Source organism: Ursus americanus, chromosome 6 (genome assembly GCF_024610735.1).
Source record: "Ursus americanus isolate L20-20 chromosome 6, mUrsAme1.1.p, whole genome shotgun sequence".
Classification (NCBI taxonomy): domain Eukaryota; kingdom Metazoa; phylum Chordata; class Mammalia; order Carnivora; family Ursidae; genus Ursus; species Ursus americanus.
The window spans coordinates 39,460,316-39,532,404 of record NC_142132.1 but is presented as its reverse complement, the minus strand read 5'-3'; the positions used below and the strand labels follow the sequence as shown (position 1 = coordinate 39,532,404).

General features: G+C 46.1%; 1 protein-coding gene across 5 annotated transcripts; it reads right to left on the bottom strand.

The window, feature by feature from the left end:
- Positions 1-16,841: 16,841 nt before the first annotated feature.
- TMEM273 (transmembrane protein 273) lies at positions 16,842-51,451 on the bottom strand. Of its 5 annotated transcripts, XR_006781885.2 has the most exons (7): positions 51,313-51,451; positions 29,807-29,860; positions 28,818-28,958; positions 27,609-27,639; positions 23,945-24,090; positions 23,546-23,765; positions 16,842-18,031 (listed from the first exon to the last, which is right to left on the bottom strand). XR_006781885.2 is itself a non-coding variant. In XM_045809963.2 (6 exons), the coding sequence occupies exons 1-6, from the start codon at positions 51,356-51,358 to the stop codon at positions 18,007-18,009; spliced, it is 321 nt and encodes a 106-aa protein (XP_045665919.1). In that variant the 5' UTR covers positions 51,359-51,451; the 3' UTR covers positions 16,842-18,006. The 5 variants fall into 5 exon arrangements, 2 of the variants coding, with proteins under 2 accessions (XP_045665919.1, XP_045665925.1); XR_015724781.1 differs by having other exon boundaries at positions 23,546-24,158; XR_015724780.1 differs by having other exon boundaries at positions 23,546-24,090.
- Between the last annotated feature and the right edge of the window lie 20,638 nt (positions 51,452-72,089).

The following is a 72,089-nucleotide window of genomic DNA, read 5'->3' as shown; positions in this document are numbered from 1 at the left end:
CACACCCAAATTCACACACATATTTACCTAACAACCCACATATGTTCATACACGCATACACACTAATTCACACCACATTCACTTCACTACACACGTGTTTGCATACACACTGTCATCACCCAACATCAGAATGGGCCTACCTCATACCAAGGAAACAGCAGATGACTGAAAATCTTACCTCCTCCTAAGTGTCCCTCCCCTGCCTCATTTAGACCTCGTGGCCCTTCATGGTCTAGGTCCCCTGGCATGAGGGACACCCTACCTCAGGGCCTTTGCACTTGCCCTTCTACCAGCACGCTCTCCTCTAGGTCCTGGTAGCTCACTCTCTCAGTCCAGTCTGCTGAAACGGCACCCGTCCACGCAGCTCTCCCCTTTACCCTGCTTTAGTGTTTGCCCTCAGGCACTTTTATGCATGTGCGCCTATACGCAATGGGTTTATCTGTACCCATCTCTGTTCTTAAAGGGAAGCTCCATGAGGAAAGTCCATTCAATTTTCCTCTGTCACATCCCGAGCATCTAGAATAATGTTTGACACATGAACAAGCATTCTAGAAATAATTGCCAAATCGACGCATCACCAAACAGTACAATGGAGCTGCTGATGGTCTTTGTCAAGGGCGTACCAACCTAGCAGAGCTGCCCTCTCTCTGCATCTCGGTGCTCTGCCGCCCCCAGGCAAGATGGTTCTCACCCCATGACACTGGGTCCCCTCCGTTCTCAGCCTGCACAGACCTCAGTCCAGACAGTCACTCTGGCACGCCTTCCGGCCTGCCACCTCTCTCTGCTCCCGGAGGTCTTCCTGTTGGAACATACTTCCTCTAAAACACTTCTCTCCATTTCCCTCTCACCTCTGCTCGGCGTCACCAACTCTATGCCTCAGCATCCCCAAATCTAAACAGCTCGGAAAGGTAATGGATCGGAAATAAGCCCTATATTCCAGAAGTAACCCGAACACCGCCCACACAGCCAGGACCTAGGTGAATATACTCCTCTCCAGAATAAAAGGCCACTGCGTGAAGGAGAACAACACAGAGCTTTACAGAGTGATGAGAAGTCACACTTGTACCTACAAAGACACAATGTTCCCTGGCGGAAAGAGGAAATACTGTAATTGTGCTCTCTCTTATCAAATAAAACCAGAGGCTTGTCTTTTAAAAATACGGGGGTACCAACACAAAAAAATAAGTAGCGCAATGGAAGATAACAGTAGTCCAGAAAAAGATCACATTATATATTTGAATTTTCCTAAGATTTTATTTATTAAAGAAAGAGAGAAAGCATGCAAGAGCAGGGGGAGGGGCAGAAGGGGAGAGAGAGAGAGAATCTCCAGCAAACTCTCCGCTGAGCTTCAAGCCTGACCCAGGGCTTGATCCCATGACCCTGAGATCATGACCTGAGTCAAACTCAAGAGTCGGACGCTTAACCAACTAGGCCACCCAAGCGTTCCTCTGTATTTGAATTTTTAAGAGAGAAAGCAAATAACAAAAGTCAGGGAGGAAAAGAAGACTCAGGCAATAAGTGATGCTGAAAATTTTTATTTGCAATTTTTTTTTTTAACCACCATCGGTCTCACCTCATACAAAACAACTAGGAATATTTTCATATGGTACTAGGGTTGTGTTTTAATTAAAAGGGCGTAGAAAAAAATATAAGTTAACACCCTAATTGTAGGGTGGTTTTTCTGAACTCAAGGGATATCAATCATCACAAGCTTCGGGAATCTTTGTCATCTTTTTTTAACTTCATCGCTTAAAAAAAACCTCATCGTTTCAATTTGCATTTCTCTGCTTTTTAGTGAAACGGCTATGAGCAGCTCAGTGAAGGAAATGAACAAGCAATTCCCAGGAGAAGGAATGCAGATGGCTGAGAAACAGAGGAGATGTTCAGCCCAACTCGACCTAACTATAATGAGGAAACTACAAATTAAAAACACATGATGGGCAGTGTATTGCGTTTGCCCCTAAGACAAGAATGGGGAAGACTGACAGTTCTCAGGGATAGTGAGGACGTAAAGAAGTGAACACTGTGCTACTCTCCTGCTAACTGCATACCTGCCTTTCTCCCAGGAAACTGGAGAGCACCCATTGCAATTAAAAGTGGGCGTGTTCTTTCACTCAGCTCTTTACTCATCCATCTCATTCCTGGGAAATGTTCACATTTTGTGCTATGTGCATGAAATAACACCTAGAGAAATATTTATTGCAATGTTATTTATAAGGGGGGGGGAAGGAAACATTTCAAAGATCCATCAAAAGAAAAAAGAGTTACAAAAATTACACCATAACCAAACTGTGGAATACTATATTACCACAAAAAAGAGAGATCTACATGGGCTAATAAGCGAATTCATGTAAAGTGCAAAAAGCAAAATGCAAGGGAATTCCACTTAAGTGAAAATTAAATGTGCTGCACCCTCCCACAAAAGCCCTACACCGAGTCTTTGTTGTCCATGCGTGCAAAAGCGTAGAGGACATCTGAAGATAATCACATGCCTCGGGAAGAGGGAGAGAGATTAGATGGGGCTGTAGGAGATTATATTTTCCAGAGATGGCCACACTGGTCTATCTCCCATCCCACATGCTTGTCTTACAACATGAAGTCGACACTGCCCCACAGAGATGGGCTCCCTCTTCGGGAAGCAGGGTGGACTTTGTAGCCGCCTACACCAATAAAGGCAGGGAGAGATGCTTCCAGACTCTCAAGGCTGGGTCATAAAAGACAATAGGACTTCCTCCTGGTTCCCTCTCTCTGTCTCTCTGTTTCTCTCTTTGTACTTTCCTTTGGATTCAGCCACCACGTTGCGAGGAAGCCCAGGCCACATGGAGGTGTTCCAGCCAAGAGCCCTGACAAAGGTCCCAGCCAACCAGAAGATGGGCGAGTGAATGAACCCTCGGATGATTCTGCCATCTAGCCTTTAGAATTTTCCAGCTGGGTCCCCACACATCTCAGAACAGACGCTAGCCATGCCCTCCGAATCCAGCCATCTGTCCCGCCTGAATTCCTGACCCTCAGAAACCGTGAGCATAGCAAAAGATCCATCTTTTACAAGATTGGGGAGCAATTTGTTACGGGGCCATCATAGTTCAACAGACTGATTTTCCTTGTAATGTTTAAGTGCATCTGGTTCCAACAGCTCCTTGACCGTCTTCTATAGCGTACTTGCTATCCTGGTGGGGAGCTCTGCGGTTCCGCAAGGACAATAGGAGTTGTCCCCCCCCCCCCGCCCATCATCCATTCACGTGTTTGTTTACCCCCCGTATTCACATACAGCAGTTTCAGAGTTGTTAACCTGAACCTTCTGGGAAACTACTTTACTAACTATATTACAGACTTTATATATAGTTGCTTTTGTATTTAGCCTTTCTTTTTCTACTCAAAACACTGTTTCCCAGAGTCACAGGAGACAGTTCCTTTATTCCCGTGGAATCGACATATGTTCTTCTTAATCTCCTCAATAATCCTGCCAGACAGGCATCATTAACCCTCCTTCCCAGAGGGAGCCTGAAGCTCAGAGGGGCTGGGCGAGGCACAGGCAGGAGGGATAGCGGGTGGCAGGGCTGCTTTGCCCTGCTGCCCTAATGCTGTTTCCTGCGGGCCCACTTCCCAGCAGGTGGCTTAGAGCAAAGCCCCACCAAAGGTGTGCGAATAGCCTTCAACCCCGCTGGCCTCTGGCTGCCTTGGGTCCACAGGAAGGCCCTCTTTCCCAGCCCCTCCCCTGGCTCCATGCCCCTATTTAGCTCAGGAAGGCCACCCATACAGGGTTCCTGCCCTCCCCCAGGGAAAAGAAGAGAAGAATGGTTAAGGCCCAGGCCCGCCCAGCCCACTATGTCCCAGGCCCTGAAGTTTTCCAGCTGGTTCTCCAGCCTTGCCAAGAACTTCCGTGCTCCACGGCTGGGGCCAGCAGGGTTGGTGCACAAAACCCCAAAAGGACCGACACAGCATTTTCTCGGAGCTCTGAGTCCTGGCCAACTCACTTCACACATCGCGTGTCAGCCCTAAACCTCGTCAAGAAGGCCTGGAGTGTTTTCCAGGCTTAACTTTTCTTCCAAAATCTACTCTTCCCAGCCTCTGTTTTTCTCAGCCGAGAAAAGGCTAACAGGAAACAGACCAGCCACGGGCATGGCAGGAAGCAGAGACGCCGCTTCTCCTTTCCCTTCCCTTCTAACTCCACAATCTACACGACAGGGAGAGTCTGATCATTCACCCCAGAGCCCACGAGTGTCCAGAAACTGCCTGTCCGCCTGGCCGAGGAGCCTGACGTTGCCGGGGGGCGGGGCATCAGTCATGACACTTCTGTGGCCCCGCTGCTATAGGAAATGTTTTAAGCAGGCAACGCTCTTCTCTTCATGCTGGAAAATAGGGCCCCTCGAGGCAGTACCCACCACCTTGCCACGACCCCCCAAAGAACTCCTCTGATCAGACTTAACCCCCAAAGGCAGGAGAAAAGCAGGGGGCCGCCCGAGATGCTGCCGGCCAGGCGCAGGGTGGGCTCCAGAGTGGGGAGTTTGTCCTGGGGAAGGTCAGTCCCCAGGAATTATTGATGACCTCCGTCCTGTGCCAATTTTGCAGAGAAAATGCCAGAAGATATCTGACCCTTTGAGGATTCCAGTAAGGAAGTACTCTCTTTTGAGATCATTTTCTGTTGCTTCTTGTAACTATTTAAAAAGAAGTGAGTCAGTGGACCACGTAACGAAAAACTCAGCCACAGAGAAATGTAATATGAACTCTACCGCAGGCTCCCCAAGCAAGTGGGGAAGGGAGTTTTGATTTTTTTTTTTTTTTTCCCCCTTCAGCCTTAATGACAGGCTGCTCCTTCTCCATGGTTGGTTTGGAGCTGTCTCGGGGTTTTGACTTTAACCTCAGGCCGCCCACACAAATAGCCCGGGCCTTCTCTGTCATCAGAGAGCAGGGAGGGGGATACCCTTCGGGCTGGGCCCTCGGGCATGGCCGTGGCTGTGCTCCAGGCCCCAGAGCCCTGCCTCCTTCCTGCCTGGTTCTGGCTCCATGGGATCTCGAATGTTCAACGAGACTTCTGGATGCAGAAGTGTCTTCTTCCAACATATGCTTCCTTGGAAGGGTGATTTCAGCTAGTAGGAAGGACAGCCCAGCTGGAGGCCATGTACATGATGACCCAGGAGCTCCAGGATCCTGGCAGCTGGCCACTCCTCATGCATGTTCTTAGCCACACTGGGAGCTCTGGGGAAAGGGCTGGGTCTTCCCTCTCTCTTTGTCCAAAATATGCTGGCCATAGGCCACCCTGGACACAGCTCTCAGGCCACCAGTTGCTAACTCCTACTGAAGAACCTTCTGGAAGCATAGCTCCAACTTGGAAGGTGAGATCCCAGAACCCCAAAGGCCAAAAGTCACCATGATATCTAAGTGTCCCGGGCTTACTCCATTCAGCCTTCAGCTCATGTCCAAGGCATTTGCAATTCCCACTGACAAGCCACATTTATGCTCACAGATAACTGGGATGTTTTATTTCCATCCCCACAATTAGAAGGGCTAGTGCAGACCCTCGTCTTCAGACTGGCTTCTTCCCATCCCGTCCATCAGAGAAAGTGTCTTCTGTGAGATGATACAGTTGCTTAATGGATGCAAAAGGTGTCCTAGGAGAGGCCAGCCACTGTCCCTTCCCTGACACACCACCCAAAGGCCCTGGAGCTTGATCCCAGGCCTTCCAGAATGATTTCTGGGAAGGCCGAGTTAGGCTATGTGAAAGTCCTATGGGAAATTTTCCCAGAAAGGAACCTGAGGCTAAGACTTAGGGGCCCGAATGTGAAGCATTGTGTTCAACCACACCAGTCGGCTGCCAGCTGGACCCCTTCGGGCCAGTGAGACTGGCTCTAGCCCCCTCCACGTTGGGGCGGGAGGCTTTTAGTTTCAGTTTTCTTGCCCTTCGTTGGTTAGATTCATTCCCAAATATTTTATTCTTTTTGATGCTATGTAAATGCAGCTGTTTTCTCAATATCTTTTTCAAGTTGTTCCTTATTATTGTACAGAAATACAACTTTTTTATTCAACTTTGCTGATTTTTATTAATCCTAATTTTTTTTTCATGAACTCTTTAGGAGTTCATAAGATCATGTCATCTGCAAATACAGTTTTGCTTCTTCCCTTTCAATCTGGTTGCCTTTTGTTTCATTCTCTTTCCAAATCGCCCTGGCAAGAAATTCCATCTACGCTGAACCAAAGTGCGGAAAGCCAGCATCCTTGTCTTGTTTCTTATCTTCAGGGAAAGCTGTCAGCCTTTCGCCATTGAGAATGTTGTTAGCTGTGGGCTTTTATAAATGGTCTTTTTTATGTTGAAGAAGTTCCCTTTGAATCCTAGTTTATTGAGTGCTTTTATCGTGAGAGGATGTTGATTTTTGTCTAATGCTTTTTCTGCATCAACTGACGTGATTATGTGGGGTGTTTTCCCTTCATTCTATTAATGTGGTGTATTACATTTCTGGACTTTCAAAATATTGAACCACACTTTGTATTCCCAGGATCCCATCCGGCTTTGCTCACATAGGGAGGTCTGGCTCTTAGGGCCCCCCCGGCTTCATGGGATCATCCTAGTCAGGTTGGTGAAATGCGAGGAGCTCATGGTCAGGGCAGTTGGCTCCAGGGGGGCAGAACTGGGCTCCAGCATCCCCACAGTGCACAGGGAATGGACGGATGGTGGCTGGAGACGTGCATCTCACATCTGACCCCCATTGCCTAAACCAGCCAGCATCACAGGCACTGTGGGCACCCACTCCTGGGGAGGAGAGAGAAGTCCTGTCGGTGTCAGTGAGAAGGAGGTCAGCTTCACTTGGCTCACTTCACAAGGGAAAGACAACTCTTCTCAGAAGCTATCCCAAGTCCCCCTCAGCTGCCAGAAATTCAACAACCCTAATAAGGATCAGAGGCGAGCACATATGAATTATTTATTACTTATAGGAGGAGTCTACAAGCATCTGTATATTATTTCAATTTTGATTTATAGTTTTAAAACGATTCCCCCAAATTTGAATTTCCCCATTTATTTAAAACGATAATCCAGCAAATGTATTATTATTTCATTGGATACAACACCTAACAGGCTATTTACATGGACAGATTCACAGGCAGTGGCACATTATGGATGGTGAAATATCACTGTACAGGCAAAAAAAAAAAATTAGTTATATTGTTTACCTGTCTTAGTGAAAGAGGTATGAAGGCTCATATTTGAATCACAAAGTATACCCAAATGCAAGTGGGCTTATTAGAAAATTCCAGGTCGCAAACATTAGTACTGTGGTAAGGAGCAGGCACACTGTAGGACTCAACCCCCAACCCACAACAAATTAAATTGATCACAATAAAGCCCGACGAAGATAATTAAAAGGCAAGAACAGCAGCAATTGAAAATTGATCTCTCAAGACCTTACTGATGAGGTTCTGGAAACAAAGCACGCTTCCCCCAAATTGCCGGCTTTCTCTCTGCACAAGAGACGTGCGGGGGGAGCTTGGCTGCACTGCACAAGAGCCAGAGAGATGTCTTAGCAGGACCCCAAATCTCAGTCCTTGCTACACCTGACTCATACTGGACTATTTTATATATAAATGCCAAAACCAAAATAATTCAGATTGCCAGTGTGTAGCCCTCAGTTGAATGTACAAGGTGAACCTGGCATAACCATGCATTACTCCTGCATAAAGTTGAAAAAGTGACTTGCATTTTTAATGAGTTCATTGACAAGACGGGCATCCAATGGTGTGCCAAGGCCACCCAGTTCTGGCTAGCGAGCGCCGATTGTTAAATCTTTCAAGAACTTTTTGCAAGCCAGTTGTTAAACACAGTCCTTATCAAAATTAAACTCATATAAACTGACAAATTATATTAAGCACAAAAGTAATAAATACTTAAAACTCATCAATTCCTAATTATTTTACTCAGTTTTATGACACACTGGCAGCTTGCAGGAGGTCGTGAAGGAAGCAGTTACGTCGTGGTAATTGGCGAAGGCTAAAATCAAGGCCTCTCCTCTCCTACCCCTCCATCACCCCAGTCAGCAAGTGGGTTGTTGATCATTGACCACCATACCACTGGGGGCTCTTGCTGGCAACTGGTGGAACCCACAGCCCTGGCTGTGAAGACAAGCCCCTGTTAGGCAACTTTCCCCAGTCTCTCTAACCTTCCAGAACTTTCCACACTATAGGCTATATCTTTTTTAATTACTTAAGTAATTTTTTATTGAAATATAGTTGACATAAAATATATTATTTTCAGGTGTGTAACATAATGATTCAATAATTATATACATTATACAATGCTCACCAAGACAGGTGTGGTTACTGTCTGTCGCCATACAAATCTATTCCAATATTACTGACTATATTCCCTATGCTGTATTTTTCATCCACATAACTTATTTATTTTATAACTGGAAGTTTGTACCTCTTAATCCCCTTCACCTATTTTGCCCATCCCCTGACTCCCTCCCCTCTAGAGATCACCAGTTTGTTCCCTGGTTTATTACAGCATTATTTACAATAACCAAGATATGAAAGCGACCCAAGTGTCCATTGATGGGTAAAGAAGATGTGGTGTATATATATTCAGTGGAATATTATGCAGCCAGAAAAAAGAGAGCTTGCCATTCAAGATGGACAACATGGATAGACCTAGAAGGTATTATGCTAAGTGAAAAAAGTCAGACAGAAAAAGGTAAATACTATATGATTTCACTTTATGTGGAATCTAAAAACACACAAACGAACAAATGAAAACCAGAAATAGACTCATATATACAGGTTGTGTCTTAATCCTTCTGGGAAGAGCTCAGGACCCTCCCATCTGCACATGGGTCACAATTTAGAAAGGGCAGTCTCTTTCATCATTTTATGATTCTCACAGCAACCCAGGAATGGGGCAAAGGAGTATTCTTTCCCCTCTAATAGATGAAGAAACCAAGCCTCAGATGAGGAAGGGAGGTTTTCTGAGTTCACACAGCCTGTGGGACAGGAACCTAGCTTTCTCGGCTAGACTAGCTACATGTGGTGGGAACATTTTATTTAGAAAAGGGGGAGGAGGAAGAGGAGGAGGAGGAGAAATAAATACAAACTCCAGGACTGGTAGACTCTGGTGGAAAAAGAAATAAGACCAATTTTCTGGCAATACGTAGCAACAACTTGAGGCCCATGATACCATCTGTCCTGGCAACCTGCTTTCAGAGATTTCTCCTTAAGGAGGGGTATGCCCAAGGTGTTGCTGGCCCATTTTTACCACGTGCCATTTACACTCACGAACTCCAAAGGGGCCTGTGTCCCGAGCAAGGAGTTTCGGCTAAACTGATCGGGTTCCATCAGCCTCCTCCGGGAATTTGTTAGAACTCCAAATTCCTGGGCTCGGCTCCAGTGTGGGTCAGCACTCTGTGTTTAAATAAGGCCTCCCTGTGACTGATTTGGATGCCTAACAAAGTTCGAGAAGCCCTGGGTTAAATAAACTGTGGGACAACTGAACGAAGAAATACAATGCCATTCATGAGGAAAGCAGAATGTATGTTCACAGCGTAGTGAGTAAAAACACACACCGGATCACACTAGTGGTGCAAAACACAGCGAAGTCTGGAATGACACGGCCAAAGTGTAGCAACATTTCTCTTTGGCAAGAGGGTTCTCTTATCCTTTTGTTTATTTTCTAATTTTTGTGCAATAAACACGTAAGACAACAAGCAGTCACTTACTTCTAGCTTTATTTAAATCCTCATGAAATAAAAATAAAATAAAACACAGGCCCACAAGTAGGATTCTGCAAAGCGCCATGCCTCCTACCCATCCATCCCTGGGATCCCGCACACCAGGGCCAGCGGGCGTCCCGGGGCCAGGGACAGCTCCAGCCTCCGGATCAGGGGCACCGTTTGCCTCCGTGGGTGCCTCAAACAGGACTGGGAAGAAGAGCAAAACCCTGCCCCTGGCTGCACACGGTTAAAATAAACTGGCCAGAGAGAAGCCTCGTGGGAAAGACAGGACATTTGTTTGCAAGGCAACATAAACAGGGACAAAGGAAGACAGAAATGTGGCTCAGTGAGAGGCTGATGAAAGCCAGCTGGGCAAGCAGGCCGGGCCAGGGGGACAGAGCCTACAGGGCGGGAGGCTCCCCGGCTAGCCTGGGGGCGGGGGGGGGGGGGCAGCTCTAGCTACGGGGCTGCCCGCTGCAGTAGGGCCTGGAACACAAGCACAGCCAGGGCACGTTGGGTGTGATGGGCTTCGGCGCTTGGAGGCCTGAATTAGCCAGTTCCAATTGCCTGGAGGAGAAGTTCACCCAGAATTCTTCGGTCTTCTCGGGGCCCCAAGTTCGTGGAACAGAAAAGAGTCTGCCGTCTATTGCCAACTGTGTGCCAGGCACAGAGCAGTTTCATTTCGTCATTTCAGATTACGGTGGTCCTGCAGGAGACACCACGGCTGCCACCGCTGCCACCCAGCCCCGTCCCGCTCCCGTTTTCCAACCTGCCCAAGGTCAGATGGCTGCGGACTGCAGAGCAGACATCTGAACCGGGGCCCACGCGCATGTGCAGAGCGCAGGCTTTCCTCACCACGGCAAGCCGGCCTGTCGTCAGTGGCCCTGGCGTCCTCCCCGGGTCCTCCCCGTGGCCCTCCCCGCCCCTCTGGACACCGGCCCCAGCCCAAGCCTCCGCCGTGCACCACTCCCGAGCCCCTGAGCCCCTGACAACGCTGGTGTGAGCCTTGGCATCGCTTCCACCCCGTAAAGGCTAAGGCGGCTTTACGACGCTTCGTTAAAATTGTGCCCGGCAAACGCTAAGCACGTATTATAAATTATCATTAATTTAAAGAGACATTTCCCTTTGGGAGACAAAGTGCCTCACTGATCTCCCGCACAACAGCTGAGGCTTAGAAGTTACACCGCACTGAAGTTTTCTCTCTTGGCCTTGGCCTTGGCCTGAAGTATGACCTTTGGTTGTTTGCCCTCATTGCTCTTAGAGCACAGACTCAGGCTGCCTGCTCAGCTCCGGGGAGACAGTGGCGGGGTTCCCTTCGAGCCCCAGATGCGGTCTGAGGGCACGACCAGCCCGGCCTGCAGGCTCCAGGTATGAGCCACCCCGGCACTGTGTCTGCCCCTCCTCCCCTTCCTCACCGTCCCTTCCCTCATCCAGGTGAGTCATTGCCATCCTCACGTAGGAAGCCACTGAAAGGGGGGAAGCCCCCTGAAGCCGTAGCGTGCCCATCCTGGCTGGCACCCATCTTCTCTTTTTTTTTTTTCCTTCTTTTTTTAATTCAAGTATTCCACACGTCTATACATTTCTCAGTGCTCATCACGATAAGTGTGCTTAAACCCCTTTATCTGTTTCACCTTATCATCTTTTCCTATAGGGACATCAGAGGCTTTTCACTGCAAAATTTCTGAAAATTTGTTTTTAGACATTGTTTCCTTTCTAAAAAGTTTCACCCACGGAAAATCTTCTCTCTCTTCTAGAGCAAATCCCCTTCCTGCTGTCTTGCTCTTCCGCCCACCCCGTCTCTGGGGAAGGGCAGTCAGCCACCTCAACCTGGACTTACTGAAGGGGGAGACACCCCCGCAATTCAGGCGCGCAGAACCCTCCAGGCGGTCCTCTACGACTTTGGTCATTCTTCCAGGGTTAGGCCAGATCCATGGCCACGTGAAGAACTGACAGTGTCTGGACGCTGTGCCTTCTCTCACTCCTGCAGGTGCCCCCACTGACTGAAGACCTGTCCCACTAATGGAGGCAACAGCCATCTCTAAGCTAGCTGCTCCCACGCCGGAGAAGAGAAGGAGCATCGCCTTGACCTCCTACTTAGTCCACCTCTCCTGATACCCACAGGTCCCCCTCAGCCTGACTCATGCCCCTGTCTGCAGCTGCCCTCACAGCAACCCCACGCTCCACCCCACCCAGGCCCAGGCCAGTCCTGGCCCCCTGAACGTGTTTCTACCATGTTATTGTCCTTTCTGCTACAGTAATCTCACAGTTCATTCTGTCCCCTTCCCTACTTAGGGACTCTCTTGGCCAAGATCACCCGAGGCCACCCCTTCAGGCTGGCAGAAACAATTCTTCTCTCTCTCACTCTCCCCAAGGGCACCCTGGCATTGGAGCCAAAACTTGGACAAAATGGCCAGAGAAGAAGATGCCCCATCCCAACGTTAGGGTCAATCTCTCCCAGGGATAATACTATTATACATAATACTATCACACAGACTGTTTTCATGCTGGCCATGTCATAGACACACTAGGGTTTAGGAGTAAAATTTCTATCTGCCCTATAAAAACTCTCATGTCTGTGCCAAAAGAATATGTATATAAAGAATTTTATTTATTTATTTTTTTTTGTGATTGGCTCATGCAATTATGGAGGCTGGTGAGTCCTAATCTTCAGGGTGGGCTAGCAGGCTAGACACCAGGGAAGAGCCAACGTTGCAGTTCAGGTCTGAAGGCTGTCTGCTGGCAAAGTACCCTCTTGCTGAGGGGAGAACAGTCTTTTGCTCCATTTAGACTTTCAACTGATTGGGTGAGGCCCAACCACATCACAGAGAGCAATCTGCTTTTTTCCAAAGTCCATCCATTTAAATGTTAATCTCACCCAAAAACACCCTCACAGAAACATCCAGAATAATATTTGCCTATATGCCCAGACACTGTGGCCCAGCTAAGTTGACACATGAAATCACACCATGCCCCTCTAATTTGGCAGGATTTGAACTTTGAACCGTCTCTCAACTTCAGGGCAGCTGCTGAAGACCCCGCTGTGCTCCTTGTAGCCTTCCCACTGCTATTTCCCAGTGAACCCCTTCGAATGTCACTGTGCGCACGCCAGTTCAGAACCTAGTCAAGGATTTAAGGGGAATTCTAAAGCAGATTTTGGGTCTCCCCTTCTAAGACGGCTTTCTTTCTAGAATTGTCCCCCAAAACTTCTAGCCACTATGACTGCCTTGAGCCCCACTCTCTGTCTCCAGGCCCAGTATGAGAGCCACTTTCTACCTACACTCTCTTGCCCTATGTGCAACGTAAAGGATGTGTCCTCAGGGGTAGAGCCAAATAAATGTGAGCTCACCCGCTTCTCTTCTTCCAAGAGTCAATGTCCCTCTGGCTTATGCCTGCGTGGAGTGGCTCATCAGTACTTCAAATGGTGGTTTATGGTATTTTGCACTAAATTTATCATTGTTATTGGCAGGAGGGTTAGAATGATACACTACTCTGTCATATCCAGCTTCAGAATCCCCCAAGAGCTATTTTTCAAAGTATTTTAAGATTGCTAAGCTAAGAAATATTTTTGGACTAGCATTTAAAATTTTTTTAAATATTTCACTGGGGTCAGTAAATATAAAATGTGTAACTTCAATCCTTGGTAATTTGAACCCAGATCAAGTCCTGACGGGGTGTAGGAGTCATCAGCTCAACCTGACTCCCTCCGGAAGGCTGGTGGAGGGACAGGAGGGTCATCTGCAATGGCAGCAGGTAACGCCTTCTGGATGACGTGGCTGAGGCCACACAACGTCTTCCCTTGGAGTGAGTCTGCTGGGGACAGAGAGCACAGCCCTCGCTGCCTGCCGTAAACGTCCCATCAGAACACGTCGGGGGTCATTCTCGGACATTATTTTCATTCCTAAAATGTAATTCATTGCCAATACGTAAGAACCACCTTCTGATTTAAACTCAGGAAAGGACGAAAAATCAGAACCACATTGTAAGGCTTCTTTGCGGGCGTTTGTTTTTGCTAGGGAAACATAATGGGCAGCTCCGAACCACTTCCCTGGAGAGCTCAGGCCACACCACCGACTCCTGCCTGTCCGCAGAATGAGCCAAGGGGGGCCTCTTTTCTTGGGTCAGAGAGGACCGTGGAGTCCAATCAACACCTGCTCCAAAGAGGGGCCCAAGTACCTTCCTGGTCTCCGCTGCTGATCTAACGGGTGTGGGGGTTGTGCGATGCTAACCTGAGCAACCTCGTAGCAACTAGAAGCACCTGCTTTGCTTTATTAATAAATAAAGCACCTGCCAGTTTAGACTTCAGTGAGATCTGTCAGCGATCTGCCTAACCTAATTTATATGAACCATGGCAAACATTAGTGACACTTGGTTTATTGTAGGATTGTCATCAATTTTATGTTAAAATTAGCTTAAAAGAAACTTATCTTTGTGAGAAAAACATCAAGCTATCAGTGGAGGAACAGTCTACAGACGCCTGACCAGTGCTCCTCAGAACTGTCCAGAAAAGTCTGAGAGACCATCACAAGCAGGACGAGCCTGAGGAGGCCTATAGTAACTCAATGTCTTGTGGCATCCGGATGGGGTCCTCGTACAGAAAAGGGATATCGTGTGACAACTAAGAAGATGCAGATAAAATTGGGACTTTAGGTAATAATGGAATCAAATCGGCTCATTAGTTGTGACACAAGAACTATACTAATAAGATACTAATAATAACGAAGCCGGCAGTGGGACATAGGGGAACTCTCTGAAGTACTCTCATGACTTCAAGGAACACCTGAAACTGTCCTAAAATAAAACTTTATGCAAAAATATCTATAAAGAAATGACTGTCTAAAAATGAAGACTTCCTGAATCTCGCCTCTGAATTTTAGAATGGAGTAAAAGGTGACTTAACGTGTTTGCTGAGTGCCGACTACACGTCAGCGTTCTAAGAGCTTTACTACATGCATTACTTTGTTTAATGCTGACGAAGATCCCATCGGGTAAGTACAACTATTAGCCCATTTTTACAGATGGGGAAACTGAGGCACAGCAAGGTTAAACCATTTGTCTAGCTCACAAAGCAGCATTTGGCTACAGAGCCTACCTGCTCTATTATGTCCCTAAACTGCACAGAGAGAGGATTCCAAGTGATGAGAAGATCCTAAGTCAGTGGAAACTCCAGAACCATGAACACTCCGACCCAAAATATGTGGATAAGTGAGGCTGGGATGTATGAGGCCTGAGCAACTTCCCCACACTCTGTGTAGAGATGTGCCACTCATTTGTCATCCAGTGATAATGCCCATGTGAGAAATTATATCCTTGGAAGGGTGATTAATTTATCTGACAAGGCCGAGATGATGACAAATGACTCAGAGGGGAAAGAACCAGCCAGCAGGATGGGCCCCGAGTGCAGCCCGGCCCTGGCCCCTCTTACACTTCATGTCACAGGCACCACTCCCTCCGCTCGCATCTATGGGCCCTGCTCCTCTCCGCCTCCCTCTGACTGAGCAACCCCACGCACACTCTAGCTCACGGACAGGAGCCTGACCACTCCTCCAGGCTGACCCTCCCCTGCTTTCTCGCATGGATCCCAGAGCACATTCTGGAGCAGTCTCCAACGCGCGGGGGTTTTAACCCCAGTCCCCAAGCTTGAACACTTGCAGGAACATGGGGTTCCCTCTCCCCAAATGTAGCCCACTCTTCGGTGCCCTAATAGTTGGTACCAGGGACCCGAGGCCAGCTGCAGAGCCTTCCCGAGGCTAGCGCTCCCCAGGTCCTCCACATCCTAGTCAGTGGCACCAAGTCCTGTGAGCGATGCTGAGTCACACGCTCCCTGTCGATCAAATCTACCTGCCAGTAACTCCTGCCGTCTTCGCCTCTAATCCCCGTCCCAACACACCCAGCCTCTGCATCCTTGCTGCCAGCGCCCCAGCCCAAGCCACACTCACCTCTTACTTGGACCAGGACAAGGACACCAAGCAGCACCCTTGGGACCCCAGAGTGAAACTGACATGTCATGACTCACTTGAAAACCACAGATTTTAATCTCCATCTGCTTGTTTGTCTACTTTCAGCTATTTCCAAACTTCGATGATGGAAAGGAGTAGCATTTATTAACTTATTCAAACCCCCATATTTCTTAAAATTCTATGATATGTATACCTTAAAAACACACATAAAAGAATATATATACACATATGCATTTGCTTTTTATGTATTGATTTTAGTTTATAGATTCAATGGAAGTATATTTTTAATGTATAGACATAGAGATTGATACACGTTGTTTATTTGTTGACCTCGCCATAAAACCCTCTCCCATCTCACCTTCTCCTCTGGGAACTGAGTCCTGGAGGCAGCAAACCCCAGCTATGCCCATAGAGCCTGGCTGGCTGCTGCTGTCCCAGCCTGCTCCACCCATGTAGGGATAGCTCTTCCTCCTAGTGTTTGAGTGTTATTGGTCCCCCCCCCCTTTTGGGCAGGGTGTTCTGCCTGCCAGGGTGGGCAGTCTGGGACCTGCATGTGTTCCAGGGGCCCAGGGCCTACTTGGCTGGGAAGGCAGGAATTTCCCTTAACCCTTGGCCTCTGCTGCCATACTCCCAAACCACTGGGTGAGGCAGTCAAAATGGCCCTCACTCATGACATTGCTCTTACACACACAATGACTTCTCGTGGCTGCTTCCAAGCACTTCCAAGAGCTCTTGCCTTTTGGAACCTCCACCCCCAGGAACTGCTACCAGGGAGAAGGGCTGTCAAGAGGGGAGTCAGAGAGCTTCCAGTAGAACAGCCACAGAAGGAAACCACTGAGCTTGAATTTGGGGTGGAAACCAAGGGGACCCTTTACAAAGAGTCCCATGCTGTCTGCCAGAGCATGTCAGCCTTTATAACCCAAGGAGAGAGCATTGGCTTTCAGCATACTTCTCTGTTCTTCACCCAGGAAACCTTGCGTGGGGCTAAAACAAAACCAGAGCCCGGGAATGGTGATAGGAAAATACATCATGGTGTGAGATGGAGGAGAGGACCCCACGGTTTTGTTGTCTCTCTAGAAAATGATTACTGAGAATCCTGAGGCATTCACCTTCAGTTTGTAAGTGTCTCTGCCATTCACAAACCAGAAGTCTTAATTAAAATGCTGCTAAAAGAAGCAAATCAATTAACAGATACCTTACAAGATGGTTTATTCTATCTTACACACAGAAGATTGCTTATGAGTATCATGTTACCGCTTTCGGTTATCAGCTAACGAAGGCTGCTAATGAACTACGTTGTTATCAAGTCAGATAAAAGACGCCCTGGGAATCCAGGCAAATTATTACAACACAGCACGTTGTTCTGAAATATCGCTCATCTTTCATCCCACACAAGGAGAGTAACCCAATCCAAGGAGAACCAGCCCACGCAACCACCTGGATTTCTGTTGAACTGGAAAGGCAAAGAGTATTTGAGAATGCAGCCCCGGAAATACAGGTTAATAGTACGGGGGAGAGAAATGTTAACGGGGCCTATGCCACACAGCCTTAGGTTGATGGCAATGATGAAAAGATGGGGGTTTCCTAAGCCTCTGTCGGTCGTGTTCTCCAGGCAAAAGCCGTTCACATTTGTACTAATAACCACAAGATAATGCTCTAAGCATAACAATAACCCCTTACATCTGTGTAGGTCCCTGTAAGGTACGCCACCGGCTTTTTCCTTTGTTGGCTCCGTCTTGTGCAGAGCTGCAGACTGCAGGCCATTCCGAGGCCATTGAGACCTCCTCCTCTCACTCCGGCCCAGCCCTCCATTTCTTCCTGCGGAAGGTTAGTCTTCATTTGTAAGACCGGAGACTACCCCGTGGTCTTCATGTCTCAAGGACCCTGAATATTCGCAGGGGGATTCTTACGGCAACTGAGAAGGTGAGGCCCTCAGTTCTGGAAAATGATGCTTACCTGTTGATAAACGGTGGTTCTAAGGAGGCTGTGTCTTGACTTTGGTCCCCATTTGCAGGAGCCATTTCCTATGGGGAGGTTCCATTGATATGGACACAATCCTATCAGAGAATCATGAACCATGGAGGACCAGGATAGACAGTGTGGATTTACTGCCTTCCATCCTTTCTTACTGCTGGTAACGTACTCATGCCTCCCTCTAGGCAGTCAGCTTCTTGGGGAAGAGAATTGAAATTTTCCTTCAGGACAGAAACACTGTAGACTCTATTCCATCTATTACTTGCCCTGGGCATTGAGTTTCACATGAAGGTCCATCACCAGCTTTGGAAGCTCAAATTCATGACATCCCTGAGACTGGAACTGTCCAGACTGCCCAACCTGTCCTGAAGAGGGCCACTCATTTAGAGCTCAATCACTTGTTCATCTCTGGAAAAGAAGAGAACCATCAGGAAGACTTATTACAGAGTGATTATGCTCTCATGCTAATCATGGCATATGCTTATGCAGCACCCCCAATTAGGTAGGTAGGAAAGAATTCATCAGCATATCTTAGCAAGCTAAGGCATTTCAACATAGAAAGTACGTGAAGACCAGTGGCTTCTAGGTAAAAGGGGGAGGTTTTCAGATAGAGCTCAACTGAGAGGTTGTTTTCTACCTGCCAAACCTTGAGCCACAAAACTTCCCCCACTTTGGCGGCAAAAAGGGAACAAGTCACCCCCCAAGGTTAAAAGGCATATCTGCAGGAAAATACCACTGTACGTACTTGAAGAGATTGCACCGGTCTGGGAAGATACTACAAGGAACCAGGTAGACAGACCCGTGCAAAGGTAACTAGAAACTGATATATTCAAGTCTGAATTTGTGCTGTTGCAGAGCACGAGACTTGTCCACACATAGCGCATATATCTTTATCTCTGCATCTACGTAAGACTAGGAACACAGAAGAAAAGACGAGGTCACCAAACCAGACCCCAGTGTAGTAGAGCTCAGGCTGAAAGTAGGGCACAGAGCCTGCTGTGGCACTTTCGGCTAAAGGCCTCACCAGCACCTCCATGCACAGAGACTGAAATCACACCAACACGTCAGTGTCATTTCACATAACAGTCATAATTTTAACAGAATGGCGTATTTATGTGTACATTGAATGTTGCATACTTGTTTATGCCGCTCGATTGTGCATGCTCTCTCAATGTCTTGATATCTAACATGGGAGAAAGGACAGCAACAGCAGAAAGATGGGGCAGCGTGAAGCATCAATGGGATAAGCCAAGCCAAAGGCCATAAAAGAGACGATACCTACCTATCCCATGTGTGGAGGACCAAGGACACACATTAAGGTCAGGGATGCAGAGCTTGATGGCAGCAGAGCCAACATGGAAGATAAGCAATTGGAAACAAGCAAGGATAGTGACAGAGAGGTCTGAAGGGATTCCACGAGAGTCTAAAGGCTGTCAGATTTTTGTGCTTCTTCTTTAAAATATGGTGGGTCCAAAAATCAGAGTTTGAGTTGGATGGTCTAGAGGTCCACAGGCTCAACAGAAAGTTCATCTCTTCTATTTTCTTTCACAAGCCCTGAGTTCAAAGTGCCCTTTCAGGTGTTGTTAAGAAGAGGATCCAAAGTGGCTGGCTCTTGCAGCATTTGCTCTTGAAATACTGATGTTTACAGAAGATGGGAAAACCAAGAAGGCAGCCTCCTCCTACTCCTGATGGCCCTGAGCTGGGGAAGTGGCACCTGTGAGCTCCTCCATGGAGGAAGCTGTTTTCTGCCAGAGCAGTCATTCCTCTGTGTACAGGTGTGTCACCAGCCCCTAGAGAGACAGGCACAATGTACAAGAAAAGATAAGCTGGACAGAAGCTGGAATAGTAGCTGCTGGCTGGACTAGCAGTCCCAGGCTGCAGACCTGGGCTGGGTAGCAAGAGAAAGAGAAAGAGACTTTTGGAGACTGTATCTGTACTATTTCCACTATTATTTAATATTGATGGTTTTAGCCAATGCAATCAGAGAGGAGGAAACAATTAGAGGCATAAGAACTGGGAAAGGAGATCTACAAAAATGCTGATGACATAATATTATGAAAACTCCAGGAAATCAAGAAGAACACACATACAATAAAAGCATTCAGTAAGGCTGTCACTATAACATTAGCATACACAAATAACCCGTAAGCAATCAATGACCAAGGAGGAAACATCACGGCAAACTCCATTCATAAAGGCAACAAAAGCATAAAAATATTTGGGCGTACACTTAACAAAAAATGTGAAAAACCCATAAGGTAAAAACCAGAAACTCTCTTAAGACACATAAACACAGACTTGCAAAAAATTCACCTTTCCATGAAGGACTGCTTAGCATTGTAAAGAAGTCAATGGTCTTCAGTCTCATGCATGAAGGTAATGCAACCCCAACGAAAATACAAAGGTGTTTGTTCCATGGATAGAGTCTGGAGGTGGTTCTGAAGTTCAGATGGAAGAACAAATATTCGAGAATAGCCAGAAGAGAATAGCAAGAATGTGCCCCCGAAGCACAATGACAGTACACCAGATGGTGGAGTGAACCGGAAGCCTGCACGAGTGAGTGTGGGACTAGCACATGAATACTCACAGATACCATGGAAAATAATATAAAGTCTAGGAATAGTCCAAGTCCACATGGAAATTTAGAATGCAATAAAGATTGCAAATAAAACTGGGGGAAATAATATTTTCAATAATGATACTAAAATTGATGGCCATTTGGGAAAAAGATAAAATTGGATCCATATGTCATACTCACATCACAATAAATATTGAATGGATCAGAGATCAAAATAAAAAATAAAACCTTACAGGAACTATAAAATATTATACGCAAACAATGAATCATGGAACACTACATCAAAAACTAATGATGTATTATATGGAGACTAACATAACGTAATAAAATTTAAAAAAAAGAACGGGAAAACATATATGTATGTATGTATGCAAACATGTTTTCATTTTATGGAAATCTTATATCTATAATTTTAATTAAATACATTTTTGTAAAAGGAACATGGGAAGATAAAGCAGAGACTCTTGAAAATAGTTACCTCCGTGAAGTGGGTAGGGACAGGATAGAGTGGCCAGGCATGGGAGTGAGACTTCTCTGAGTTTACTTGTTTACATATTTTTATCTTTGAACTATATACATGTTTTACAAGCTCAAAAAAATAGACTTAAAAGAATTAAGAAAGGAAACATTAAAATAATATACACACAGAAACAAACCCTATATCAAATTGGTAGCCTAACCATACAGAGAAAATAATTAATTCAATTTGACTGTAATGCTTGGTACACCCAGAGGACTAAATTCTAAGAAGAAAAAGAACTGCCAAGAAATCTTCAAATTACTAAGCAAGTGTGTAGTTGTAGAGTGTTGCGACTGTGGAAGTATTCTATGTAGTATTAGACGATAGAGCAAAAGGGTAAAAGTATTTCTATGGAACAGGATCTTCATTTTGGGTGGGGGCAGAACAGAAGTCTGGAGTGAGAAAAGCTTAAGTGGAGCCTTACGTATGGAGTTTATGGTTTAAATATACATTTCCTGACTGTCCATCGAGAGTGCCTAGGAGCAATGATGTCTCAGGAGCTGTGAGCACAGATTGTGTCCAGATCTTGGCTTCTAAAAGCTATTCTGAAGAAAGAAAGAAAGAGAGAGAGAGAGAGAAAGAAAGAAAGAAAGAAAGAAAGAAAGAAAGAAAGAAAGAAAGGAAGGAAGGAAGGAAGGAAGGAAGGAAGGAAGGAAGGAAGGAAGGAAGAAAGAAAAAGAAAGAAAGAAAGAAAGAAAGAAAGAAAGAAAGAAAGAAAGAAAGAAAGAAAGAAAGAAAGAAAAGAAAAGAAAAAATAGGAATTTACGGGGTACATGGGTGATTCCAGGTCTGAGCAGGGACAGGACAGGATGAGCCTAGGATACCTTGTTATGTCTCAAGTCTAGGAAGTGGGGAAAAAAACCACCCAAAATCTAGGAAATGCTCAAAAGCCACCAAGAAGTGACTGGTACTGGACAAACTGGGGACAATTTGAGCAATGTGATGGCCATGAATTTTAATACACTGAAGTCCACAGTAATGATATTCAACGAGAAAGAGAGAAGGGGAAAGCAGAAAGTCTTTTTATCCAGAAGAATACCAGCTATCGAATTCAGAAGGGATGCTAGCGTTAGAAACTCAGTATTTTGTAACCCCCAATGCAATAACTGACTCAAACATGGGTCATGAACAGATGTAAAATTGTTGGGTGAAGAGTCATTGGGGGGCCAGGATGTTCACACGGTCTCAAGGCATCACCCTTCAGATTACCGACTAATTACAAAGAGGAAAATTTGTCTCCCCAATACAGAGATCTAGCGGTCACTTCCTTATTCAAGTGATCAAAGGCAGGGGTGCCTGGGTAGCTCAGCTGGTTAAGCACCTGCCTTCGGCTCAAGTCATGATCCCAGGGTCCCGGATCAAGTCCCACGTCAGGCTCCTTGCTCGTCAGGGAGCCTGTTTCTCCCTCTCCCTCTGCCTGCCACTCCCTCTGCTTGTGCTCTCTCTCTCTGACAAGTAAATAAATAAAATCTTTTTTAAAAAGCGATCAAAGGCAGCATCACCCACAGTGAGAGAGCCTCGAGTCATGTGCTTCCTGACACGGTACAACATCACACACGCAGTGTCACCCCCATGGTGTTCTTACAAAAGTCTCAGTCTGCGTCTACTCAGGAGGAAACGATCAGACCAGTCCAGAAGGCGGGACATCATACAAAAGTACTTCGAAATTGACAATGCCGCATGGAAAGAAAGCAGAGAAGTTGTCCAACACAAGAAAAAGACAAAACGGAGACAAAATCAAATACCACAGATTCGGGTTTGGAAGACTAGAGCTATAAAGATACTTTTTTTTTTTTTTAAGATTTTATTTATTTATTTGACAGAGACAGAGACAGCCAGCGAGAGAGGGAACATAAGCAGGGGGAGTGGGAGAGGAGGAAGCAGGCTCATAGTGGAGGAGCCTGATGTGGGGCTCGATCCCAGAACGCTGGGATCATGCCCTGAGCTGAAGGCAGACGCTCAACCGCTGTGCCACCCAGGCGCCCCTATAAAGATAGTTTTGAAACAATCAGAGAGATTTGAATATGGGCTGTGTACTAAATGCTATTACTGAAATACTGGTCATTTTCTTAGGTGTAGTCATCATATTGTGATGATGCAGGAGACACCTGGTTACGTATTTAGAGGTGAACTATCTCAACTAACTTAGGGATGATATTTCTACTAATTTTAAAGTGGATCAGAAAAAAAATGTATGTATACAGAAGCAAGCAAATGGAGGGAACGGTTAACTTGGGAATCTAGGGGAAGGATGTGTATGTTTTTGTTGCACTGTTCTTTCAATTCTTCAGTGGATTTGAAGAGTTTTCAAAAGAAGGAAAGTGAGAGCACGTGGGTGGTGCATGAGGGGTGGACAAGTGGGCCTGGGGAATATAAACTGTGCCAATCCCACACCATCAGACCTCATCCACCGCGAGACCCGAAAGCAACAGGGCAAACAGACACTTCAGCCAAATTGATAGCTTGATGACACAAAAGTTTTGGATTTTTTTTTTTTTTATCATGTGGACTAAGTTGGCACATTCATGTTTTGGTTGACCTTTACAGAAAAATTTGGCAAATAAAAGAAAGTTAACTATCCTGTTTCTAAAATCCCATTTTCTCAGCTCTAATCAGGCAAAGGTCCCACAGCTTCATTTTAAATCTCCCTGAATTACCACTAAATTAAGACTTTCTGGAAGGGGGCAAAAAAAAAGAAAGAAGATGTGGATTCCTGGTGTCATGGCTCATGGCTAGAAATCCCCTCCCATCCTGCGTGGGAGCCACCTCGGGAGAGCCACTGCCTTTCTCCCTTGCAGAACGAGTGATCACTCTTACAACTCACCTTTCGGAGAAATTGAGGTTTGACCTGCAAAACAGGAGAATCAAATGTTCATTAAATCATTCCTCTGTGACAAAAAGCACATGCGAAGTTTTGCTCCAGGAGAATGGCTTGCCTGTCCTTAGATTTTCCTTTCGCGTCTAACTTCTTCCTGACTCAGCCTGACTCCATCTAGTGTTACTTCTGGAAACTTGAATTGTGCCTCCCTTCTCTTCAACAATCCCTGTTTGCAGGGGAGCTCTGGTGTGATCCCTGCCAAGAACAGCTCCCCGCACGTGGTGGGAGCTACATCCCAGAGCGGGGGAGGGCCCCCACCCAGCTGCCCGCCACCCCGCTGCCCTGCGTCTCTTCCTTCCCTCCCTCCAGCCACCTGCTTTCCTCCTGCACCCTGCCAGCGTTCACCTTCTGGGACTTCAGTTTCACCATGGTTGTCTGTGAGCAACCACCACAGCCACCCCTTACGGACGGACGATGGAAATTGTCTCCTCTAGTTCTGATGTTTCCGAAGAATTCAGAAGTTCCAAACGCACGCAAAACCGGGACGTGTTCTGACATGGTTGTAGGTGGGAATGTCAAGCCACAGCAACTGTTGCTTCAACAATGTTTTTAAAGTGGTCTGTTGTATTGCACGCAGAGGCACACACACACACACGCACACACGCGCGCACACACACGCACACACACGTGTGTCAGTCACTGGCTACAAGCCATCACGGCTCCTCCACCCCCCCCCGCCCCCAACACAGGCGCACGCATGTGCACACGCACAGGACTGGAAATTAGGATTTGGGAACTCTTCCATTTTTTTTAATTCCGTGACTAAGATATGCCTGAAACAGGGTCTGCAGAGACTTCTGGGGGGCACCGGAGTTTCCTAGGCGAAGTAGCCTAACTCAAAGCACCCCTCCATGTGTGTGGGTGGTTTGGCCAAGGTAGCACGCCCACCCCCGTGGGTGGTGAGAAGATCACCATGACCATGCAATCGTGACAGGAGGCCACCGCTGGCCACAGCAGTCTGTCACCACGGGCCCAGGGTGCCTCAGTCACCCAGCAGAGGGCCCCGGAGGCCATGCTGTGGGCAGAGTCTTCACCACCACAGACACCCCCCATCTACATAAAACTGACTCCCATCTTGTACTCCCCACCACAGACACCAGCTGGACCCCCAAAAGGCAATGCAGGCTCTAGACCTGGGGTTCATCTATTCATTTCCAGGTCCCCTCCTGCCCCGCATCAGGAGCTAATCCTTCTCACCCAGTTCATGGCCTCCCACACCCCCGTCTGCCCAAAGCCCTGCGTGAACCCCTGATGAAGGTCAGGCTGCCTCAATTCCATAGTGGGAGCGCCTGAGTCAGCACCCAGCCCGGGGCAGCGGGAGTGCTGGCCCTGGGTGAGCCAGGACAACGATGTCCTCCTGGCAAGGGGTCCCAGCTGCACCCTCAGCAGAACCTAGCACCGTGCCAATCCCCCAAGCGCTGCCAGGAGACAGAGGGGCCCGGCGAGAAGGCCCCTTAGGGCAGAGAAACAGAGGGACAGTAGGAGTCAGCCAACTTGGAATTCGACTTTCCCCGTAAGTGGTCTCACAGGTTTGGTGGCATCTGAGAGCTGTTTAGCACGTTTCTCCTACAGAGAGGAACTCGACAACTTAGCCAGTGCGGCTCTGGGTGGGACACATAGCGTCGTGGCCCCCAGCCCACAAGTGCCCCCAATTTCACCACACGTTTCCAAAAGCTCCCTGGGACTGGGCACCCATCCCTCCCCTGCGTGAGAACCCCAGGTGCAGAGGAGGTGACCTTGCCAGCAACAGGAGAACGGAGTGGCCGCGGCGGGGCCTAGAGAGCTCGGCCTCGCGGCCCCACTGAACCCAGGCCGGCCGCATGCTCCAGCTTTCCTACACTCGTCCAGGTTTACACCTAGATCCTAACACAGTTATGAGCAACGCCTCTTCACTCTCCACAAGTCCTGATTTGGATGATAAGGTAAATGGTCCCCGTAATCATACTCCTCTCCCCCAGCCCAGGCCCCTGTGGGGTGGCCAAACAACACGGGCTGGGGGCGGGGGAGGATGGGACAGAGAGAGAGACAGGGAGATAGTGGGAGTCAGAGAAGAAGAGGGGCAAGGCTTGGAGGCAGAGTTGATGAAACACTCCTCTGTAGGGCCGAGAAACCAGAACATCTGAAGGAGGGGAGATCCTCAGGAAAGTGAACTTCTTGAGAAAATCCGTTCCCGGGGCATCACCCTGATGACGGTGTGCCACACATCTGTCTCTTTCTGCCCTCACAGGTCCACCACTCCTCCCATACACGCGCCATAGCGCTTGCTGAGTCCCAGGCCCCGGGGAAGGACTGGAGGGGAGCCCATGCTCCAGGTCCCCTCTAAAACCCACCACCCACTCTGCCCAGACCTCTGTCTGCATGCCAGGCCTTCCTGAGCACCCCCTCTACTTGGAAGTCTCCAGAAGCCTCAGATTCACTGTGTTTAAAAAAGGAGTCCCCATCTCAGCCCCACAGGCCACTGCCCAAACCTGCTCCACCACCCACTTCCCAAGGGCACCACCATGCTCCGGCCTCCCCACCCCCACAAAAGCTCTACTGTTCTGGATTCTTCCCTTCTGGTGGCTGCACCCTGGCTCAGCTCCCAGGTCCTGGGCCCAATGCCTCAGTATCACTCCGATCCTTGCCCAGCAGGGCTTTCTTTGCAGCAGGTCTGAAGCCCTCGGCGGGGGGGGGGGGGGGGGGGGGTCCCAGCAGGGCCTCCCATCCAGGCTACTATAGCGTAAAGATATTCCGTCCCTCTCCTGCCTGCAATCCGTCAGTGAACCAGAAGTTTCAGGATAGGGCGCAGACCCCTTCACTTAGCATACAAGACCGTGAGTAAAACCACCCCTCTCTCCAGCCTCTTCTCTGCAGACCTTCATGTGAAGCATTGGCTTCGGTCCCACGAATGCTTTTCCTGGGGTGTGCACACCGACACACATCAGCATGCTTTCTGCCTGTGGACACTTCTCCTTCTTCCCCTGGGGAACTTCTTCTCATCCCTCAGCCTGCAATCCCAGTGCTGCTTGCACCTGTAGACATCCTGCTTCCCAGCTGGACCCCTCCGCATCCCCGGGCACAAGACAACGTGCTTAGCTGTGTCACGGCACCCCCTGACCCCAACACTGTGCTGTGAGCACCCAGGGTGTGCCAGTCTCCCCTGCAGACTGAAAGGGAGCCGTGTTCCCTTAATCCCCAGCACCTAGCCCGCACCCTAATGCCCATTCATTCATTCAACACTTCTATATATATGAAGTACCCACTCTGTTCCAGGCATGGTCCTAAATGGGGCTACAAAGATGAAAAGAAAGACCCCACCCTCAAGGACCTTACACTTCAGGGGGAAAATCATCAAAAGAAATAGACGAAGAAATATATCACATGATGTCAGTGAAGGGAAAGTAATACGAAGAAAAATAAAGTGAGGTGAGGGAAAGATAATGATCAGGGGAAGGGGTTTCTGTTTTAAACAGGCCATCTGAAACGAAATGGTGGCCTTGAAGCAGAGATATGAAGGAAATGAAGGGCAAGGCTTGCAGCTATCTGCGACAAAAGCATTCCATAGGACCGAAAACAGCAAGGGCAAAGGCACTGTGGCACGATTGTCCTCAGAGGACATAGTCTCTGTGCAGAAGAGCAGTGTGGCTCATTGCCAGCAGGGAAGCCAGGTACCCTGGAGCAGGCCCTGTGGGCTTCCCAAGTAGGTCATAGCAAGGGCTAGGGGCGTCATTCGGAGCACTGGGTGGACGCACTGAGGGGTTCTGCGTGGGAGCTGGGGCAGAATGTAACCGAGGGTATGCAGAGGCGCTCAAGCCCCCTTTGGCTACTGTACCTTGTGGCCCCCCACTCTCACGACTCCTGCCCACTGAACCAAAGAAGGGAAGAGGGGGCAGGGGTGCATGGGGTACATTCTAGTCTCCTAGGAAGCATCTTGGCGTGGAGAGAAGGGCTGGGATGACAGGCAAGGAAGCACAATGAATAAAACAGGAGGGAAAATGATACCCCGCACTTGCCACGATAGTGACCTTACCTTGGGACTGTCTTCTTCAGTGTGACGGAGTCTAAGGAGAGGAAGCAGGGCATTAGGAAGGGGACACTGTGATCAGCAGCGTGGCTCGCTCAGTGCCAGGCAAGCAGGAGCGAGGCAGAGCCCACCTGACTCAGGCAGCTCTGAAAGGCTCCCTGGGTTGGGGCCCCTGGGGGTGGTGGTCTCGGGCTGAGGTCTCTTCACCCTTCTTCGGCTCTGTTGGAGTTTCTCCATCCAGGTCCCATCACCAAGCCCCCCTTAGCTGGGCACATAACTGAGCCTTCCCTAGAGACCTCCTACCCCATCACTCCTCATCATCCCCCTTCGCTTGCCGCTTCCGGACCCTCTTGGTCTAAAGGGATCCAGCACGTCTCCTAATCATAGGGATACAAAAATAATGGTAAGCAAACCCCTATGACCAATTAAGCCCCTCGTGCCCTTGGGCATGCTGGCATCTCAGGAAGCCCTGGGGGGCTGTGGCTTCTCTCCCGGGCCCAGACTCCCCCTCTGCATATCTCCGCGGATAATAATCACATTTTCCAGAGACACAGTGAGGCTCCTTCCTCCTCACCCTCGGGAAAATGTCATGGAAAACCGCATCGTGATCCCATTAAGCAGGCAGACAGGACTGGGAATGAGTTTTCCAAGTCCCATCTTGAGAGAAAGGGGGTGCGAATCAATGTCATATTTTGCTATCAAAACTCACAAACTGACTGCGGGGTCTGGGGGCTGAGCTTCCCGGCAGGTGCCACAGGACACCAAGAACCACGTCAGGGTTCACAGCAGCCCAGCTCTGTGTGGACCAAGAGGACACAGCACTGCTCCGAGGAGGACCTGCCCAGTTTATGACAAAAAAACAACTCAGCAGCACCACCGATGCCCACCCAGCCTCATCACCTCCTGGGATCCATTTTATCTGGTCACATTTTTGGATACGAAATAGACATTTCTGTCCGAAGCCTACTCACCTCCCTTCCCCACCTTTCTCCAAGAAATCCGACTCTTAGGAAGGGAAAAGAAGAGAGAGGGAGAGAGAAAAGTGGGGCGGGGGAGAGGTGGACAGAGACACAGAGAGGTCACTGTGTTTCTTTTCATCTCAGTCTGTCCGTCTTTCTCTAGCCAAGTTTCGGAGGGGCCCTGGCGGCCTCAGGCTGCCAGGACTGCCCTGGTCTGGGTGGGGCGGAGCCGGGCAGGAGGTCACGGCCCCCTTACCGTGGAAGCCTGGGTTTGTGCTTCTCAAGTCCGAGGCGTCGATTTCAAACAAATGCTTCTTGATCGTGCAGATCTTCAGGACCAGGAAAACAGCCGATATGGCTACGCCCAGAGCCGTCCCGATGATGGCGTACTTGATGTCTGCAGGGAGGAATTGAACAATGGGTATCCATCAGGCACCACCCTGCAAAGGCCTTCTACAGCTCCCTTCACATTCAGGGTGAAGCCCAAAGTCACCCGAAAATTCCACATGCCAATCCGCTCAAGCCCAGGGGCACATTCGTCCCCTGCCCCTTGCCCACACCCCATCCCCTCCTCCTGGAACCCCAGCCCGCTGTCTTCTGCCGTGGGAGTCATTCCCCAGTGGCTGATGGCTCCCTTCTCCGGCCTCGCATAGCCCTACCTCACTTGCCTTTGCATTAATCCATCACCTAGTACTTGCTAATTGCCTGTCTGCTCTGTGGTGAGCACCGAAGGCAAAGGGAAAGATCTGACTCCGTCTTGAGGGCCTGCAGTCAGCGGGGCAGATGGGAGCTCGCCCTAACGCCAGGTAACAGGGGGAGCTGGGCTGGCGGGGGAGCCGAGAGCCTTCCCGGAGGAGAAGGGATGAAGATGTCTAGACGGCGGTCTGCGGACCGCGCTGTGCCTGCTGAGGGCAGCCCCTGAGGTGGAGAGGAGCTGGGACCGCGCAGGTGGAGGGAGGACCGGGAAGCATGGCAGAGTGCCGGGCGCCGTGGGGGCTAGAGCTGCTCATCTTACAGAGATCTGACGAGGGCAGCCCTGGTGACACCGGTGCCCTTTGGGGACAGGCTCTCCAGCAGGTCCGTGCCCCTGGGGTAAAGCTGTGGGAGCTCCTCGGGCAGATGAGGAAGCGAGTGCTGCCCCTGTTCTGTGATGACTGGCAGGAAACCAGCCACGCTCCCAGCAGCAACCCCCCTCCCGCCCCTCCCGCCCCCTCAGCCCTGCACAGAGGAAACTGTGCCACCTACCAATTTCGGTCCCAGCAGACTTGCCCGTTGCTAACACTGGAGCTCCTCCAAAATCTGTGAAAAAAGAAGACCCAGAGTGTGGTCAGAACAACACTCGTAGCCGTGATCAGACCAGGGGTCGAGGGCCAAAGCCCTGTCCCCAACCACTGTCTCCCACAGGTCCGGGAAGGCCTGCTCTGGGCCTCTCTCCTGCTCGGCCTCCAGGCCCAGGAACACCGAGGCGGGCTGCTGGTTGCCACGGAGCGCCCTGGAGCCCTGCCGGGCGGCAGAGTCCTCCTCCCCACCCACGCCAGGAGCACGGTTCCATCAAGTTCCGCTCAGCCGGCTCTTTCACGTGGCCTCCAGGACGCACGCTCTGACTCCTGCCTGCTTCTTCAGCCCCTTCCATTGTTCCCACGAAGCCTCTCGTCCCAGCCAGACTGCACTGTTTCTAGTTCCCCACCCAGGCCGGGGGATCTGCTGCCTCTGGGCCATTCCCTCTGCCCGGCCCCATCTTCTCGCCTCTCTTCCTTCCCCTGGTCTTGGATCCCATGTCGCTTCCCCCTGAGCCCCCATGCCTGGCTCAGCTGTGTGCTCCACGGGGGCTGTGACCACACCGTTTATTGGACAGTGTTACGGAGCGTGGCTGTGTGCCAGGCACCTTCTGTCCTAAGAGCTTCTCAGCTATGAATCCACGGGCTGAATCTTCTCGCCAGTCTCCCCTCTGTGCTCTCTGTGCCCTGTGGAGAATGTTCTGCACCCAGCATTTGACAAGCACCTGGCGCGAAGGAGGCATTAACAGACATTTGCCGAATGAATGCCGGCGATAGATCGCACCGCAGGGGTGCCTCACACTTCTGGCCAGAGCTAGACAACTTCCATCAGGAGACCGGGCTCAGGCTGGGGCCACCGTCCCTGCAGACCGGCCCTCGAAGACCCATGGCAGAGCTGTATGCCTTGCAGGGGAAGGAGTCCAGTAATGGGCCACTTCCTTCGAGGCGACACTGGGGATGGCACTTGCATGAATGCACTTAATACTCGCAGCGACAGCTCCAGGGAGCTAGGCGCTGTTATCACGTCCGTGTGATGAATGAGGAACCAGAGGCATTGAAGACTCGATAACGGGCCCAAAGGCCAAGAGAAGTGGGTCTGAGCCATGCCACTTGCACTGGTTGCCCGTGATGCCCTGTAAACGCGAATCCCCAGGAGCTAATGGAATGACACCACAAGCCACAAGGTCAAGGGCTGCAGGGGCTTGGGCTGGGGGTGGGTGGATGATGAGACCCAAGCTTGGTTCTAGGTACAAGCTTCCAGGCAAAGGCAGAAGCAGGAAGTGTCACGACCCCTGCTTTTCAAAGGGAGCAGGTGACTTCATTGGGAGGGGCCTAATCTTCCTGGCCTAGCTCTAAGACAAGCTCGCCTCCCAATTCCCCAGCTGTCAGAGCTTGCATGATGGCCAAGGGCCACATCTGCTGACTATAGACAATGCTGCCTGGGGTGACATGTTGGGTTGACACTCTACAGAGGACATCTCACTCTGCATGTGTTTGGTGGGGGAAGGGATCATCACAACGGAGTGTGGGATGTTTCTGGGGGCCTCACTTAGTCGATGGATGAAACTGGGGAGTTATGAAGCAAAAGCACACAGCCTTGCTACAATCACAAATCCTCTTGGAAAGTCAATGACTTCTGTCTTTCCGTCCACTCACATAAACATCACAGACACCCCCATACAATACGACCTTGGTCTTGTCGGTTCTCCCAAGCCCCTGCTGAGCTCGTTTCTTTACATTCTTTACATTAAACCTGCCGCTCCAGCTAGGTTGAAAACCACTCCGGGGATGGGACAAAATCTTAGACGTTGCACATGGTTGGGCTGGACTGTTATGAGTAGCTGAGCTAGGAGCTGACTTCCAGACTGATGCCCAAAATTCAGAGCCGCGTGTACCCCATGCTCACCCTGGCTCCTTTCCTGACACCAGTCTGGTCCCTCTCTGCCATTACCTGGCAGCAGGCAGGGGACAGGGCAGGGCAGATCATCAGCAAGTGGGGCCAGGCACACAGAGGGGCAGTCTCTCCCCTGCCCCCTTCATGCACAAACATCTTTCCTGGGTCTTCCGCTGGTGACCATCGCTCCCCATGAGATGCAGGCAACGTAAAAACTTTATATGAGCCCGAGATGAAACCTGAATGGAGAAAGAAGAAAGAACACAGACCAGGAAGAGCAAGATGGAAAAGGAGAGCCAGAGAGAAAGAAACACAGAGAGACTTGGTCACACAGGGACGCACAGAGGCTGTGTCCTAAGAGCTCAGACCTGGGCAGCAGGAGAAAGAACATTAAGCGTCAAAAACAGGCCGGGTCTAGCCCTCCCTGACAGCACCAGGCCCCAGTGCTCAGTCGGCAGCCCAGCCTCCTTCATCTGCCTGGCCCCCCAAGGACACGGTCCTGAGTGCTTGGCTCTTTCTGCCCCTCCCTGGCAGGGACTCGTGGCTGGAGTTCAGCTGCCCTCACTCCTCACCCCCAGCCTGCACTTAGACACCACGCTCCGCATTCCATTCTGTACTGGCCCCAAGCCCTGAGGCTGCCCCTAGTCCCTGGCCCCAAACAGGCTCTTTGGGCTTCAGGCTCTCCTACCATGTCCGTCCAAGGTCAGGGACTGATGGACTGAGTAAGTGCCCTTCCAGCTGCATGCAGACAAAACGGGGCGGTGGACACACTGGTCCCAGTATTCCTGCTAGCCAGCCAGATGGCCACTCGGCGGCAGCCTTTCCCCTCCTTGGGGAGGAAATTCCCTCCTTGCAGCCTTCCCCCTGCACTCTGCCTCTCTGCCCTGTGTTCTAACAAGGCCCTGGGTGAGGATCCATTCGTCATAAGCACACTAGCCCAGCCGACCCCACCCCCACCTCCTGCCAGGGTCTTGAGCTGGAGGAGTCCCTCCTGGGCCACAGACCCCCTGTGAGGCCCCAGTGCTCATTTCCCCAGGTTCTGCAAACTAGCTGGAGGATGGATGGCCCTAACAGCACAGCCGGAGGCTTCCAGCATTCTCCTGCATTCAGATCTGTGAGAGCCCCAGGAGGAAGTCGCAGGGTACGTTCTTTGCTGGAATTCTCTGGGTTCTCTTGCAAACAGGAGGAGGAAGCGTAGCAACCAGAGGATAGACTCTCCGACCCAGGGGAGAGTTCAGGGGGGCTGGGCAGGGGCTGGCTGGACGAAGGATGGTCTCCCTGGAGGCATGCGGGGACTGTGCTGACTAGTTCACAAGGCAGTAGCTGGCCCAGTGCCGGCCAAATCTGACTTGACCCACAGCGCGCCTCAGGCTGCCCACCCTGAACCAGGCACCGGGGACAGGAGCAGAGGCCCCAGAGCCCAGGCCTGGCTGCCGCTAGCACAGAGAGCACAGGGCTGCCTCTAGATGGGTCTCCACCCTCATAGCCCCCCTGTGTGCCCAGGAGCTCCCACCAAGCCGCACACCTGAGGCTACACCTGTAGAGAGATGGTGCTTTTGACTCAGGTGCACAAAGGCACTTACGGCTCTGAGTCTAGAGTCCCTGCTACTTCCTTGTGCCCCCTTTGAACGTGCCACTGCCCAAGGATGCTATTCCACCCCTCCCTGCCCAAATAGCCAGTCTCCAGCCCTCCTCTCCGCAGCCCCTCCCACCCCAGTCACGTAGAGCACCGCCCGCTTCTGCAAGTGATTTCCAAACCAGAAGGAGCCTCCTGCGAGAGTAAATGGTCCCGAGGCCTTGAGGCTCGTTGGGTCCCCTTGCCTGAGACAAGAGAGGGCAGCCTGCAGGGGAAGGGAGCAGTAGGGTTGCTGAGAGTGAGCTGAGGGTGTGGCGAGCCTTGACCCGTCTCTGTTGGAATCTGACCCACTGAGAGCCCATCCCTGACGTCCAGACCTCCTGTGCGGCCCACGACACCTGTTGGGCCCACCCTCAGTGGGGACCGCAACTCTTCATCACCCTTATTTGGGCAGAATCAGACTATGTGTTTCCAGTTGTGGGGTAGTGGGCGTGCGAGCACTCAGATGTCGTTCTATAAGTATCTGAACTAAAAATAAGGAGAAGCCGCCCTAAGTGTTTGTCAACTGATGCCTGGCCATTTTCATCTGCGAACTTAAATATTGCAGAACGGCTCCTAACTTTAGATCTCATGGATTCTAATGTGCCCAGCCAGAGGAAGGGGCTCCAAGTGTCTAGACAGGCATCCGTCCTCTCCTAATGCTGTCAGGAGTACTCTGGCCTGCAGTGTGCTCTGGGTAGGGCATCCGAGAGCAACCCCAGACACCTGTCCCCCATAAAGGAGCTCATGGAGCGACAAGGGAGACAGAAGGAAAAATCAGAGAGTTAGGGTGGTGTCCAGCACCTTCCTGCAAACCTCTGTCTCTAGTAAGTAGGGGAAGGGGGCGTGTAGGATGGACGCTTGCTCTGTGGCCTGCACCCCCCCCCGACCCTTTGGCTGCTAGCAGTCCCTTGGCTTTCCTTTGGGGAACCACCTCCACGTGATTCCCCCAGGGCTGGCTCCAGGACGAATACATGACCCTTACCTGATTAATTAGCATATTCCATCTTCCTGTCAGCAGGGATTGGTTGAGGGGTGGGGCAGGGGATCCAGTTCAGGCCAGTGAGACTCAACTCTGGGACTTTGAGGGAACTATGGAGAAACAGGAGTGTCTTCTGGAATTGGTAACGGTGGGGCTGAGGGAAGCCCTCTGGTTGGAGAGAACCTGCTGGGACTGAAGGCCCCACAGAAGACGGTCCAGCTGAGACCAAGTCTTACAGATAGGTCTTGAGCCCCTGAATCCAGCTGTGCCTGAAACACCTCTTCTTGACTTACTGATCACCTTAGTAAGGAAACACTTTCTTTATCCTAATCAGATCCGAGCTAAGTCACTGTCATCTGCAGTCAGAAGAGTCCTGATGACCTCGGTGACGGGTCCTTCATAAAGCATCACTGGAAATCAGGTTGGCGAGGCAGGGAGGGGAGCAGAGAATGCTGCCTGGGAACAAGCTGCTCACAACACAGCGTCTGGTAAATCCAACTAGGGTCCGCAGGTGAAGCAGCCATGGCCCCTCCGCCTGGCACACGCCGCCGACTTTGATGAAACGCCGTCCTTGTTCCCGTAAAAAGTTCTTACTTATCCTTCAAGACCTAGCACAAAGCCCCCTCTTCTGGAAGTCCCCTTTCTCTGTTTGTTCAGGATCACCCCTGCCCCCTTGTCGCACCTCTGCCCCCCCCCCCACCCCGCTCCACTTACACCGTGCGGCAGGTAAGCAGTTTCTCTCCAGGACCAGGACGACCCGCAAGATTCCTTGGAACTCAATCTCTCTTCCTGGGAGATGCAGAGAGAAGCTGGAAGGGGGGGACCTTGACCTAACTGGGAAGCAACCCCAAAACCACCAAGCATGAAACCAGAAGTGGCTTCGAGTGGTAAGACTGAGTATCCAGTACTGAGTGATAATGCGGGCTCGGGAGGGAAGTCAAGTTCAGCCAAGGAGACATGAGTGACCACTGCTCCTGTAACTCTGAGATGGGGAAACACTCGTGGCACACACACGGCACACACGTGGCTGCCATTTCCGTGGATGCCGCTGTCTTCCCTGCCTGAGGTCCCAGATCAAGTACGGCGCCTCGAGCATCCCACCAGGAGAAAGGATCAGAGCGGGAATTGGAAGTGCGGACGGAAAGGGAACAGTCCGATTATTTTTCACACGTGGTTTGATCCTGGGCCTCACTCTTCTCCTCTGAAAGTGGGAACTTTAGACCCTAACATGTAGAAAGGACTCACTGAGACAGCTTCTTTCTTTCTGCCTGTTTGTCCCCAGCCCCCTGAAATGTAAGCTGACCTCGGGGGTCCCAGTGAAACACAGGCGTGCTTCTACAGTCCAGCTGGCTGGGTGCTGTGGCTGTTCGATACCCCTTCTCCTCCACAGAGCAGGGTTTCCCCCTGCACTCTGCCTCTCTGCCGGGTCTCAGCACAGGAGGTCCGAATGCGGGACGGAGGCTTCAGTCCTCTCCTGAGCGCACCGCCGGAGGAGCCCCGGGCTGACCTGGGTGATGTGCGCTGGGCTCTCAAGTCTTCCCCTGACGCGGCTGTGACTTCCCAAACCTCAGGCTCCCTGTCCACAAGCCCAGGAAGCTCCCGAAACTGCTCTTGCTCCATCCCACCTTCCAGCCTTTTTGGCCAGACCGCAGCAGCCAGCTCCGAGTGAACAGGCCTCGCCGCTCCTCTCCCAGGGCCGTGGTGGTCCCCGCTTCCTGGGAAAGCTCCTAGACCCCGGCCGAGCACGCACCTGCAGGAGCCGTGCACGGTCCAGAGACAGAAAGTGAAAGGAAAACTGAGAAGCAAGGACGGCAGAGCAAAGACTGCTCTGAGGGGCCTCCGTCCGTGGCCAGAGCGCACACCGAGTCAGGCCACCAGCTCTGCAAACCCAGCCCGGCACCCCCAGGCCGGCCAGCCGTGCGCCTTGATGCCCGAACCTGCCCGCCAAGCAGGGAACTCCTCGCACGGGGTCCCCGTCACACATGGAAGTCTGCAGCCGTCAGCCATCCGGGAGGACTAGGGGAACCTCTTGGGGAGTCAGAGAAGGGCCCCTGGAGTAAGAATCATTTAAATTAAAAACAAAAGGACAAGTAGGACCTAGTGAAGATGGGGGGCCGTGTAATGGGGCCAGGCAGGGCACGTGTCCAGGCAGAGGAGAAGGCACCAGCCAAGGCCAAGAGGACTGGGAATAAAAAAGCCAGCTCAGTGAGTCAGAGCAGCAGGGGCACTGGTAAACTGAGGCTCTCGGGGTTTTCCCGAGGAAGAGGACGGGACAGCTAGCCGGGACACAGCCGCCCTGAGCAGGGGCTAGAGTCCGGAGGCCACCACGAAGAAAGAGAGGCTGACCCGAAACACACGGGAAAATGCCTCCAGCTTCCAGAAATAGCATCATAATTAAGAGGAAAATAATACTGGTGGGTGACCAGACAGTACCAAAACTTGTGCCCACTTTGTTTTTCCTGAGCAATCTTTGCTAATTAATTCTTAAAGATTCACACACTGGGATTAAAACACTCAGCTACAGAAGCCAAACTGATCAATACCTTTCCAGGCTAATGGAGGGGCCGGAGGCAGGGTGCCGGCTTCAGCCCAAGGTAGAATCAAGGGCATTCCAGGAGTGGGGAGCGGTCCCAAAGGCGTAGAGCCCACCAAGGCATCCCAGGCCCATGCTGGCCAGCGGATGGTGACATCAAACACTGTCACACCTGGCAGGGGTGCTGCTGAATCCTTGAGAGAGCCAGAGATGCTGGAAGCCAGGGGGAGCTTGAGGCTGCCCTGGTGGGATGCATGGTGGTGTCCGGGGAGGGCAGGACCAGAGGCCCGAGCGTGGGGACACCCGGCTAACCCTACAAACACTGGTTAAGGGGGTGGGTCCATCTTTGAATGTCTCCATGGGGGGCATGAACGCTTCATATGACTGACTCCATGGTGGGTAGAAAGGAATGACACTTGGAACCAGAGCATCTGACTCTCCGTTCTGCCACTGTTCAGCCAGCGGCCTGGGGCCAGACAGGACATGACTCGCAGCTCGGTGGCCACTCTCCAACGGGGCTGACCACACACAGGAAGCCTCAAGAGCCACACATAGGTGCTGTGAGGATCCCCTGAAGCTGTGTGGGCACAGACCTCAGGGGCAGGAGGGAGCTCTCCTCTACAGGCCCCCAGCCACCCAGTTGAGATGGTGTCCTTAGTGTTCCTAGAGGCCACAGGAGACGTGGGAGCACAGCAGGCCGGGAAGCAGCTCTGGGCCACACCCCAGGTCAGAAAGACTGTCCTCCCGGTCAACATGACCAGAAGCTGCAGAGCCGAGCAGACGCCTCCAGAAGGCTGTGTGAGGCCAGGTGGGGGGCAGCCACTCAACCTCGAGGGTTCAGACCAGGGAAGGCCCGTTTGTAAGAGCGCCTTTGCAGAGAGAGCAGGGGAAGCTGGAGGCCGTGCGGAATAACTAATTAATGATGGTAAAGTATTGTGGAAGGGAAAGCGCTGCATAACCGCTAAGTGGTGGGGTTATTATTATTCATGCAATATTCATACCATGCTCTTCAGCCTCTGAGAAGCTCCGCTCCGCAGTCCTCGGGGACCAGCTGAGGGAAGCATGTGCCCCGGGGGCGGGGCTGTGGGAGGACAGCTGGCCTGGCCCACGGGGAAAGGCCCATGACACTGCAGCCGAAACGGCAACCCCCAGCCAACATGAAAGCCCGGGGCTTGGGCGACACCCCTCCACCTGCCTCCATCTACCAGGACCGAGGTTCTCTGAGCCCTACTGTGTGCCAGAGTCTGTGCCGGGCATTTCTTTTTCAAGGCAGCTCCTAACATTTGCAGAGTCAAGGGCATGCCACAGTCTAAATATTTAAAAGTTAGAGGCCCATCCACACATGGCCCAGCCCACTTCCCCTCAGGGCCCTGCAGTCCACTCTCCAGGCATCATCTTTCCGAGGGGGAGGCTCAGCCCTGCCGAGGGCCCAAAGGCTGGCTGGCTGGTCTTTTGGGCAGAGCGGGAGGAAGCGGGGCCTGGGCTAGGCCTCCTGGATGTGAGGATGCTGCAGGACAGGGCCTGGCCTTCCACCCAACACCTCGATTTCCCCCCTGGACTTCTGGCCAGCGCTGAGGCGTGCCTCCCCAGCTAACCTGCCACGCGGAGGAAGGAAGTGAGATTTTCTGGCTATCTGCCAAGGAATGCCTGTTGGTCACTGAAATAAGAGCCGTCCCTCTCTTGCTGTCTAGTTCCCAGGCCCCCACAAGGCTGGGTTTCCTCCCTGGACAGACCACCCTCACTTTCAGTGGCCCGGTACACACACAAGTCCCCCTCCCTTATGGATGCACGCTGACCCAGTTCCTGAACTTCTAAAACACTTTATGACAAGACTAGAAAGAAAAAGTATGTGTGATATGGGGGCCTTTTAAAGCCAGAGTACGGACAGGGGCCTTTCTCTTGGAGGCCTTGGTCCTCATCTCTCCAGGGAGCCCCGGCAGGTGAGGGGCCATCTCAGGGTCACACACCTGAATAAGAGACTCCTGGGTTGGAGCCCGGGTCAGCCTGGCTCCAGGAAAGGGTCTCACGCTGGCACACAGGCTGGACAGTGGCTCCAAGTTGACCACGGTTTTTTCGTGTGTCACATGTGGCTCAATGACTAGGGTTCATACGCAGCTTGGAAGGATCTCTGTTCGTAGTGCCCCCAGGTCAGCTCAGGGATCCTCTCGGAGTGTCTCCAGAGCCTTCCCCGGGTCAGCCCCATCCAACATTGTGTTCTGTGGGGCAAAACCTGGGCCAGCCACAAGCTATGACAGACACCAGAACCTCCGACCTCAGGCCACATGCTGCTTCCAACAGGGAAGCGAGTAGGAGGCGTGCGAGGCGGCCCACAAGCCAGCAGGCCCTGCTGGTGTGGCCCTGGACAAAGCCAGCCTGTCTGCCCTCTCCCAGGGAGTCTGCCTTCAGCCAGCACACCGGCTATGCTGCAGCTGGCCGGCTCTCCTCCAAAGCTGTGGCAAAGCCCTGCAAGACGAGGCCCACCGTCCTCCCCACGGCTCACCAAGCCCTGTTCCTCTGCTGGCCCGCGCTCGCCTCTCAGCCTCAGCCCGTATTCCCCTCCACTCCGGCTACCCTGGCGCCTGTGCCTTGGCAGGGGCTGTCCTCTCTTCTTAGAACTCCATCCTTCCCGTCCCCACCAGATTCGTTCCTGCGCAAAGTGCCTGCAGACTGGCTCCCGGAAGTGGAGGGTCTACTCCAGGCACGAATCAACCCACAAACAAGTACAGTCGCTGGGCATTTGTGGGGCCGTGGCCTGGCGAGACCAGATCTTTGCCCCGACAGAAGTGACACTACAGAGGGGACAAGATCCCAAACAGGCAGCCATGAAGACAGATACTCTACTAGGATAGTGAGGGGCTCTGGAAGAGAGTCTTGCCCAGAGCCCTAGGGAGGAGGAGCACGGATCCCGCACAGAGCAGACGATACGTGAGGAGAAGGCTTCAAGGCTGGACCAGAACTTGACAGCTATTCCATGGAGCTGAAGAGCAGAAGCCTGGGGTGGGGCACGTGATGGGACTGGGAAGGGCCTGTGGTCACAGTGAACACTTTGGTCTGCCCAGGTAGCAGTGGGAAACTGTTAAAGGATTTTAGCCAGGCAGGGGCATAATCAGCTCCCACTCACTATGACTCCTCCTCGAGGAAGCCCTCCTGAACGCCCTAGTTTGGATCAGGGGCTTTTTCTCTGTCTCCCTCCACATTCCGTTCACCTCAGCACCTAAGACACCACATTGCACTGTCCTTCCTGTAGACTGTCAGCTCCTTCAGATCAGGGCTTGACTTTGTGCCACAGCAGAGGCTGATAAAAATCAGTATTTGCTTACTGAAGGAGAAAGCTCTGACGTCCGTGGGTCCCAGTATCATAGGGGGGCCCCAGAGCCCAGCTCCAGGCCTGTCACCTCTTCCCTGGAACAGCAACTTCCTGACAACATGGCCCAAAGGTCTGCATGGGTTTCTGAGGGGGTGCAGCCAGGTTCCAGGCAGAAATTCCCCAGCTGCTCATCCGTTTTGTTCAGACGAGCAGGAGAGAGCAAGCCAGTTCATCTTACTGAGAACCATTAGCCCGTTATTTAATGGAATCAAATTTAATAAAAGGAGCAGTTCAGGCAATTCTGCAGGATAAATGAGGGTCTGGTTGTGACAGAGATGCTTACACTGACTTTAAAGAGGAAGCACAAGTGGTTTAATTTGGAAGTGAGTGAAAAAGTCTGCTGATCTGTGTGATGGCCACACCAGCTCCCATCCAGGGTTCAGGGACCACCGGGAATTCCCAGCAGGCACTTTGCTGAGGTCACCACACTGCCCTTACCTGACAGCATTTTCTTCCCTCAGGCTCCCCCAGGATCAGTGCTGTGTGTCTGGGAGATGTTAAGGAGCCCAGAAGGCCCTCCCCAAAGAGCTTCCTCCAAATCGCCCATCCGCCAGGCCCTTTACAACTCATTTCAGACCTCCGTTTCTGGAAAGACAGACCAGGCTTACTTTTCCCTATTCTTCTCACTAAATATAGCTTAAAACCTAGATATTATATAAAAACACAAGAAGATCTTGAAAGATGGAGAGAAGAAGGCAAACGGGCTGAGGACCTTGGGAGCATATGGCCCGAGGTCGAAGTATGGCCATCACAGCTCATAAAAATAGAGTCAACAAAGCAGACTTTCATTCTCCACTAAGATTTCTAAATTCTGTTTGACAGTTTAGGCTAAAAAATAACATGTCTAAAGTAGTTCTCAATATATGTAGAGGAAATATTTAAGAGAGGAAAGGGACATAGAGATACAATTTCCACTTTTCGCTCGAGCTGTTAGAATGTTGACGACAGTAGATGGTGATACGTTATGTATATATAACGTAAGACCTACGACAACCACTGACAAGGCTATGAAAAGAAATATGTTCAAAAACACTACAGACAAATCAAACGGAATTCTAAAAAATGTTCCAGTAACACACAGGAAAGAAGGAAAAAGAGAAACAACAGAGAACAAGGAGAAATCAAAATATAGAGTGGCCGACTGAGAGCCCCAACATATCAAGAACTACATGAAATGTAAATTACTTATATCAACCAATTAAAAAAAACAGGTTTGCAAAGTTTATTTAAAAAATAATCAAACCATATGCTGTCTACAAGAAGCTCACCCCAAATACGACATAGATAAGTAGAAATTAAAGAATGAAAAAAGAAATCCATGTAGACATTAACAAAAAGAAAGAGGAATGATTATATTTGTATCAGATACATTGCAGAGCACAGAAAATCAGTAGGGCCAGCAATATGACATGACATTATATTACATTACATAATGATAAAAGAGTCAATCCACCAAATAGATGCGGTAATCCTAAATCACTATAATCAAACAACAGAGCTATAAAATATGTGAATCAAAAACCGATGACACCGAAAGGAAAAATAGATAGATGCACAACTACACTTAAAGGCTTCAATAGCCCTCTCTCAACAATCGATAGAACAACTAGACAGAAAATCAGTAACGATATAAAAAAATTCAACCATACTATCACACAACAGGACCCAACACCAGCAGACTATCCATTCTCTTCACTTAAATAAGATATATCAAGATATCTAGACTATCTTCTGCATCAAACATCAACAAAATTAGAATAATTTCCACCATCCAAAGCGTGATCACAAAGAACTCAACTGGAAATCAACAATAGAAAGACAACAGGAAATTTTCCAAACACTTGGAAAGTAACGATAATTCTACAAAATCCATGGGTCAAAGAGGAAGTCCCAAGGGAAATCAAAATAGTTATTAACTAAATGAAAATGAAAACACACGTATCAGAATTTGTGGGCATAGCTAAAGGGGTTCTGGGAGGGCAATTTATAGTAAGTACTAAATGCTTACGTTAGGAAAGAGGTAGTCTTTGAACAATAATCTCTCACTTGAAGAAACCAGAAGAACATCAAAATAAAGCCAGAACACGCAGAAGGAAGTAAGTACTAAAGACGAGCAAAAATCAATGAGTTTCAAAACACAGAAAATAATAGAGAAAATGAGTGAAACAAAAAATCCAATTCCTTGAAAAAATCAAACTGACAAGCCTCTAACAAGACTGACAAGGGAAAAAAGAGAGATGACACCAGTACCAGACGTGAAGCAGGACTATCACTACAGGTCTTACAGACTATCAGAAGGGTAACAAGAGAATACTATAAAAACCGGGTGGCTTAGGGCACCTGGGTGACGGAGTCAGTTAAGCATCCAACTCTTGGTTTCAGCTCAGGTCATGATCTCAGGGTCCCGAGATCAAGCCCCATGATGGTCTACACACTCCGTAGGGAGCCAGCTTGAGATTCTCCCTCCCTCACCATCTGCCCATCCTCCCCATGTGTGCCCCCTCTCTCTCTCTCATAAATAAATCCTTAAAAAAAAAAAACCTGGTAACTTAGATAAAATGGGCCAGTTCCTCAAAAAGTAACAACTGTCACAACTCACCCAGTATGAAATAGATACTTTGAATAGCCCTATACAATTAAGGAAATTGAACTCATTATCTACAAACCCCAAGAAAGAAATCCACAGGCCCAGACAGTTTCAGGGGAGAATTCTAGCAAATGTTTAAAGAAAGATTAACACCAATTATGCACAATCCCATCCAGAAAATAGAAGAGAAAGGAACACTTCCTAATACATTTTATGAAGCCAACATTACCATGACATTAAAACCAGAGAAAAAATGGTGCAAAAAAAGACAACTACAGATCAGTGTCCCTCATGAATACAAACCCAAAAACCCTTAGCAAAATATTATCAAGTAGAATTCAGCAAAATAAAAGAATTACAGATCATGACCAAGTGGAGTCTATTCAAGGATGCAAGGCTGGTTTGATATTGAAAAATCCATCAGTGCAATCCACCACGTTAACAAACAACAGAATAATAAAATCATATGATCATACTGAGTGATGCAGGAAAAGCAGCATTTCATAAGATTTTAAACCCACTTATGACAAAAATTCTCGGGAAACTAGGAAAAGAAGGAAACGTCATCAACTTCATAAAGAATCTACAAAAAATCCCACAGGTAACATCATACTTAATTATAAGAAACAAGATGTTTTCCCACCAAGATCAAAGATAAGGCAAAGCTATTTGCCATCACCTTATCTGTTCAACATAGTACTGGAAGTTCCTGCCAGTCCAATAAGGCAAGAAAAGGAAATTAAAATGGCATACCATTCAGAAAGGGAAAAATACGACCATTTGCAGATCATGGTCCACACAGAAAATCCCAAGGGATCTAAAAACTAACTCCTAGAATTAATAAGTGAGTTCATGAAGGTGGTGGAATAGAAGATTGACATACACAAATCAATTCTACTTCTATATACTTACAGTTACACATAGAAAGAGAAAATTTAAATACAATACAATTTATTATCACCCCCCCCCCAAATATTTAGATGTAAACCTAATAATACATGTGCAGGTCTCACATATCTAAAAATCCACATGGTGATGAGAGAAATAAAAAAGAATCTTAATAAATGGAAATACAAACCATCTTCAATAAAGATGTCAACTCTCCCCAAACTGATCTATAGATTTAAGGTAATTCCTATAAAAATCCTTGCAAGATTTTTTTGTTGATGTAGATGAGATTATTCTAAAATTTACGTGGAAAGTTTAAAGGAAAAAGAATCGCTAAAAGCCTTTTTTGAAAATGAAGAATATAGTAGGAGGAATCACTGTACCATCTCGAAACTTACATACCCACAGAAATCAGAACTGTGTGGTATTGGCAGAGGGACAGATCAATGGAAAAGAAAAGATGACCCAGAAATAGTCCACACGAGTATGACCAACTGATTTTGGACAAGGGAGCAAAATCAATTCAATAGAAAAGGGTCGTTTTTTCCACCAATGGTGCTGAGCAATTGAATATCTATAAGCAGCAACAGTAACAGTAAAGTGGCTGAGCTAAATTCACCAATGAAGTCCAAGTGGATCACAGATTCAAACGTAAAATATAATGCCATGCAACTTTGTGAAAGGTGAAATAGAAATAGGGTGATTTAAAAGGGATCCACGAGGCCATTATGGAGATGGACCTTATGCACGTCCTCGCTGGGTAGAACCATGAACTTTTGAACTGGGTCAGACTGCAGATATTGCAAGGACTCAGCTGGAACACCTACATCTTGCTAAGAGAAGTTAAGAGAAGGCTTAGTGATAGTCTTAGCAACCGATAATATTCAGTCAAGGTTACTTTTCTGCTCCCAACACCAATCAAAACTCTTTGTGAATAACATACAAGCATTCCCTTTGTCTTCGGAAACCCTTGACTTCTGTCCCCTGGGGGGAAAGGGAGGTGCACTATTTATTTTGTTGCCCAAAACTTCTGTGTTCCTGAGTTACAATTACAAGGCCCCCAATTAATGATTTTGTTTTTATTTTAGCTCAGCCTTTTCTTTGCTTTTCTTTCTTTCTTTCTTTTTTTTTTTTTTTTTTTTTTTTTTTTTTTTTTTAGTTGACAACCTTTAAGAGAAAACAAAAGATAAAATCTTGGGGACTTAGGGCATGAGCGGTGAAAATTTCTCAGACGTGCTAACAAAAGCATGATCCATAAGAGAAAAAAATATCAGTAAATTAGACTTAATTAAAATTAAGTACTTTTGTTCTGTGAAAAATCCTGTGAGGAAGATGAAAAGACTAGCTAGAGACGGGGAGAAAATATTTTCAGATCACCTATTTGACAAAGGACTCATATCCAGAAAATATTAAGAACTCTTTTTTTTTCTTGAAGATTTTATTTATTTATTTGACAGAGAGAGAGACAGCCAGCAAGAGAGGGAACACAAGCAGGGGGAGTGGGAGAGGAAGAAGCAGGCTCCCACCAGAGCAGGGAGCCCGATGCGGGGCTTGATCCCAGGACCCTGGGATCACGCCCTGAGCCGAAGGCAGACGCTTAACACTTGAGCCACCCAGGCGCTCTTATATTAAGAACTCTTAAAATTCAATAGTAAAGGAAAAACCAAGCAAACCAACTAAACCAATTAGAAAACCGGGAAAAGTCATGAAGAGAATGCCGGCTTGATCAGGACATTTCTCCTCACCTTCCTGGGGTCCTCCCTTTTTCCTTTATGTTTCACTGACTTTCTGAGTGACCCCACTGTTCTGTTTTCTTTTGTTACATGTGATAAATTGTTGCACAGCAAAGGAAAATGAACATGTCAAGAATTCTCTCTTCCTGGAATCCACTCACTGCATGATTGTGAACCATTGTCTTGGCAGGAATCTGAAACAGGGGAAAAGCTGTCAGGAAAGATTTTTACAAAGATCTCAGGGACTAAGAGCCAAGGAATAAAGTGATGACTTTGACTTGTAAGATAAAAACGAATTTAATTCTCTTTACCCCGGCCTCTGCCATCTTTTCATTATAAATTAAGGGGGGGGGGAAGCCTCTGCTTTCTCCAATAACTCTGGCTCTTTCAATGAAGAATGTTTTAGGCACTGGAACATAATTAAAGTGATATTGTATTTCTTTTATTATCACGATTATAATAATACATAGATTTCAGCGGGTGCTTTCCAACAGAATTAAAACGGAGACAGATGGCTGAATTTTGGTTGGAATTAAGAGTCCATAGGAATGTTTTATCTGGCAGCCTTTTAAAAAGGAAGGAGCAAACCTCTAAGAAAATACCTAGAAATTTCACCAGATATTTTCAATAGCTATTCTTAGAGCAATATTTTAGCAAAATTTAACAATATTGATCGGTTGATAGTTAAGTGGCAAATAATTTATTTAGAATTGTGACAACCTAATCCAAAATCTAGCTGTAAGTCTTTTGTCATCATGTCAAAAGAACACGAGCCTTTCTCAGATAGATATCTTCTGCTTCCAAATGTGAAGCCCTTCAAAGGACCCAAGAGCAGTTATGCGTTGTCTAACACAGAATGGATAACTGAAATCATTAGAATATCAGGCAAACTCCAACATGAGGAATGCTACAAAAGAAAAGGAGGTGGAAGCTTGTAAAATACCAGTGTCATAAAAAACAAAGGCTGAGATGTTCCAGGTAAAGAAGGTTAAAGAAACAAGGTTACCAAGTGTAACATCTGCCCCTCCACTGGCGCCTTTGCTGAGCACAGTGAAGGCTGCAAAGGGCACTGGTGGGTCCAGTGAAAATACTGGACTGTGATACATTGTGTGAAGGTATTTGGTCCATGATAACTTTCTTGATGTTGCTAACCGTGCTGTGGTTATGCAAGAGATTGTTTCTATTCTTAAGAAATACACACTAATGTATTTAGGAGTTAAAAAAAAAACCCATGATATATACAACTTACTCTCAAATGGCTCTGAAAAAAAGATGTGTCTCTCTTTCTATATATATAGAAGTATATATATTTATATCCTCATTCATTTTGTATAAATATATCTCTCTAGAGAGATAACATAAGAGAAAAAAGCAAATGATGTCATTTGATTAAGAAATCGGCAAACCATACGGGTGCTCTTTGTATTATTATTGCAATTTTTCTTTAAGTTTGAAATGCTCTTGAAATAAAAGAATGAGAGAACAGTTTAAAAAGTCATGTCAGTTTTCCATGATGACACTACTTTCTATTCTCAATTGGGAGGCAGTTTGGTATTAGAGCTAAAAGTACAGGTTTTCAGCATTGAACTGTTTGCATTTGAATCCCCGCATTTCCACTCACCTGCTATGTGACCTCTGATAAGCTACTTTATCATTTTGTGCCTCAGGTTTCTCATCTGTGCAATGGGCATGATGATAAGAGCATCTGCTTTGTGGGCTGTTGGTGAGAAACAAATGAGATCTACGTAGAAGTGCTGGGCGAGGCACCCTGCTCAGAATCAGCTCTCAGCAAGTGGGCTTTGATGTTGCTTTCAAGGAAAGCAATCTACGTGCAAGAGAGAAGGTGTAGTAAGAGCCAAGCTGAGTTTCATGTCAAAGAAAAAGAAGAGGGAGGAGAAGGAGAAGAAGGAGGAGGAGGAGGAGGAGAAGGAAGTGAGGAAGAAGAAGAAAGAGGATAGGAAGGGAACTTATCGACAAATTATCAAGAGTCATAAGCTACAGTGAATACAGCGGTGTGGCCTGACTCAACACAGACAGACACAAAGAGCGGCACAGAATGGGAATCCCACTAACGGTTCAAATATGCATTAAATGGGTGCAAAATAGAAGAAGCCCTGCAAAGCGGGGGGAAAGGAAAGACTGTGAAATAAATGATATGAAGACAATTGAAGTTTCAGATAGGAAAAAAAACTAAAACTAGATCCTTTGTTTTGGACATACTCAAAAATAAATTCCAAATAAATTAAAGGTGCAATCATGGAAAATGCAACCACTTTAAATTAAAAAAACAAAAGTTTCTTCAACAAGAGAGAAAAACCAGACACAACTAAAGTCAAAGAATAATAAATGTGATTGTATCCCATTTAGAGACTTCTGCAGAGCAAAGGATGCCACAAAGATAAAAGATAAGCAACATACCGAGACAGGATATTTGCAACACATGACAGAGCCAAATAATTAATATCCAGAAAAAATACATAAAAGACCAATAATGAAAGAAAACCACAGGAAATTTACAGAAAAAGAAACCTGGCTGTCTGATAGACAGAGGGAAAATGGTTATTCTCACCAGTAGTCAGGAACGTGCAACCTAAAAACTTGGAGATAATATTTTACAACTCTGATTGGCAAAAGACGAGAAGTCTGACACAATTGAGTATTACTAAACCCGTAGGGGGACAGAGAGGTCCAGATCCCGCTAATGGAGAGCAATTTGGCAATATCCAATGAGAGGAGAATTGGGCATACCCATGACAGCAATACCTCTTCCAGATTGTCTCCCAGAAAACAGCTGCACAGGGCTTCTAGAAGATGGGGCTGAGAAGGCTCATTGCAGCATCAGCGACCGTGCAACAAGTAAGGACGACCAAAATTTGGTCAGCACCAGAAGGTACAACTAAATTATGATGTAGTGTTTCAACAGGATCGTGTAGGGAATTGAAACAGATACGTGTGATCTGTCTGATCAGCGTGGGGCGCTAAGGCAGCATGTTGAGTAGGCTGTGGTGACATTTATGTCACACGTTGAACCCCTAGAAAGCAACACAGGAAGGAGGCACGGTCAAAGCAGGGGTGCTCTTGCCTCCGGAGGAAACAGGAAAACAAGACAGAAGAGGGGAGCCCAAAGGGCATTAACTCCATTCCTGACATTCTATTTCTTTGATGGAGATATTGATTTATCTACTTTCAAATACATGTATCTAAAAAAACAGCCAAATTTTAAAATGCATTAATTTGAGGTGTTGGGTCCATGAATATTTGTTACATTTATGTCAGTCTTAAAAATGATTTTAGAATATTAGAAAACTGGTTTTCCTAAAACTCTCCAACTATTCTGTGTGCGGGAAATAGTGGCTCATGCAGGCCTGGTCGCACAGGAGTCACTAGGGAGAGATGTCCCTCTTCCTCCTGTATCCCCGAGAGCCCTCATGCACAGCTCTCGCATATGCCCTGGGGTGACTGGCCTGGTCACCTGTCCTCTATTAGTAGCTGTCGCTAGGTAATCCCCCAGGTTCCTTTCACCAGTTTGTAAAGGAAAAGCTCAATTATTTCTTAAAACTTTCAAAGGCTCTCATGCTTTTTTTTGGTGCATAGAAATTTATTTATTTGGTATTAAGAATATATATGATCATTATGAAAAATGTCAATATAAAGAAACAAAAAGATGCCTCAAGATCCTATTTCTTAGAAAGAATAAAAAGAAACTATTAACAGTTTGCTCTATTTCCTTCTAGTCAATTCTTGGACAGGCAAGCAAACACATGCGAAATACAATTCCATACCGATACCACTGTAACTACCACTTTGTCACTTCTCCTCTGCCCATGTCAGTTCTGACAAAGTTATGTCTTTCATGTAAACATATTGGATATCGTTGGACACATTCGAGTTATATTGGTTTAGCCAGATTCCAACTGAAAATCATTTCTTTCTGGTTTCTACTGGGGTCAGCCGTGCTGAATAATATTCTTAAATATTTAGGGGAGCTTTTACCCAATTATTTCATCAGGATGAGTTCTCGAAGGTGGAATTTCTGGGTAAAAGGCTGTGAACAGCTTGCATTTTGCTACATATTGTCACATTGCCTCCTGAGAAGATTGGGTCGATCCGTGTTCCAAATATCCGATAGTGAGTGCTTACCTCCTGTCCCACACTAGCTCCGGCTTTAAATGTGGGCACAGACTGAGTTCTCTCAATAGCCCTGTGAGGTTGGTACAACCGTTATCCCCAAGCTACAGATGAGAAAACTGAGCACGGTGAGGATGGACAGCCCGCCCAAGCTCCCGGGGCTGGTTAAACAGCAGAAGAAAATGAACAGTCAGGCTGTTGAGAGCAAGGCACACAGTCCTAAACACTACTGTCTCTACCAATAGCATCGGAAAACGCTAACTGGCTGTGATGCCTTGGCCAGCTAATTAAAACCTCATCCTTAAAATGCAGATCATGGCGAGACTTATTTCATGAAGTTGTAGTAGGGACGGAAAGAGCTAACGTAAAGTGTTTAAGAGAGTATGCAGCAGGACGGAAGCACTCAAAAATGTTACAGGTTACTCTTTCTTTTATTATTTGGGACCTTGAGCATTTTCAAGACTTAGCCTTTGTTTGTAATTCTTCAGCAAGCTGCCTGATTGTATCATATGCATATTTTTTTCCACTGGATTTCTTAAATTTAACTTCCTTCCCCCACCCCTCTGCCAGGACAGACTGGCCTGTCTATCTAGATAGGGCAAAAGCAGAAACAGGTTAAGACGCCTGCCACCTTCTGCCACGTTAACTGAGCACACTTTGCATTTTCTGCCCTGAACACACTTCCTTTGTGCTTGCTGGTTCTAACCGCCCCTCGTTGCCATTGCCGCTGGTTACACGTGCCCATTTTCAGGTGTAAACTGGTAGATGCCCTCTGCCTGGCATGATAACTCCAGGAAGCCATGGTCTTTGTTCACTCTGGTCTGGATATAGGCTTCAGAGAGTCCTGCCCATGGGAATAGCATTGCCCATGTCTGGGATACAAGCTACTGCTTCCTCAGACAGAAGATCAGATCTGGAGATGGACTGCCTGCCTTCCAGGCTTGACCCAGTGCAAGTTCTGGGAAACAGTATCTCTGTGCAGATGAGGAACATTTGTTGCCTTTTTAAGAAATAACAGTTAATGTCAAAGCAGGTTTTGCAAAGTGCGTGTCTCTTTCATCTGTTTATCTCTGTCTCTACCTATCATTCTAACCATCACTCTGTGCCTCGATCTTTATCTCTCTTGATTTTTCCTCTCCGTCTGCTTCTCTGCTCTTACAGTTCTCCCTCTATATCCGGCCCTACTTTTCTACTAGTCCCTGCCTTTCTCCCTTCTTCCTTCTTTTGATGCACAGAATTAAAGATGACTTCAAAAAGCCGGGATACCTCTGGGAGCCTCCTCCACTCCATAATAAGACTGCTTCACTGCTAACTACGGAGAAGCATCCATATATGTACGTTTTCTCATTTGATGTAATTATTTTGGTTTGACTTAATTAAATTGAACTTAATTTGCATACAATCCTAGAAGATATGCATTATTATCCCCCCTTTTATGGGTTCAGAACCTGAGAGAGGGTCTAAGAAGCTTGCTGCTGTCAGCAATGGAGCCATGACTCAAAGCCAGATTTGTCTAGGTCCCAAGCCCAAAGCTCTTTCTACCACGTGACCCTTTCCTGTTCTCCTCTGGCCCAGAAGCATTTGTCAGTTGCAGCTGGAATGAGGCAGAAAAAAGCATTGCTCACTGTCTCATGTCTCAAAATGAGAGAAGCCGTCTATCCAAAGGGACACATCTGTGCTTGAGGGATCCCACTCACCCCTGCCACGCGAGAGTCCCGTCCACCCCATCTCTGCATTCCTCACTCACCCAGGAGAAGGAGGAGGGCTCTCAGCATGCTGGCCCCCGAGCCCATGCTGGCTCTGCTTTCCTGGCTCCTCTCCGAACAGGGACTGCAGGCTGTGTGACCCAAGGCTGAGAGGGACAGGAGCACAGACACGTGACAGACAAGGAGGAAGCTGCCTCCACAGCCAAGAGGCGGCTCAGTTCCTCTTGGCTCCGTCAAAGGGCAGGGCTGAGGGACGCCCCTGTTGTCCCGGTTCTGTCATCCGTGGAAGGGAGCTAGCCCACGAGGAAGGCTCCCTGAGGCTTTTGGGGGTGCTGGTTATCACCCCACCTATCTCCTTTAACCCATCCCCCACTACCACCACACATACACAGCATGGAACGGAAGTGCCCCTGGGGGCAGATTTTTGCCCAAAGACCCAGGCTGCTAAGTCTCGGGGGGGGGGGGGTGGTGGGCAAAGCTGGTCAACATGGATGTCCAGGTCCTACAGCAACCCCCATGGCCTTGCGTCAGGGACGGGAGGCCCCCCACCAGCCCTCAGTGCATGCACCCCAGTCACTGTTTCCTGTGCCTTGCACGCCTCTCAGTCTGGGGAGGTGGACTCTCTTCTCAGAATAACATTTTTAATGTGCAAAATAAAGTAGCTAGGATCAGAAAAGAAACCAGTTATACTGAAATACAGTTATCAAAATATCGAGAAAGCTGACCTACGATATGGAAATATTTGTGCTTCTTTCTCTGCACCGTGAACGGCAAGATCTAGCCCAGGTGCAGTATGCCCACAATCTTGACACCATGACAAACACAAACGATATTTAGAGACGTCTGTACCAGCTGGAATGTGCAGGAAAGAACCCGCAGTTGCTATAGCAATAAGTCACCCGTGTGGCAACACCGCGTGGCTTATTGGTTACCCTCACGTTAGAAAGACACATCAAGCTTCCATTAGGGGTTCAAGGACAAGGATGTGATTTTTTCCCATCCACGTTCACAGACCCCACATTAAGCCCCTTATGCTGGAAGACCCTTGGTTCTCAACAGGCTCAAACCAACAGATGTGGGGCCACGTGTTTCCATACTTCGCCTTGACACTTGCCTGACAGTCGAGCCACCGACTCCAACGTGCAAGAAGCCTCACTTTTAAAAACGTACAGCCACTTAACGACACGCGTTGAGCCCCGTCCAGATGAGCGGACAGCGGTGAGCCTCTTCTCATCCTCGAGCTTCCTTGGCCAAATCCCTAACCCAGCTAACTCGCTGAGCACGGTTGTTCCTCTGAGCCTCACGCAAGTGACGGACATGAGCGGAGCAGGCTGTTTGTGAGAAAAGCCGTTTGCTTCGTGTTGGTTCCTTAAGGTTCCATCCTTCTATCCAGACACACTTTATTTCATCCGAAACACTTTGGGTCAGTCTTCGCCTACACCAGGAAACATATTCCCTCTTGCTTCTCCTGAGACGTGGGAACTTTTTAAACTTTTACCCCACTTTTTTTCCTTTTTTTAAATTTACATTCAATTAGCCAACATATAGTACATCACTAGTTTCCGATGTAGAATTCAGTGATTCGTCAGTTGTGTATAACACCCAATGTCATCACATCGCACGCCCTCCTTAATGCCCATCACCCTGTTACCCCATCCCCCCACCTCCCCTCCAGCAACCCTCAGTTTGTTTCCCAGAGTCAAGAGTCTCTAGTGGTTTGTCTCCCTCTCTGATTTCTGCCCATTCAGTTTTCCCTCTCTTCCCCAACTGTCTCCTGCACTATTTCTTATATTCCACGTATGAGTGAAACCACATGATAATTGTCTTTCTCTAAATGACTTATTTCACTTAGCATGATGCCCTTCAGTTCCCTCCATGTTGATGTAAATGGTAAGTATTCATCCTCTCTGGTGGCTGAGTAATATTCCATTGCATATAAAGAAGCATCTTCTTTATCCAGTCATCTGTTGAAGGACATCTCAGCTCCTTCCACAGTGTGGCTATTGTGGACATTCCTCCTATGAACGTTGGGGAACAGGTGCCCCTTCGTTTCACTACGTCTGTATCTTTGGGGTAAATACCCAGTAGTGCGATTGCTGGGTCGTAGGGTAGCTCTATCATTAAAGTCTTGAGGAAACTCCATCCTGTTTTCCAGAGCGGCTGCACCAGCTTGCAATCCCACCAACAGTGTAAGAGGGATCCCCTTTCTCCTCATCTTTGCCAACATTTGTTGTTTCCTGTCTTGTTCATTTTAGCCATTCCAACTGGTGTGAGGTGGTATCTCGTTGTGGTTTTGATTTGTATTTCCCTGATGGCTAGTGATGTGGAGTATTTTTTTATGTATCTGTTGGCCATTTGGATATCTTTTTTGGAGAAGGGTCTGTTCATCTCTTCTGCCCATTTCTTGACTGGATTCTTTGTTTTTGGGGTGTTGAGCCTTTACCCTACTTAGTGGAGATGTTTGTAGGGGATAATTTCACTTCCTGAGCAAACTGCACGAGAATGCCAGCACAAGCCACGTGAGTCATCGCCAGCGGCTGGTGACCGTGCAAGCAGGCCCAGGGCTGCCAGGTGCACAAAGAGGTGCCGTGTTCTGTGCAATCACTTTTTGAAATGTTGGCAACTAATTGTAAAATGTTCTTACATGGGGCAGGTCAAACCAGACAAAACTTATGTAACTTCTGCTCTAAAATACCTCTGGAGGAGCGCCTGGGTGGCTCAGCCGTTAAGTGTCTGCCTTTGGCTCAGGGTGTGATCCCAGGGTCCTGGGATGGAGCCCCGCATCGGGCTCCCTGCTCTGCTGGGAGCCTGCTTCTTCCTCTCCCACTCCCCCTGCTTGTGTTCCCTCTCTCGCTGGCTGTCTCTCTCTGTCAAATAAATAAATAAAATCTTTAAAAAAATAAAATAAAATAGAAATAAAATACCTCTGGAGACGTCTTCTGGGGCTCAACCTTTCATATATAAACCCAGGAAGGGAAGTTCCTGCAGCAACTTCTGCTTTTCACCCCGCCACAACCTCCTGAGACCGGAAAAGGCAGCATCTGCCACCTGCTTGAACGGAGAAGAGGGAAATACAGACACCAAAATTGTCCTATAAACTAGAAATCTGAAAAGATGCCCTGACACCCAGGCCGTGACCTGGGTGGGATGGGGGGTCTCCATGCAGTGTGATGCCCCCCCCCCCCAGCCAGAGTGGGGACCCCGCCCCGGCTCCTGTCACAAACGCCTGCTTCTTAACCTGAATCTGCTCCTGCGGCAGCGGTTGCGATGACGCCCACGAGACTGGGAGCCTGTGACGGCCGGACCAGGGCACCTAGTCCTGCGCCCGACGCAACTCAAGAGCTCCGCGGTGGCGCATCAAGGAATCCGGTTACGTGCTTAGCGCCCACCCAGGCGGAGCCAGCCCGGCCTCCAGCCTGCGAGCCGGAAGGACGTGGACTCTGCCCGCGATCCGGAGGTCACCTGCTCCGCCAATCCGAAGAGAAGGAGCCCACGGCCCTGATACTCCACAGGGGGCTGCCCCTCGTCCAGCACGGTCACCATCCGGCCTCAGGAGCTCCTCTCTTCCCCCAGCGGCGCGGCACCAGCCGCAGAGCTCAGAGTCATACCCCAGGTGCCTGTAGCGCCCGTCGGGAAAAACTGCCAGCTCCACCGTCCTTCTGCGAGGTTTTTAAAAATGAAAGATAGGGGAGATTTGAAACTCTCATGATCTATTGGGCTTCAGTAGAACTCGGCGCCTAACAGTTAGAAAATAACTATTCTTCTCAAGCCTGCACGCAATATTTACAACAACAAAAAATCACTACGTCTGAGCCATGAAGGAACTCTCAAAAATGTCAAAGAATGGCTGACATACAGATCACGTATTTTACCCCAGTGCGATTGAATCAGGTGACAGTCACAAAAAGTACCTTCAGTTTCCATATGTTTTGGAAGCTTTAAAACACATTCCTAGGTAACTTGGAAGTCAAATAAAAAATTACAGTAGAAGTCAAAAACAGCCAGAACCTAACGATAATGAAAATGTTTCATATCTGCATGTGTGGATTGCAAGTAAAGTATTAATGAGAAGGAAAGGATGTAAGTACTTGAGAAGAAGGGCTGAGAAGGACTGAGCTAAGCAACCAACTGGAGAGGTTTGGAAAGAATAAGCCTAAGAAAAGGCAGAAGAAAGGCAATAATACATGTGAAAGCAGAAAAGAATAAACCAGAAAGCAAAGACTTGATAGGGAGGGTCAACAAGTCTTAATTATTAAACAGCTAATAATATGAAAATATAAAAAATAAATTAAAAATAAAAAGGTAATAATATGACAAACTTCTCATACAATAGAAAAGAAGAAAGAGAGAAGATACAAATAAGAATAAAAAATGTGGTAAATACCTTCTAGTGAGTTAAAATAGAAAAACCATATTATTATCTCAATCAATGTAGAAAAGTATTTAATAAAATTCATCACCCTTTCACGATAAAAATATCTAATCAACTAGGAATGAATAGGAGAGTTCTTTACCTGATAAAACATTCTACCTCAAAAAAAAAAAAAAAAAAACCCAGCAAACATTATTATGGTGAGCCACAGAGATGCAATCTCTTTAAAATTAGGGATAAGAAGGTATGCCCTATGTCACCATTTCTATTCATCATTGTCTGGAGGTCTGGTTAGTGCAGATTTTTTTTAAAGGAGGACCATGAAGAATAAGCACTGAGGGGGCGCCTGGGTGGCACAGCGGTTAAGCGTCTGCCTTCGGCTCAGGGCGTGATCCCGGCGTTATGGGATCGAGCCCCACATCAGGCTCCTCCGCTGGGAGCCTGCTTCTTCCTCTCCCACTCCCCCTGCTTGTGTTCCCTCTCTCGCTGGCTGTCTCTCTCTCTGTCAAATAAATAAATAAAATCTTAAAAAAAAAAAAAAAAAAGAATGAGCACTGAGAAGGAAGCAAAAGCCTATATTCTCAGGTGATCTGTTTGTTTATACAGAAAGCCTCTAAGAGTCAAAGACCACTTGTCAAAAATAATAATATGAATGAATATAAGGTCACTTTTTTTTTTAGTAGACTTCACACTCAGTGTGGAGCCTACTGCAGGACTTGAACTCACGACCCTGAGATCAAGACCTGAGCTGAGATCAAGACCTGAGCTGAGATCAAGAGCCGGATGCGTAACTGACTGAGCCACCCAGGTGCCCCAATATCAATATTTTTTTAAATCCACTGGATTGCTATACACCAGTAAAGAACAGAAAACATATTTAAAGAAAATAAAAATTACACCACCACCAATAATATGTGTGTACATACACAAATATATATGGAAATAATAAATCATATATGGAAAACAATAAATATATTTAAATATATAAATTTATATAGTATTTATATGTTATACACATATTTTTATATATATTAGGAATCATTGTAGAAATATTTATATTTTATATAATATAAGCATATTATATCTTATATAATATAGATATGTAATAAATATGTCATTATAATATATGTTATAAATCTAAGCAAAGTTGCTCAAGACTTACATGGAGAAAACCTTAGTTAACAGAATCAAAGAAGACTTCGACAAGCAAAAAGTTTGTCATATCATGTATAAGAAAACTCCAAAATCTTGAAGATATCAGTCCTTCTCAAACTGATGTATCAGTGCAGCCTGGTGCTCAAGCTCATTAATAACCAAAAAAATGAAAATCAAGACCACAATGTGATATTTTACACTTTTAAAATTGTTAAGAATAAAAATCTTAAGTAGTACGTTTGGAACAATATAGATGAACCTGGAGGACATTATGCTGAGTCAAATAAACCAGATATAAAAGGACAAATGCTGCATGATCTCACTTACATGTAGAATCTAAAACAGCCAAACTCACAGAGGCAGAGAGTAGATTGGTTGTTTCCCTGGGGCTGGGGAGAAGGGAAAACGGGGGGGTGATGGTCAAGAGGTATAAAATTTCAGGTATGCATGATGAATAAATCTGAAGACCAGCAATGTGAATGTAGTTAACAATACCGTATTATATGCTTAAAATCTGCTAAGAGGGTAAATCTTAAGCATTCTCACCACGAGAAAAGAAAAAGGAAAAGAAAATGGTTAACTATGTGAGGTGATAGGAGCGTTGATTAGCTTGCTTGTGGCAACGAATTCACATATACCAAGTATCAAGTTGTATACCTGAAATGCACACAATTTTTATTTGTCAATTATACCTCAGTAAAGATGGGGGAAGCAGTCTTGGGTAATGCTAAAGTTAAACTGAGATTGTGGGGGAGCAGATAGGGTATAACATCTTTGTAAACAATTTTCTATTCTCTGGGAAACTTGAAGGTTTGTTTATCATAGGATTCAACAATTCTACTCCTGGAGACATAACCAGGGACATTCTTAGACCTGTGCATTCAGAGATACAGAAGAAAACATTTATAGAGCATGTTTGAAATAGCAAAAAAGACCTTGAAAGAACCATGAAACACATCCACAGAAGAACGAACAAATATATACTATTCTATAGTTATAAAAGTGGATACATTATAGCAACAGACAACTTGGATAGATCTTAGAAAAGTAATACTGTGTGAAAAATCAAATTGCAGGGACGCCTGGGTGGCTCAGTCGGTTAAGCATCTGCCTTCAGCTCGGATTACGATTCCTGGGTCCTGGGATCGAGCCCTGCATCAGGCTCCCTGCTCAGCGTGCAGTCTGCTTCTCCCTCTGCCTGCTGCTCCCCCTGCTCATGCTCTCTCTGTCTGGCAAATAAATAAATAAAATCTTTTAAAAAAAATCAAATTGCAGGGGCAACTGGGTGGCGCAGTCGTTAAGTGTCTGCCTTCGGCTCAGGGCGTGATCCTGGCGTTCTGGGATCGAACCCCACATCAGGCTCCTCCGCTAGGAGCCTGCTTCTTCCTCTCCCACTCCCCCTGCTTGTGTTCCCTTTCTCGCTGGCCGTCTCTGTCAAATAAATAAATAAAATCTTCAAAAAAAAATCAAATTGCAAAAGATGACAGAATGATACCGTTCTCACAAAGCATAGAAACAAGCAAAACTAAACATAAAGAGTCTAGGGAATACATGTGTTTTTTTCATTAAATACTATTTTTAAATCATTAGAATGATAAACACATAATTCAGGAGAAGGGGTGGATAAGGCAAGAACACGCAGCAGGACACAGAGGTCAAGTTCTAGTTCTTTAATTGTGAGTAGGCACTTCGGTATTTATGTTATTATGATGATTCATTAGTAGGAAGGATACATGCTGAGTTTTCCCAGATTCTAAGTCCTATGTGCATTATCTCGGTGCAGTTATAAGAGCATCGCTTTTCATTCCCAAAGTTTTGACAAAGGCCAAAAAGTTTGGGTTGTAAATTATATGGTCTCCTTATTCATAACTCCTTATTAAAGATTCCATAATTTAAATGTCATCAAAACAAATATTAATACTAGCAGAATTGTTTTGATAGAAATTCAAATTAGTTGAATCCTTCTAGTCATAAGTATCAATAGATTTAAAATTTTACACAAGCTTTCAAACATTAATCCCACTTTAAAAAACATATTTAAGCCATTAATTAAGCAAGTGTAGAAGGATGTGTAAAGATACTCACCATACAAGTTTTTAAGAATTAAAAAGCAAATGACAAATAAAGACGAGAATCAGCCTAAGGGGGCCCACGTACATACTGAAATAGCGGACTGGATAGTGTATACCAGCAAATGTGTCCCTTTACCTGCGTCAACTAGCTCGAGTTTCAATAAGCAAATTGGTGTATGTATCTGTTTCCAGGAAAAGAAGGAAGGTGAAGAATGTAGACAAACATGGTCAGTGGTGCAGCCCACTTGTCCAAAGCCTTTTGCAAATAAAGAACAGTGTGACCTTTGACTATGGTTAGCGGAAATAGTAAAGTAGGTATGCGTGCATTCGGAGGTTGGCTACAGGGACTCCCATACATAAATGTGATCTCATCTTACCATAAACACATGTGTATTGTTGTTTTAACATTATTTCCTGATTATAGAAATTACATTTATGCCTTCACATACATATGACTTCATTTCTTTCCCTATTTTTGCATGGCTGAACATAGCTCTGCTGCTGACCCAAGAATAATATTGTGTTTCTAAATTTTCTCAAATATGGCCAGGTCATGATAAAAAGTATAAAGTCCATTAAGGTACTAATGCAAATTTCATTATTAAAGTAATCGATCTTGAAATAATGAAACTACTGAAACTAAAAGCAACTTTCCTTTTAAATTTTTCTCTAGTGCGCCACCGGAGCCAAGGAGCTGCACATCCACCAAAGCAACTTTGGGGAATAAAGCCGGTTCACAAGCACGAGGCCCTTTTGGTTCAGGGTCTCATAGCTAAAGAAACCTAGGAGTGGCCTGCTAGGGTCCCCACTCAAAGGACGTTCTGGGGACAGAGCGTCTTTCTCAGGCTGGGTCTCCAACCTCATCCACACTGGGCCATGCACAGGCTGTTGGAGATTTAGGGTACTATGGCATATGCAGTATTTCCCACACTCTTGAAAAGAGGAACTTCGTTCTCAGCCCATATCTCCTACAAAACAGCAAAAGTTGGCATTTATCAAATTGAAAATCAGCAAAAATGCAAACTACCCGGATGCCCTGTTTCTTGACTTCAACCTTTATTAAAGGATTGTCTGCTCTCTGGGCATCTCAGATGATGATGCAAGAAGCTTCATGGAGAACACTAGCAAACCCTGCCGCATTTTCTCAGAAGGAATTACAATTTTCCTGGCTTCTCGGCTTGAGAAATGAGCCTTGAGTCATCCACAGAGTCTCAATTTGCAAATGGGATTCTGCCCTAGAATCACAAGAGCTTAGCATAAACACCATTTTCTTTGTATTAACAAAGGTTGTCAGATAAATACAGATTCCAAAAATGGGACCTACATGAAAAATCTGTTCTTACCAACACAAACCCAAAGATCTAACTACTTGGGGAATATTCCTAACAGGATATTGCTAATTAAAGCAGTAAGACTTGGGATGGAGAAGAAGATAAAAATTTTAGAGAAAGAGTGTGGGGTTGAGTCAGGCTTTTTAAAAAGAAATTTAGAGGGGTGCCTGGGTGACTCAGTTAAGTGTCAGACTCTTGCTTTGGGCTCAGATCATGCTCTCAGGGTCAAGAGATGGAGCCCCAGATCAGGCTCCGCCCTCAGCAGAGAATCTGCTTTAGATTCTCCCGCTCTCCCCCTACTACTCCCCCCCAAATAAATAAAGAAATCTTTTTAAAAAAAAAATTAGAAAAGAAATTTAGAGTCAGCTATAATGTAGTGATTAAGAGCACAGACTCAGGGCCAGATGGCCTTGACCCTAAACTCAACCTCTCTGCATCTAGTTTCTTCATTTGTGAAAGAGAAATAAAAATGTTGCAAGGGTTGTTAGAGAAGTGAGGGCTGTTGTGAGGAGTAAGCAAATTAATACATATGAGCCCTCCTAAAAAATGATCACCGCATTGTGAAGTGTAAATGTAAGTGGTTGATGTTATTTTTTGTAACGTTGATTTACAAAAGTAAACTCAATTGCAAATGACCTATAAAACAAATATTACAAATCTGTACAATGGGTGACTTAAAAAAATGGAGACTTACCACGTTCCCTCATAGACTAGCATAGGGTCCCCCACAGACCAGCACAGGGCTTCTCGCAAAAAAGGGAGAAGGGACGCCTGAGTGGCTCAGTTGGTTAAGCATCAGCTCAGGTCATGATCCCATGGACCTGGGATCAAGTCCCACATTGGGATCCTTGCTCGGTGGAGAACCTGCTTCTCCCTCTGCCTGCTGCTCCCCCTGCTTGTGCTCTCTCTCTCTCTCTGACAAATAAGTAAATAAAATCTTTTTAAAAAAAGAAAAGAAAGAAAAGTGAGAAGATTGGGAAATCCCTAGGCTCTAAAGTGAAAATTGTGGGAAAACCTTGTGGAGATAGAAGGTGGTTGGGTCTCAATTTGTGAATGTAGGAAATGGCAGCCTGGAGCCGAAAGGCCCAGGCACCCCAGACCAGGTTTAGGCTGGTGGGGAGCTTTCTACTTGACCTACCTTCACCTGAATTGCCCAGATGAAACAAAGGATCAGTGGGGCCAGATGCAGTCATGAGTTGTCGTCAGGACAGCATTGAAGGGAAGGGTACCAGTGACACCAGGGGGATTGACTGGCCAGCCCGTGAGCACACTCTAACACTACTTCCACCCCTTCCTCACCTTAATACACAAAGGCCTTCACCATGGAGGCCACTTGATTCTCAGAACTGAGAGGAAGTCCAAGTTACTGAGTGGTCCCAGGAGGGCTGTGAAGCCTGGTGGCTGGGGAGTAGTGGCAGGCAGGTAAATAAGTGCTTGAACCCAGGTCATAAAGCCAAGCAGCCCCCACCCAACACACCCCAACTCTCTGAGTGAAGCTCACATAGCCGGATCATGCTTGCAACTGTGGCTCATGTCCCCAGCCAGGTCATGAGTTCACAGGGAAAAATAAGGAGATAGTTGAAAAGCACAAGCACTAAGTATGAAAAGCAGAAAAGCTAAACATATGATGACATAAGAATTAGCATCAGTGGTCCAGGGGGAAAAAAAAAGGATAAAAAAAAATACCCAAAGAGATAAGAGAGGATATTGGAAACATTAAGCAGAAAGAAGCAGTTTATATTAAAAAGAAGAAAAATGGAATCACTGGATATGAAAGTTTGTAATTAAGGAACACTAGAGAGGAGATGAATAGAAGGAAAATACAGCGGGAAAATTAATCAGTGAGCTTTGAAAGATCAGGTTTAGGAGCTCTCTCTGAAAACATCAGAAAGAGGAAAAAGAATAAGAAGGTGGATGTTAAAAAGCTTGGAGGACAGAAGTGAGAGTGTCAGCATTAACATAATTGCAGTAAGGAGAGAAAAAACTGAGTGGGGATATTTGGAGAAATGATACATTAAATTTCTCAGATACAGAGATTAAAGATTCAGACTGAGATGGCTCAAGGAATGTTAAGAAGGATGTCTTAAGAGAGAAAAAAAAACTTAGGTATGTTTTAATGAGATTAAATAACATCACAGAAAAAGAAAAACTCTAAGAGCTTCAAGAGAAATGTACATCACTGACAAAGGAAAACAAATCAGGTTATATAACTCAACAGAAACAGTGGATGCACCATAAAATGGGGACTTCAAATTAAGAATTTTATACCCAGCTAAACTCTCATTTAAATGCAAAGATAAAGATATTCTCAGGAATGTAAAACTTCACAATCTCTGCCAAACACTTGCAAGAAATACTCCAGCAAAAAGAAATAGTTACAAAGTCAATAAAGATAGAGGAAGTTAAATTTTTAAAAAATTTGTCTATTGCCCAAATGTGGAATTAATCAAAAGAACGGAGAGAAATATATATAATATATTTAATCTGTCTTCTTTCTTCATTTTCCATATCTTTTTATTTGTAAACTAATTCAGGATACACACACATATACACACACACAGACACACACACATTTTTTTCCTCATTAAAATTCCTGATGATACTTGTGGGGTGGGAGTGGGGGAATGAAGATAAAGACTGGGAGGATATCAGAAGGAAGTAGGCATATGCTAAAGTAATTACCTATTCCAAGGAAGTCATAAGTATTGGCAAGCTCAAGAAACTGATGGGGAGGGGCACCTGGGTGGCACAGCGGTTAAGCATCTGCCTTTGGCTCAGGGCGTGATCCTGGCGTTATGGGATCGAGCCCCACATCAGGCTCCGCCGCTGTGAGCCTGCTTCTTCCTCTCCCACGCCCCCTGCTTGTGTTCCCTCTCTCGCTGGCTGTCTCTATCTCTGTCGAATAAATAAATAAAATCTTTAAAAAAAAAAAGAAAGAAACTGATGGGGAGAAAATCATAGGAATAATCATGAGAGGTTAGGCTAAACATCAGAATAATAAAAATGGACTATAAATTTTAGATGAACAGAAGAAAAATTATTCCAATGGAACATGAGAGAAGAGAAAGAGAACAAATAAAAACAAAAAGTAAAGTGAAGGAAAATGGTAAAAAAAAAAGTGACAGAAATAAATTGTAACCTAAAATAACTACAAAATAAGTAAAATAAATGTATATGCAAAAATAACATTGTGACTTTGAAGTAAAACAAAGGTTTCTTTTTTAAAAATTTTGTTTTTTAAAGATTTTATTTATTTATTTGAGAGAGAGCCAGCCAAGGAGGGGTGGAGGGTTAGAGGGAGAGGGACAAGCAGACTACCCGTTGTGCAGGAAGCCCAACCCCAGAACCTTGGGATCATGACTTGAGCCACGCAGGTGCCCCAACAAAGATTTCTTAAATGAGACACAAAACATAGTAGAGAAAATTGATACATTGTAATTTATTAAAATTAAGAACTTTCATGCATCAAAAGACATCATTTAACAGAGTGCAAATGCAACTTATAGAAAAGGAGAATGTATTGGTAATGCATGAATTTGTATTTCTAGGCCTTAATATTTTTATAAATCAATAAAACTAGACACTCAGGAGAAAAGTGGACAAAAGACTTGAGGATGCACTCCACACACACACACACACACACACACACACACACACACACAAATACTAACGGCCAAGAATTATGTGAAGAGATCCTCAATTAAATTTATTAGCAGAGATATACAAAGTAAAATGCCAGTATAATTCCACTACATACCACCCAGCTAAAGTGATAAAAGCAGAATCTACCAAGAGTTGGTGAAAATCTAGAGTCACCAGATCCCTCATATATTGCTGATAGGAGTGCGAATGTGTACAACTAAAAAATTCTTAGCGGTATCTATTGAGTTTGGACACATACACACCCTCTGACCCAGCAATTCTTTTTCAAGGTATATACCCAAGAGAAATGTAAATAGGTGTCTGCATGTGTGCACCAGAAGACATGGGCTAGAACATTCATAGCAGCCCAAACAATGATAGCAAACATCAGGAAATCAACAAAATGCCCAACAACTAAGATAAACACGCTGTATATTTACACAATGTAAGTCCATAGAGAAATGAACATGAACAATCAAAATATTTACACAACAATGTAGATTATCTCACGAACATAATATAAGCAAAAGACAGATACATTTGATTGAAGCACAAAAACAGTTCCAATTAACCCCTGCTCTTGTAACTCAGGATAGTGTTTCCCTTGGGGCATAATGACTGAGAGAAAGCACAAAGGAATTTCTGGGGTGCTGATAATGAACTGGGGGCTTTACACGGATGTGGTCCTTCTTGTGGAAATTTTCTGTATGTATATTGAACTTCAATAAAAACTTAAATATATAAATAAGGATAACTCACTAGTTATAAGACAGAAACACTAACATTGGAATTTTAAATATTCTTCATCTGTTGTCTCTGTGTTATTAAATAAAGACACATTTTAAAAGGAAATTCAGGGGGTACGTATTGCATGGAGCACTGGGTGTTATACGCAGATAATGAATCATGGAACACTACATCAAAAACTAAGGATGTACTGTACGGTGACTAACATAACATAATAAAAAATTATAATTAAACAAATAAAAAAATAAAAGGAAATTCATAAAAGTTGAAAAGAAGAAACCAAGAAATAGCAGATAAATATTAAAAGGAGGGTAGCAATTTCAATACTGAATAAAGCAGAATTTAAGGTGCCAATAACATGAGAAGGAAAGGTGGATATTACATATCTGGTTAAAAAAATAAGGTAAGAAAATATAATGGTAATACACATGTAGGCCCCTAAAAATATAATCTCAAAATATATAGAGCAACAACTGAACGAATTACAGGGAGAGATAAACAGTTATAATTGGAGAATGTCACATGTCTATTTTGGAAACGAAGAGATCAAGTAGGCGAAAATAGGCAAGAAGTAAACAATTTGAGTAACATTATGATAAGCTCATACGAACACACTTATACTCAACAAAGAGGCAATATCCATTTTGTGACACGTCATTTCTGCTCACATCTCATTGCCAAGATCTTAATTAAATGACCAAAACTAACAGCGAAGAGGCTGAGATAGTCTTGCATGCATGGGCCCTGCATGATATTGAAGGATTTATCACTAAGGAAAAAAAAAAAAACACACCACAAAATGATTAACAAAACTGGTTCTTTTTTTTTTTTTAAAAGACTTTATTTATTTATTCGACAGGACAGAGACAGCCAGTGAGAGAGGGAATACAAGCAGGGGGAGTGGGAGAGGAAGAAGCAGGCTCCTAGCAGAGGAGCCTGATGTGGGGCTCGATCCCAGAACGCCGGGATCACGCCCTGAGCCGAAGGCAGACGCTCAACCACTGTGCTACCCAGGCGCCCCAACAAAACTGGTTCTTTACAAATACTAATACAATCGACCTCTAGCAAGGTTTATCAAAAGGGAAAAGAGACAGAACATCAAAATAAATAAAATACTATCACATAATTGATAGTTTTTAAAAAGAATCTTATGAAGACCTAATGATCAAAATTAAAAACCTCAAAAGATGGATAGAAATTCAAAATGTCAAAACTAACATAAGAAGAAATATATAAATTAAAGATACCAATAGCTTTCAAAAAAAAATTGAAAAGGAAGTCAAACACATTCTTCCTTTTAAAAGCCATATTTACATGGCCTTGTCAGTGAGCTTCATCAAATTTTATAAGAATAAATAATTCTTTTATACATTTTTACAGAAAAAAATGAATAACATCTATCCTACTCATTTTACTAAAAGCTCGTATTACCTGGATGCTCAAATCAGATAATGGCAGTACAAAAAGAGCATTCATATATAAATACAGATATATGTTTGTACATAAAATATTCACAAATAAAATTCAACTGCTTACTTTTAAACACTTGATAAACTCTGACCACACAGTGTTTTATTCAAGGAATTCAAGAATGATTTCAATCAGAAAAATCTTGTCGATGCAATTCTCTGTATTTGTGGATCAAGGGAGGAAAATTACATGATTAGCTGAGTAGATACAGAAAATGCATTTAATTAAGGCCAACATCTAGCTATGGTTTTTAAAAACAACACAATAGCTAGAGGGTTTTCAAAAAAGGGCAACATGAAGGCAGAGCAGGGATGAGGGTTGTTGGTGGAGGGAAACTTGCCCTAAGAGATATTAATGCTTACTAAATGGCAACGATAATGATGAAAAGAGATGATGATGATGACTTTTTTTTTTTTATAAAAACATCCTCTTCATTATCCTTCATTCCTTACTGCATCTCTTGGCTTCTACCTGGGATCATTTTCCTTTTGGAAGAACATCCTTTGTATACTTTTCAATGTGGGTCAGCTAATGAGAAATGCTCTGTTTTTTCTGAAAAGATCTTTATGTCACTTTCATTTTTATAGGTTATTTTTGCTAGATATTGCTAGAATTTAAGATAAGTAATAATTCTTTACCATTTGAAATATTTTATTGACTTTCAATATTTTTGTTTAAAAGTCAGCCATCAGCAGAGGACCCAGGTTTTGTGTTATCTGAAGCTTATAAAATTTAAGAGGGCTTATTTTTAAAAGAATACAAATTATTAATACAAAGTCAGGTTCAAAATTGAATATTTATTTAGAATAAGAGAAAAATCACAAAAAATACAAATTTATAAAATCTAAAAATACTATAAGCATCAGGAATCTCGAGAAACCAATTTTTTTTTTTGCAGTAAGTTCTTTGGTGTCTCTTCATACGGTAACTATTTTTTAAGAGTAAAGTTTCCTCCAGCATGTTTGAAATTTATTTTTTGTTACCAATTGTTTATAAAAATTTCTTTAGCGTCATCCTTTATTAGTAATGCAATAAAAAGTTTATGAATGTTGTCAAATTGGGAAAATCCATATCAAGTTTGTTTCATATATGAGCTACAAGATTTGGAAGAATATTTTACAGACTTGCTTCTGGCTTCTGTATGTTTCAAATCTTTAGTTTGTCTGCTCGCTTGCTTGTTTTTCTCTACCACCCTCACACTTCCGGCACGGCCACCATAAGCATACTTATGCTAAGATGCTACCTTTAACCTTACACCTTTGTGTCATTGGCAGGTCGTCATAATCAGCAGGAAAGAGTACTACTGAAAACTGTTCATGTATTATCATGGTGTCTGCGAAAGTGACCATGAGCCACATAATTATATTCTATTAAACCAAACTAGATGAATTCCTAACTCAACTTCCCTTTGATGTGATCTCCAAAAATCCTGGAACGATTCTAACACCATCCATCATAGTAGCTAATATATAGTGGGAAATTGGAGTTAAAAAAAAAAAAAAAGAGCAGTCGATCAATTAACATTAAAATATCTTACTAATATGTTTTTTTAAAAACCTATGACCATGTAAGCAGATGCCTCAGAAGGGCCTCATGTGAGTGAGGAGCCTGGAATTTCAGCTTCTGCGGTGTCGCAGAAATCCATCCCTGGCCATCTATTTTATTATTGTTCTTTCCTTCTTTTTCTTGCTGCTTAGAAGCCTTCCCTTTGTTTTTTTTTCTTTCTACCAGTTTCTATTTTGCCTAACTGTGGTTTTCTTTTGATTTATCCTGCTTAGAGCTTTTAGGACTTCTTCAATATGTGGCTTGATGTTTTTCATTAGTTTTAGAAAATCCTCAGCCACTATCCCTTCAAATATTATTTCAGTTTCATTCTGTCTGTGCTCTCCTTCTGGTACTCTAATTATGCATATTTTAGAATATCTCAGTGTATCCACTATGTTTGTTATAGTATCTTCTGTGCTCTTCATCTTCCCATGCTTCAGTATAACTATTTTCTTCTGACTTATCTTCCTGTTCATCAGTTCTCTCTTCAGATGTGTATAATCTGTTGAGTTAATTCTGGTTACTGTAATTTTCAGTTCTAGAATTTTTATTTGAATCTTTTTTATAATTCCTAGTTCTCTGACAAAATTCACAATCTTATCTGTGATTTCTTTGAACAGAGTAAGTAAAGTTCTTTCAGAGTCTATATTCTGATAGCTCAATTTCCTGTATTAACTATGGGTCTGTTTCTACTGTCTCTTGCTTCTCTTGTCCCCCCCCCCAATGAGTTTTATTATCTTTTCATATGCCCATTTTTTATTGAGTCCTTGATATTATGAAAAATCAGAGAAATAGAATACTTTAAAACCTAGGCTAATCTTATCTTCCTGCAAATGGATTTACATTGCTTTTGAAAATCTTCCAAGATTCACTAGCAAAAAATGCAGCACTTAAATACAATACCAGAGATTAAGATGAATGAAGGCTGGACTTCAGTCCTTTTGAGAGCCAGTTTATTTCTGGTTTATCATTTCTCCCAGGGATTAGGCTTTGAAAATCCTGACTCAAAGTTAGGAGTGTTACTAGGTTTCCTCTTCCTTAGTAGGTTCTGAGTTCTATCCCCTCAAAGCTATTGAGAGCTTTTCCCACTTCTTGCCTGTCAGCCACCTTTTCAGGGATGGAAAGATGTCTCTGGAAGAAAACCTTTTCAAATTCCAGGTTCATTTGGAGTTTCTTCTCCCATATCTTTTTCTTACGTTTCTTCTTATGTTGTAATACCTTGATAGCTCTCTGATAAATTTCAAGAGATGTTTAAAAATACATATTTTATCTAGCTTTTCCACTCATTCTTACTGAGAGGAAAGATCCAAATTAGTCTACATTCCCAGAAGTTCAACTCCTCTAAAGCCAAACTTGTTGCCGTGCAAGACAAAACTCGTGAATATGGAAGCACATCCCTCAAAGCTCTCTATTCACAGAAACGAAAGATTTTGAGCAGATAGATTTCGTGAAATTGCTAACCAGTGCTAGAAACTCGAAAGAGTCTCTTATTATTTATATTAACCTTGATTGACTAAGTTATTGAATCCTTCTAAAATAGAAATTCAGGCCACCATTCCTAAGCAAATTTCTGGTGGCAAGGTCTTCTCTCATCCACAGAAAAATAAGCTAAGATTCTCAAAGCCAAACAGAACTTGAGATGAACATCGCACACCCTAAGCTCATCATCTAAGGCTTTGACCTCCTCTTCGATGTGCAATGCTTCTGTTCACAAGAGATCCCAGACTCTGAGCATCTCACCTGCTAGAAGGAATCGAGTGCAGTCTTCATTCGTCCAATCTTAGACTTTCTTGCATAAGGGAATATCAGCCAACATGTTCTCTCCCTCTCTCTCCTTGACTCCCTCCCCACCTATCTGCTGCAGCTCAGGATATATACATTTAATTAATGCAGCTTTACCTCCAACCTGTAAATAGTGGAAGAAGTGTCAGATTTATATGCTGGATAAATAACAAGGATTTTCCCGGGAGACTCCGTCCTGGTGAAAAAGGGTAACTGTAATTTTCAGCTGTGAGTAATTGTACATAATATAATCCTAAATGATTTTTCTTCTGTAATTTCATTAGAGTTTAGAAATTTAATTAGATTTTGAATCACTCTGAAATAAAGTAGCACAACACCGAGAGACTGAGAGCGGTGGTTATTTTGTCCTTTGAGGCCACATTCTTGGTCTCAAATTGGCATGTCTTCATTAGGAGGAAGTTTGCAGAACTTCTTGATATATTATTGTCTTTCAGAATGGACTCTGAATAGGTCTTTGGAGAGCATTAGAAGAGTACACAATTATTATGCACACTCTTCTTGAGGTTTAAGATCATCTGCCTTGCATATACTTAATAAAAATATGTCTCTAAAGTTGTTTAAGAAACTGTGGAGATAGGAAAGATGTTCCTTGAATGCCCCAATGCTGTTCCCGGATTATTAGCAACTACCTGTACATTATGATGCAGTGAGGGGCTGTTTGCTTAACTTTAATGATTATGTAAGGTTTATGGTTATTTTTATTGCTACAACATATGAACTGTCATGGTGGCTGTAATTAGAGGCAAGCTAAAGTGCTACCGTTACAGTCCTCTGGGACTGGGGAGAAACTACTTCCTTCTTATCAACTTTGCCTCTGTGCAAGAGTTCGCAAAAAAAAAAAAAAAAAAAAAAAAAAGGAACCAAACTGAACGAAGAGTTCTTACCTCAAAGCAGGTTACAACACAGAAAAAAATGAAAAAAAAAAAAAAAAGCATGAAAACTTCAGGCCAACAGCTTGCACCTAACGAAGCTGCAAAGAAGCAATCTTCTGTTCCCTGAAATATCCTCATTTGTTGCATTCTCTGAAGGGCTGTTGCCCACATCTTTTCCCGAAGGCCATCCAAGTGGCACGCGGATGGCGGAAGTGCGCTAAGGGCTTCTGCATATCTCTGCCACTCTGCTACGGCCTCCATCCAAACATCCTCTCCGCAGCCCAGGCTGGGGGCTGAGAAATTTGGGAGACACTGAAATGCATCGAGAAAACAGCTCACAAGCTCTGGAAGCTTGTGTAGGAGTCCCTGGGTTGCAGAAAAAAATTAAGTCGGAAGCACCAAGAGATAAAATGGGTCAGACAGTCCAACTACAGTCAGTCTGAAGAAGGTGGGATGGTTTGGCTGGGAAGCCGAGGGCGCAGTTATGGACTCAGGGAAGCTGCGGTTTCTGTGGTATGAACAGGAAGGTCCAAGGGGCACTGGGATGAAAGCAAGAGAAGAGGGCTTCTGTTGAAAGGAGGGCCATGGCAGCAGCTCCAGGGGACACTGGGGTGAGGGAATGGAAACCTAGGCCTGGTGGGAGCAGAGCTGCGGAACTGAGATGGTCTGGGCAGTGGCAGACCCAGAAAAACATGGCCCCCGGCTCCACCTCCACCCACACAAACCATGCTGGTCCATTTCCTGCCTTCTCTTCTACACCATGAATTGTCTGAGCAACAGGGATGTGTCAGATCCTTTTTTGTTTCCATGACACACACACAGCAATTCCTGGAATACAGCAGAGTTTTAATAACTAGTGAATGAATGAATGAGTGAATGAATGAATGAACAAATGAACAGGATCGGAATGTAGCAAAGAGAAGCCAAAGCCTCTGCTGTAAGCGGGATCTGATGGACGCTCAGTGTTTGGCCTTGGATAGTAACCAGGGTAAGTGGGGGCCCTCCTCGAGAAGGTCGGTTGGTAATTCTTAACAAAAATGTTCACAGGGGATATGCTCTTTGACATGCAAACTGCACTGTTGGAGTTCTTTTCTAAGAAAACAACCTCAAAGATGGAAAATAGCCCAATGCACCAATATACTTCTAACGATGAAAAACTAGAAATAACCCAAAAGCTCAAAGAGGAACATACCAAACCAGGACACACACATTTGATGGGATGTAGGATAGAGTGCAACTAATAACAGTAATTTTTACAAAGTAATAATATGGAAAAGCCCATCTGAGGAGAAAACGGTCTACAAAATTTGTTTGAACAGCAGGATTACAAAACCACACAGAAGAAAGGACTGTCACGAAACATATCAAAATGACAGGGCTAGCTGTGTTTGGACTATAAGCCTACGGGAGAATCCATGTCTCCTCCTTCCAACTTTTCTCTGTTTTCCAAACTTTCATTAATGCCACAGCAGTCGTCCCACTTCTAAAAGAGCCCTCGGCCCCATCCAGTGCCTGCCAACCCGCAGGCCCAGGGGACAAGCAGGCTCTTCTGGGGAGAGAGTGTCCCAGGAGAATTTCTAGTGAGGTTTTCCTAGAACTGCCTTCCGAGTTCGTCAGCCCCCACCCCTCCCCACCCCCATCTGGTGACTTCTACTCACAAAAACCTCAATCCAGCCCTGTTGAACACGCACAGCAGCTCTCAGTCACTGAGCCCAATGAAGCTTTATGCATTTTCCCCTCACTTTCAAGATTTTATTCCATTTTCTTTTATGCAAGTCACCAAGGCTCCATTTGTGTCAAACTTCTGCC

What these genes read in the sequence shown, in the direction of transcription:
- TMEM273 (XM_045809963.2), bottom strand. Translation starts at nt 51,358, where the DNA reads ATGGGCTCGGGGGCCAGCATGCTGAGAGCCCTCCTCCTTCTCCTGG. An exon ending in AGCCCTCCTCCTTCTCCTGG is followed by an intron (nt 29,861 to 51,312) that starts GTGAGTGAGGAA and finishes CTTTTTTCACAG; the next exon opens with ATTTTGGAGGAGCTCCAGTG. An exon ending in AACCTCAATTTCTCCGAAAG is followed by an intron (nt 18,032 to 23,545) that starts GTGAGTTGTAAG and finishes CTTCTTTTCCAG; the next exon opens with AGATGAACAAGTGATTGAGC.